We start from the raw sequence: 71,787 nt of genomic DNA, 5'->3' as shown, positions 1-71,787 counted from the left end.
CACCTGTGAAAAACCCCAAATGAAAAATTTTATGAAGAGTCCACAGATGAGAGAAACACATACTAAGACTATAATCTCTGTAATACCTAATACATTGAGTCCCTCAGTTCTCTGCAGGGATTTTCTACTATCTAGTAAAAGTAAAATCAAACTGCATTCTTTCTTTTCAGATTAACACAAAATAATTTTTTTTTTTTCTGTGTGGTCATCTTCTTTGATAAAACTTAAAGATGCTTTAAATCCTTTATTCCTCTTCCAAGTTTTGCCAAAGGCTTAAAATACATTTGTACAGTATAATCACAGAAATTTTGTTTCCTCAAGAACCCAGTCCTCAGAGCAAATGACAGAAGAGCTAACAAGGAGCAGTTGGTTTATTATGTTGAGTGGTGACAAGGCTGGACAAGCAGGCACTTAAATGGAAAGAGCTGGAATGAAAGGTCAAATGAGGCAGTGAGGTGGGTGGCCAACCTGACACATGAGCACTTAAGAATATGAAAGCAGACAAACACAAAGAGAAAGTAAGAAAGATGAAAAAAATCAGAGAATAGAAAAAGAAATAAATATATAATGGAGGAGAATATGAAGATTAAAAACTAGCTTTTTGGGGAGTAAAGATTGACACTACTTAACAACTAGACCCTCTGGAAGATATAATCTCAAATTATCTGCAAGAATGTTCATTCATCTTCACGCAAATTATGTGAGGAAAAAGAGGAGGGCATCTCAGAGGAGATGTTATCCACTCAGTTCTTCCACTTCTCTGAGGAAACAGCATCTGCTCAGCACTTCCAAAGCAAAGAAGTGAAAACTAGATTTATATAACAGCTGCAGATGTAGACTGCCAGGAAGTCAAAGTAGTTCATTGCTTCTTCAAGATGTGAGTCTAAAAATTCACAGCTCCTGTGATCCACTGGGAGCTTGTTGGGGGCTGTAACAAACAGTTGGAAGAACTCTCCGGTGGAGAATAGCAATTGTGGGAGCACAGAGGAATGATGCAAGCAATGGAACCTACAAAAGGAAAAAATCTATCTATTTCACGTGGCACAAGAGATGGCAGTTTTCAGAGGCTCTGGATGTCATTGATATTCTCTAAAATGGAGCAGAGAGGGTAAAAAGGAAGAATGTTGCACACTGAAACTGCAAGAATGAGAAGCTGTTCAAAATAGGTATTTGAACAATGCTGGAAAATAATCTTCAATTAAAGAAGCCTCATGCTCCAGAATTGCCTTGGGAAAGACATCATGGTGAGAGAAGTTATGGAGCTCTGTGAAAGCTGATGAGTAACTATTAATCAGTAAATATAAATAGTCACTGGCACTAGTTTGGAAATGTTATAAAAATGTGAATAATTGTAAAGATTACAATTAACCTGCTCTGACAATGAAAAGGTCTTGGTTTTATTTAGTAATTTATTGTGAATTTAATGCTAATTTAAAACCTAAAAATGCAACTGAATTATTTTAATCCATTCCTGACATTGGTTTGATGAGGGCCAGAACATCTCATCAGCTCTTGCAGTCTCCTTGCTATTTAAGAACATTGTGGTGGGTAGTGCTGAACACGATGTAAAAGCAATGCTCTCCATAACCGCCCGTGCCCACCGTGCTCTTCACAGCCACGTCACTGGAGCAAGTCCCACCCTGCACAACTGTGGAAAGGCAGACATCAAGAGAGGAGTACAAGGGCTGCAGCTCTATTTGCATCACCTACCCCTACAGAGCTGAGATCTCTGTTTCTCTACTGCACTTTTCCAGAAAAAATGGCATAGTTTGACCTTCCCTATAACAGCAACTATTGAACAGTTCTCTCTTTTGGTGACAGGATAAGTACATGATCCAGAGGGAAGAGCTAAGGTTAGCATCTCATTTTCAACTCTTGAAAAGAAATTAACTCCTTCTTCAAAAGAAAATGTAAATTTTATTTCCAGAAAATAGTCCCACAGGGAGTCTGGGCAGTCAAGTCTGAGGCTTGGTTGTGCTTCAGGGAAATGGGGAGGAAGGGTATTAGTAGTGCTCCCCTGACTTAAAATTAGATGCGTTTCACAACAACCCTTTCTTCTCCTAATTTTAAAACTGATTATTTTCCAACAAACTTTGAATTTTTAAATTCTGTACCTGTTTCTAAAATTACTTTGGCTAGATTACATAGCCATGAAAAAGACAGCCCAGAGGACGCAGGTTATCCTGTATTTCCAACTGGTGGTCTCAATAAGCCTTAACAATATGCACTGATTAGTGGTTCCAAGCACCCTGAAACATAAATAGGAACTATTCTTGTTTTACAGATGAGGGAATTCAGACACAGAACAGCTCTGGGACTCTGGGGTCAGAGTGCAGCAATGCTATCTGTCTCATCTGTCAATCTCTTCTGCCCTTCCCACAGTATATGGTCTTCTCTCACAAATTAATAACCAATATTACAACAGGCCACAATTCTAAATTTGCTCTTTCCTTTCCCCAGACAGGGTTAACCTGACTTATTTCCTCTTCTCACTCTCCATTCTGACCTTTTCTGCTTTCCTCTTTTCTTCATTGATGCTTTAAGCTGAGTACATTGTGGGGCTAGCAGAGCTAAAAGAATATGTTATCCTCTAGGGTAAAGGCTTTGAATGTTGTGATCATTCATCTCTGTTTCTGCAAGGGCCTCAGAAGTCTCAATGTCTCCTGCTGTCATGAGACTTACCCTTGAGTTTAGGAGAAACACTTCACAATGTAAAGTAGATGGCAGGAGAGAACACTGAAAATAAGCTGTTCCAGGAAGTGACTAGAAAACAAAGCTTCTAAATTGAATAATGATATTCTGAAACTGACCCAAAATCTGTGGAGGGCCAGACTACAGAGGGAAGCAAACCACTTAGATTCCAGGCAGCAGGGTAACTACTAGTGAGGAGGTACACCCAAAGACAGAACAGAAATCTCCCCTTTCTAAAGCTTGGCAGAAAAGAGCTATTTATTTTTTAGCTGGAAGCTCTGTTGTATGAGGAAATGTTTCTAACTTGAGCACACTTCTGAGCAACATACAAATTTGCTTCTTCAGATATGATCCTGGGAATCTCTCAGCTCCTTTGCCAGGTGCTGAAGCATTCTGTAACAAAGGTGGACAGGCATCACCCCAAATCAGAAGTAGGCATTTTTTACATTTCCATGGAGTGCCTTTTCCCAGAAATCTGTCCATTTCTTTGAAATATATTAAGTCCTGTGACTGCTGCATGGTTACTGCCAACCAAAGAAGGTTGATCTATTCTGCTAAGAATGCTCATGTCTCCCTACAGTACAGTCCTTCCACTGTCACTGCAAGTGCTCCAACTCATTTCTTATTTTTGTTTCTTTACAGGGGGCAGAACCAGAGATTATCACTTGCCAGTCTGGGGCAACAGGCACAAAAGCACTTCCTATTCTGCTGGATATTGCTTGTATGAACCGTGCCTTTCAATGGTTCAGGATGACCCCAGGAATAGCACAGTAACTGCTAAGAAAGAACGCAAAGAAAAGAAGTTGTGTTGCACTTTTAAAACTCTTTATCCATTTACATGTTTACTTGCTGTGTAGAATTCTGTGAAAGACAAATTTGTGAAAGTAAAGGCTTGGGACAAGAAGCCAATGAAAAATAAAACATAATTAAAAAGAGTTTTGTTTGTTTCAGAATTTCTTTATTGAAGGAGATATCAAACAAGTGTTTCAGCCAGGGCCATATTAGCACCATAATACTTCAATGTGAAGATTGAGAAAGGTAAGCAAATAGAAAAACATCTATTTTTTCCAGAGACTTAAAATGCACATTGCAAAATTATTAAATGGATATGCTGACACTTCTGATTAGCTGAATAATTTTGGTTCTATATCTTCTTCATCCTTGATTTTATACTGAGACAAAGTACCACACCAATGTACCAGATAAATATATATTGAATATTAGGAGAGATCATAGGTAAAGCATTGAGCGGAGTTACTGGCTTTTCTCAAAACAATCTGGCCATCTATTTATATGTTGGCATTTAAACACTTAACTTTAACCTGTGTTCCAGTTCAATACTAAATTACATTAATTTGATTGACCAAGATGTTCTCTCTTAAAATTTCCACCAGTAGGATTAATACAGTCGACTAGGAAGAACATTACTATTGAAAATCATGATCAGCCTGACAGCAAAGGCCAGAAGTTCATTCTCACACATGGCTGAAAGAGAGACAAAAATAAGCAGACCTCAGGAACAATGATCTCCATTTAGCTAATTAATTAAACAACGTAAGGTAACTTAGGAATAAGAACACCCCGAGAGATTTTTGGTGGCTTTCAAGATCATGGATACAGTACAAAGTAAAGTCATCTTTTGATGTTAGATGAGTGGAAGCAGCTTCATTGGCATATTTTTTCCTGCTGTTTTGAAGTTAGCACCATGTTCTTATTTGTTCTGTCATAGCACAGTCCTCTCTATTTTTATTTAACCCAAAAGCACTCATAAAACCACACTATGTTAATATTCATGTTAAATATGAGTGAAAACATAACAAATGGTAGTAAAAGATAACTGTTCGAAATTCCAGTACAAATAGGCAATACTACAGGTAGTCTGATCCAAGCAGAGCTGGCATGAATTAAGCTTGCATTTCCTACACTTTCTCACCAGTGTTGCACAGAACACAGGGGCATCATTTCGGCTCACCTCCAGTTGGAGACATTAAAATACTTTAAATTTTGGCTTTAACTGACACTTTCATTGGGCTAATTATATTTTAAACTTCCACCTCAAGTTCCTGCCCCACTGTGCCATCTTCATGATTAGTGTATTCTGTGATACACGAGTGCAGACATACAAGTCTCCTACCTGAAGAGATGGAGTAGGTTGATTTACATATTTAAACATTGTAAGTAAAAGCACAAACTGCAGTGCCACACTGCATTGTGAAGGAGGACTCCAGAAGCAGGTGGGATTACTGCACTGGAAAACACACAGCAGTCAGTCTGCTAACAGACATGTGAATAAAGGTAGGGAAATGACACAATGGCTATCTAAGACCAAAAGAATTTGAGAAATACCTGCATTCAGCAGTGCAGCTATGCCCTGCAGGGGCACAGAGAACATCCTTGGTGTCTCATTCTCTGCTGGGAGTGCAGGTGAAACAGCAAAGTGGCTGACCAGAAAGGACACTCATCCACCAGCTGGCACCCAGCCAGATGAGCAGTAGTGAAGGACTCCAGAGAGTGCCTGGTTCAGCTCTCACTCAGAAAGAGGGTGCTGCTCCAAATTCTAAAACGGAAATTCTCATCACAAAAAAGAACAATAGCTCGAAGAAGAGTTTGTTGTTGAAACCATGGGACAAGACTAAAATCAGACTGGTCTCACACCTGCTAATCATAACTTCTTTCCTGTGCAAAGATTTCTGGCTGGTGATACTAAATGAGCTACTTGAAGACAGTCACATCTTGACATCACACAGACAGGGTGATAAAAATGACTGTAACATTAAAGCAGCTCAATTCTAAGTTTGCACCACTTCACCACTCAAATACTTCAGAGAAACATTTCAACATACTGAATGACAAAGAGAAGGCCTCCACTTGCCCTGAGGATCCAATCCTCTCTTGCTCTTGAGTTTTGCTAGTATATTTCCAGGGCCTGACTTTACATCTTAGATGGCTTTAGCTGCAATTATTGGACACCTCACCACTCAGGCTCCCTGCCTGTATGCAACTGCTCCAGCACAGGAGGTAGCAGACCAAATATGTGGGAACACTTCAACTGAGGCTGCCCTCCCCTCTCAGCACCACCGTGGGTGGAGATCCATTCTCCTGCTGCCACTGGCAACACAGGACACAAGTCCCTACTATAGGAACAAGTCCCACTGACCAGGGCACAAAAAAAACTCCTGGGAGTGCAGCGCCTGCTGCTATTGCAGAGACTGCCCAGCATGCTCAAGTCAGGGCTGTGGAAGACCAGCCCTGCCCAGTTATTTGCAGGGGTGATTTATCATGATGGGGCCCTGATTTGACTTTCCTGTCCCTTTGTGGGAGATCAGGCCTCCTGTACTTCTGAAACACATGAAGGGAGTGCACAAATGCAGATAGTGTTTTGTTCCTAGTCAAAAAAGCAAGATGCCACAAAGCTACTCCACAAGAGTCTTTGGTAATCCTGATCTCCATAAGCTAAAAAAGGTATTGCTTTTCTTTATTGCAAAACAGCATCAGTCAAGCCAGTCTTTACACAGTGCAGACAGGATAATGGGAAATATGTAGAGGCCTTACCCTATAATTAGGGTGCTTTCAGAAGTGTCCCTAGCTTTCCAAGCAGACAAATGTAAAGCACTGTGACTCATCAGTAGAAGGTGTGATGGCTCTCAGGAAATTTGTAAGATCTTCTTTAAATGCTGATAGGTCCTTTCCTCAATGGGATGTTAGAATTTGAAGAGCCTGATGGGGACTGAAGTGCCACAATGCTGATAAGCCAGATAAAGCTGTTTGTGCAATTGTCACCAGCCCTAAAGGCTATGAAGGAAATCTTTTACTCACCTAACCCCAGGGAAATAAATAGGTTAGTCAGGCTGAGACAGTAACGAGCTGTCCAGGATCCTTTCTCTTAATAACACACTCAGGATGGGCCAATTTAGTCACATACTTTTTAATTATTATTTTTCTATAAAAACATCCATCAGCTTATGAATAATGTCTGCCTCATGTGTACATTTCTTTCTGACCTCAACTTGGTCAGGTGAATTTGACTTTATAATTATCTTGCCTTCCCTTGGCTGGCATCAACAAGGATATCAGCTCAATTACTACCAGCCTATTCACTTTCTGCTTTCACTCAAACTTTGGTCTTCTGGAGCCAGAGCTTTTATGGAGCCAAAGGTTTCCATCCTAAGCAGTCTGTAGACAGCACTAAGACATATGCTTGTGTGTAGACTTACACATAATTCAATCTGAGATAGTTTAGGAGGGGAATGTCTCTATTTGTAACAGGAAAATGCAATTTTCACTAGGCCTTCAACATTATTCACTATTACAGCTTTCAAAGCAGATTATCACACGCCAAGAATGACAACACAATTTTACTACACCCTGTGAGCAGAAAAGGGGCAGATTTCATACTGAAAGTTTTCCAGAAGTGCTGGTCTGCCAGGGTTGCATCTGTAGAGATACAACATGCTCTCCCTAGCTTATGATTTACACACTGTACTGATGAATATACACCACAAAATAATTTAATGAAATTTATAATGTTACTTATAGACCTATTGTTCTCACACTTTGGTACAGGTAAAGTCTGTATTTACATTTTACTCTACTGTAGTCAAGACCCTGCACTAAAAATGAAATGCATTAAAGCAACTGTAACTACACATATCTATACATCAAGGAGAAATTTAAAATTAAAATTTCAAGGGAAAAAATCCTCTTGCTTACAGATGGAATAATGCTTATTTATTGAGGGAAATATCCTTATGAAAGTCAAATTACTTTTGTCCAGTAGCCAAGAACAATTCCAATTTAATTTTTCTTGTTTTTCCTAAAGCTTTTCAAGTAAAATGAAAACTATAGCAATTAAAAGTTGTGAATACAAGCTGCTTTCCACAAAATATAAAGTATGGATTTTTTAAAGCACTGACACTCATTTGTCACACACAGCACTGAATTCATATGAATGACTACAGGAACTCCAAAGGGGCCACTGTGTCTTTTCCCTGCATCAATAATCCACACACAAGGAAAGAATTTACAAAACAGAACACAAGAACTGCATGTGAAGACTGTAATACAAACATATCCACATAACTTTGTGCTTTGAAAACACACGTTTATCTGACATGTTTTTGAGCACCTAGTGTTAATCTGTCCATTAAAATCCAGCAGCCAACTGACCATTTAGTCTTCCAGTGTGTAAAATGCAACTGTCGAATACAATGTATGCTGAACAGAGGGACTTATGGTCTACTTCTTAGGATTATGGCGAAGATTAATTAATATATGTAGTGCTTTAGTTCGTGCTAAGTATTTTTCCATGGATTTAGATACAGCAGTATTCAAAGTTAGAAAGAATCCTAGCTAAACAGCTAACTCTTGTGCTAAACATGTCATCAAAATTCTCCTCCTGATTCTATTCAAGCATGCAAGGATTCAGAGAAAGAAAGATATCCTGAAAAGTCCTGTAAGAATCCCAAGTTCCAGGCCTCAGGACAGGCTGCATTACAGCAGTCCCAAGATTACTGCTGAGCTACAGCAGCCACCAAAAAGTCATTCTTCAAACAAGAACAACTGAAGCACAGCAGTGCTCTGGCTCTTGCCTTCATCTCTTACACCCAGCCCTTTCCCATCCTTCCCCCACCATATTCCCATGCCAAACTTTGTAAGGTGGCAACATAAAACCAACAGATGGGCAAAACAGCAGCTGACAAAGGCACCAGGAGGTGGCTTATCTAATATCTGTTATCATCTTATTGCAAGGGTTCCATACTGTTGTCTCCTTATCACAAAAGTTCCATACCTTCTTGGTGTTTCTCATGGACAACTCCTCAGAGCACTGGCTCTTTCTTCTTCACAAAGCAGCCAGTTCCCTTCTCCCTGACTCCAGCTCCCTTCTCAGCCAGCCACCCCACTCTTTTATAGCACTCTGCTTCTCATTGGCTACAGCTGTGGCCTGTTAAAGTCAGGCCTGTTCCTCATCTTTGATAATTGGCCCAGCTGCAACTCCTTAGGGGTAAGATTACTTTCTACACTATCTTCTTATATTCTATCCCCCTATACCTGTCCACTGCCACATTGACTTTATTTCTCAAAATCTTTCCTCAGCTGTTCTTGAAATTCTTGAGAATACAAATGAAGTAGGGGGCTTTAGTTCTTTAGGGGTTTACTTTTCCTTCATAAACCCCAAAGAATCCACAGCATCACAATGTAAGAATAATCAAAATTATGGTGAAGGCAAACAGGATGAGCTGCAGTTACTGTACTCCTGTACTCCCTTCTGTAAGTCACTATACCCCTTTTTTGGCCCAAGATTTTTGCATCATCTGCTTTCCTACAACACCCTGTTAAAACTGCTAATTATCTTGGGACAAGACACACTAAATATTTGAGAAAGAGCTACCTTACAAAGAGCACTAGTTGCTACTGTGACATTACCCACAAACAAAAACACAACTAAAATTTTACCCCGTCCACTTAAAAAAAAAAAAAAAAAATTATTCATTTCCTGGTTCTGCAGCTTGTCTCCATTTATCTGTGGTGCTGTAGCAGGGGTCCAACAGGGGCTTTAACACAACCTGGAATGGAAATACACTTAGGACAGAAAGATGCATTTCCAGGTGTCAGGAAACTATGACTTTGTACTAAAAAAAATGAAGTACACAACTGTAAACATTAAGTAGAATTTTCAGTTGAGCTGCTCTTAATCATGAAAAATGTATGCTCGCCTTTTTACCACCTGTCTGCCCTTAAAATGATTTGGGCCAGGAGATCAAAATGCTTTTCACCTGGTTTTGGTCCCATCATTTGCCATCTAAGAACGTCACGTCAGATGGAGGAGACTCAACTCTAAATTCCTAAACCTAGAAAAATATGTTCAGGTGTCTGTGCAGTCCAAGGCAGCTGTTCAACCTCTGTGTGCTAACAGAAATTTCATATCTGTGCTCTGACAGAACAGGGAGGGAGACAGACCCAAAAAGACACTGGGCTTCTGAAATAAACACCTACTTCTGAAACAAACATCTAACCATCTACAATCTTTTGCAAACAGGGCTTCTTAAAAACATAACCCAAAGAACACAAAAGCAACAAAACAGAAACAATAAAGGCAACTGATTGGGAAAAAACTGTAGGCCTGAGCCCGAGTGCCCAGGACTTCTTAGGAAAGCTCTGCAATGCCAGCTGCACTTCCGCAATTTGAGCACACAATAAACTGACAGAGAAAACACATTCATTATTCTGTACATCAGTTAAAATTACACTGAAGTCAGATTACGAGGGATTTGAAAAGTCACAGAGATGTAGATTTGTAACAATGGCCACTAAAATTGGCATTTTTCCCTCTCCTTCAAACTGTACCTTTCACTGCAGCCTTCTTTCTGTGGATGACAGCACAGAAAGAAAGAACGCTTTCTTTCTGTGAATAACAAACATACCCAAGGAACATAGAACCTCATAAGAACAAAGTGTCATCCTCTGAGGCCTGATGTCAAATGAATGAATATTCAATCAAATAAATATCTCTTATGTCCACACATTGCTGTAGTAAATTCATTTTAATATTGTAAAAAATGCTGGGAAAAAAATAAAATCTAGAATAGTTTTTCTGTTAGTCTCCATTAAATGGGCTTTCTTAATTTTCACTTTGTATCCGAAAGCCACAAAAGCCACACATGCAGTAGCTGATGTGGTGTACAACTCTTGGCCAGTCTACTTTCATTCTGTAGATGTACTTTCTTCTACTACTTTTTTTGGGATGACTGCAAATTTCCACCTGAAATAATTTAAAAAACTTAATCCTGACTTTTAAAGTTCCAGCAAGCTTTATCTTGAGCATCATCAACAGCATGGGAGGAGGGGAAAGGGAAAAGGCTCTCAGTGCTGACTGATAGATTTTTGATATTGCTGTGCTTCCCTTTTACTAATTATGCCCAGATTGCTCATCATGCCAGATACTGTTTATGCTAGGAATTTTCTACAGCATACCTCAGGGGCAAATTGCCTGTAGTGGTGAGCTGGGAATTCTCTATAGCCTACTTTAACAAACAAACCTCCAGTATTCCTCCATGTCATATAATTCAATTTTCCTGCCAAATCTTCAGCATACTTTTCAACTGAGTTAACTTTAACTAACTCCAGTGAAGGATATTCCTTGACATTCCAATTGTTTATTCCCTCTAGAGCATGGTATATGCTCTCTGAGCCCTTGATCTTGCACAAGCTAAGAAAACACAGTAGTTTTAAGTCATTAGGCTGTTGATGATGAAAGCTATCCAGGCAAAAGCCCTTGTGCTGGACAGCAACTGTTAGTCTTGAGATTTCATGTAAATTTCACAAACATTTACAGTAATTGTTAATTTCTTCTCTGCAGAAGCCAGTTATCCACCACGTCAACCTCGTCTACTTTTCACGGATAGATAAAATTTTTTATAAAGAAATTGTTTTTCAATGCCAGTGTGATCAAGCTCTAAGACTGGAGTATTTACATTCTCTAAATTGGTGGATTGCTTTGGGCAGTGTGAGAAGCTGTTCCAGAGCACACCACCACCGTGCATTTGGAACGGGCCAGAAAACAAACTCATCTCCACACCACACCACCTTTCTGTGACACCGCAATTGCTATCAATTGTCCCCTTTCCTCTTTAAAACATTTGTTATTTGGTGTGCTGGCTGCTCGCAGAACAGCTAACTCTGGTTTTGATGCCGAATACTTCTATTCGGAGTGGTGAGGCTGCAGGGTGGCTGGCGTTTATCCAGTTCCCATGTGTGACAGAGTGCCAAGGGCAGGCGTTTGTGGCGGCGGGGTAAGAAACACCACGGTCCCGCACCTGCGTGTCCGTGCCCCGACACGAGGCACGAGCCGAGCCGTGTGAGGTGCGAGCCCGGCGAGGCCGAGGGCTCTGCAGACCGCACGTCCCCCCGGCATCGCCGTTGCTGGGCACCGGCGCGGAGATTCCCGCGGCGGCCCGGAGGCTGGAGCCCCTCGGGAGCCGGGCTCCGCTGACGGCCGCGGTGACGCCGGCCCGGGCGGAGCGGCCATCGAGGGGCGATCCCACACCCCGTTCTCGGGCCGCCGCTTTGTCCTTGCCCGGCCCGGAGCACGCGCGCCCCCGGCCGCGGCGGGAGCGCGCCTGCGCGCACCCCGGCGGCCGGCAGGCGGGAGCGAGCGCCCCCTCTCCCCTCCCCCGCTCGCCGGGAGCTCCGCCGGCGGCCGCGGGCAGGCGGGGGAGCCCGGGCGGGGCGGGGAGAGCCCGGGGGCGGCCGGGCCCCCTCCCCGCCTCCGCTCCGCGGCGCGCTCCCGCCGCCCCCCCGCCCCGGCCCCCCGGCCCGCCGCGGGAGCCCGCGCCGCAGAGCGGGGCCCGCCAGCGCCACCCGCCGGCCGCGGGGCCGCACCGCGCCTCCCCCCGTCCCCCCCCTGCTCCGGCTCTCAATGTTCCACACTGCCCGGCCACAGAGCCGCCGCCGCCGCCGTAGAGCCCCCCGGCCGCCTCCGTCCCCTCCTCGGGCGCCGCGGGCCCGGCCCGGCCCCCCGCCATCCCGCCCCTCCGACCCAGCAGCGGGACAGGACGCCGGCGAAGGTAAGGGAGCGGCGGGCGAGGCGGCCGCCGCGGCGGCTGGGCGAGCGCGGTGGGGGGAGGCGGGGAGGAGGCGGGGGGGCTGGTAGAGGAGCTTTGTTCTTGTTTTCGGCGCTCGCTGCCTGGCGGCGGCCGGGGACGCGGGGCCGGCCCGAGTTCACGCCTCACTTGGTGCACACGCACGGTGCGGAGCGGGGCCGGGCGAGCCGCCGCCGCCGCCCGCCGAGCCGAGGCGAGCCGAGGCGGGCTGGCGCTCCCCACAAAGCGCGGCCGGGCGGCCGCCTGGATCCAGCCCTGCCGCAGCTCCCGCCGCTCCTCCTCGGGCCCCCCCGGCCGCCGGGGCAGCCCCCTCCTTCTTCCCCCCCCCCCCCCCCCCCCCGCCTTTCACGATCGGCGGAAAAATGTCGGTCTGCCTGGCGGAGCTGCGCGGGGAGCGGCGGCGGGGAGAGCTGTGCAGAAGGTGCAGTTTGAATTATGCTTCTTCCCCCTCCGGCAGCTCTGTGGTGGCCAAATGCAGTTCTCGCTGCTGGCCATGTAAATAACCGGGGCTGCTGCTACCCCAGTGGCTTTAAATGCGTCGCGGGGCTTTTCCCCTTACTAAAAAAAGCCCTACCACCAATAAAAAACCAAACCTCGTTCCCCCCGTGCCAGCCCTTTAAATGCTTAGAGAAAGTGTACATTTCCATCTGAAATCAACCCAAGTGTTACTGGCAGTGTATTTTCTCGGAGAGAGGGGAAGAGGGGGGATCTGGCGTTTGGACCCAATAAAATGCTCTGCTCCAGTGTAAATATTTACAGGTTATTAGTGACTTTTTAAAAAACATTTTCAGTGAGGTTTGTTATTTACAGTGTGTCATAAGTTATTAATGTTCATTGCCTAAGTACCCTGCTAAATCTGTCTCATGCCTTAGAACAAAGTCGACAATTGGCATATTGTTTAAAGTATGAAAAAAATGTGAGTGGGTTTAAAAATTGGAAATATCTGTATTTTCCGAAATGTAAATATTGCTTTGTAGCTGTCAAACTCCAGTCCTCAGGCATGAGACAAGGAAGTATATTTTGATTAATTTCTCACTGAAACTGACTTGTCACCTATTCAAAGTTTTCTGGAACTTGGGGAACGCCAAGAGAGAGTCCTGCCTTGTATGAACTCTCCCTCTTTTCTTCCCCAAAAAAGTTCTGCATGATGTCCAGTTGTAGGCAGAGGTCAGTGGAGCTTGGGGAATGACAACAGAGAGTCCTTCCTTGTGTATTAACTCTGCCTCTTTTCTTTCCCCAAAAAGTTCCTCACGATGTCCAGTGATAGACAGAGGTCAGACGATGAAAGTCCAAGTACCAGCAGTGGTAGTTCAGATGCTGATCAGAGGGATCCGCCTGCACCTGAACCGGAAGAGCAAGAAGAACGAAAACCCTCTGCCACCCAGCAGAAGAAGAACACCAAACTATCCAGCAAAACTACTGCTAAGCTATCTACTAGTGCAAAAAGGTAAAGGAAGGAGTGAAACATCCTGCAGTATTTTTGCATGGTATTTGGAGTCACAGTACTTGTGCTGCACTTGTCAGGGCAGAGGCGTTCTTCTTGTAAAGCTATGTGGAAGGGAGTGAACTATCAGCTTGGGTAGTTGACAGGAGCCTGCTAAGCAGTGTTTTAATTAATCCAAGTCTTGGTGGGGTAACAGTTACACAGAATGGTCCTATGTCTTTTGAAGAGTTGGTACAGAAGTTGGTAACTTACAGGCTGACTGGGAGGGGGGCACCTCGGTACCTTTTGTATTGGCAAAAATGTGTGAGAGAGCTTTGGTGCTTTTTTCCTGAGTTAGGTTTCCATGCCTGATTGGTATAGGGTGGAGTCCTCCTGGAATATTTTATTATGGTTGGTAGACTGATGACAGGCAATGCTGTCTAATTAAAGAAGTCATAAAACCCCAGTGGCTTCTCTGGGTCTTATGAGGGCTTTTCATGATGATGCACAGGAGAGCCTTACACATCTTGAAGGAATGGGTTTATTCTGCCATTCTCCTGGGAGAAGCTTAGGTGGGTTTTCTCCATTAGGATCTGTGGATTTAAACTGGGATGTTCTACAGGTAGCCTCTACCTTTAAGTATGAGAATCTTCAGAAAACTTGTTTAGTTGTATTGGTTGCACTTTCATTTGCATATAAATTTATTGGCAGTCTGGCTCTCAAGACATATACTCTGGTAATTTTCTCAAAGATCAACTGTATGAAATGCTCAAACTTTAAATTCTTTAATTCCAGCTGGTTTTGGAGATGAAACATAACTTTCCAGTCCTTTCCCTGGAATTGCTTTTCTTTGAAAACGTTTACAAGTATCCTGTAGCAAGAAAAGTTGTAAAATAGCTGTAGTAGCTTCAAATTTTGCTTATTCAGTGTGACTGTTGTAGTTCTGACTTTTACAAACACTTTGGTAATTTTGTATTGGACTTAAACTTAGTAAATTCTTTTTGAAATATGTTAAAATTGCTGCAGAGAATGGCTGCATGGCTTTGAAGACTTTTGAGCTTGTTAAAGAAACCCTTCTGAAGTAGGACTGGCTAAAGAGGAAAAAGTTTTGCAACTACTATGTAGCACTTGTAATTTGTTGTTACTTGTTTTTATTTGACAAGCCTAAGATACAGGTTTTTGACACAGAGTTTTCCCATATTGTCTTTTTTTCATTTAATTGTTGCAAGTCTAATTCCATGCATCTCAGATAGTTCAGTAGGCTGAACTTATTGGTATTAATTCAAGGACATCCAGAGCAGTTTCTGTTAGCTCATCTTTTAACATCTGCTATTTGCATGAAATTCACAGCATTGCTCTTATGGGTCCTTTGGTGAAGTCTTGGTCTTTTTAAGAGGAGTTAACCATGTGTATTTTGAAATTTCACGTCTTATGTACTTGGATAAACTTAAATTGACAGGAAGTTTTCAGTACTCATTTTGCAGATCTTAACTCCTTGGGAATGTTTGTAATAGAGTAAAGTTATGCATAGATTATTTCAAGTTATTGTATCAATTTTTATCACATAAATACAGCTACTGTATAAGGTTGCAGGAGGAAAGGCAGCAGAAGGTATGGAGAGAAGCAAAGTTGATCCAGAGAGATTATTCCAGTAACAGAGACAGCCTGGCAGATCTGCAAATCCACTTTTTAAACACACTGCAAAGTAATAGGTAAAATATTGTGAAGAGTGTGTCTGCTGCCAGCACGGTTCATTTGAGCCTCAGTCACAGGTCCTGTAGCTCTGGTTTAAAGTCATTGTCAAATCTGCTTGTGCAGGCTCCCCCCCCACCCCCGCCTCATTTGCATATTAGCTTGAAAAGAAAATCTCCCTGGCAAAAAGTGCTCGGATGTGAAAAAGAGTTACTTTCCTGAATAGTTGTGGGAAATTTCTACCCAGCTCAGCTGTAAGCGTTCAGTTTACATGCAGCGTGGAGCAGGAAAAAAGCTGCAAAGTTTCTCAGCTGTGGGATTTGGGTTATGCCTCTGAGAACAAAGAGGAAGCAGCCATGTTAGCATTACTGAAGGCAAAGCCAATCTTGCATTTAACTGCATGGTGGTAGAGGGCAGTGTAATTCCCTGATTTATTCTATAGACTATCTCAAATGCTTTGTGTCTGTTCTCATTTCACCAACAGAATCCAGAAGGAGCTAGCTGAAATAACCCTTGATCCTCCTCCTAACTGCAGGTATGTAATGGCTTCTTAAATTGTGGTCGGTGGTAGGAAATAATTGTGCTCAGGTTAACAAAAGGCAAACTTCGTGTTTATGACGGGTGACTGTTAGAGATTGCATACAGAGGATTGAACAAGCACACACAGTGTTTGAAACTGAAGTTTGATATTTTGTTTGCATGTTGGAGGTGTAGTTATTAGTGATTGATGTACACAGTGAAATCTGTTCGGTTTGTTGTTCATAGCTGGTCACTGCCTTTGTGAAACATTATTATATGAATGTCAAAATATGCTGAAGCTTTCAACTAAATGTCTGCATGTAGTTTGAACTGGGTTTTTGAGTGCTGAGTTTCTAGAGTGATCTTTTCATTCTGAAGTAAAGAACTGTATGTGATTTTTATATGCTTTCTCTTAGTATGTTGTTTAACAGATAAACTGAGCTATTGCCTCTAAATTTATGTAACTGTTGGTCAAAGTTGTAGTCTTTTGATAAAAAGAATATTTCTAAGGAAGTTCCCAACTTGGGAGGCACTTCTGTTTGGTTTTAGAAAATAAAATTTTAAGCATGGAAGGCTGAGTGATATAGTTTTAAAGTGATGGTTTGGAATTGAAGCACTTGATCGGTAGGAAAGTTAGATAGTAGCACAGTTAGACAATTTCTTTAAATCTTTTTAATGTTTTACTTTTATTTAAAGGATATATAAAAATTCTCATTAGCTGGGAGTATCCTGTGTTCAGATTTGCAGTAAAGCTAGCTTTAAATAATGTTGCTTTCATTTGAGACATCTCTGTAAGATTTCTGACTGGAAGGTATCTTAATAACTCGTGTAACAGTGAGCCATGGATGTGTTTTTAAAATTTGCTGGAAATGCTTTCTGATTCTGTGTTGGAATTGTTTGGCTTTTGAATAGTTGGTGGGTGTTTTTGGAATTTGATAAAATATGAGCTGTTCCTCTGTCTCACTAATCCATGAGTGCAGGGGCTAAACCAAAGCAGTGTTTTATTGAATTTGTGGTGAAGGCATCTTGTCCTGAGGACTATGCTGTAGATTGCCTGTGGCCATCTGATGTGTTTGCATGTAGGGTGAGTGGCTCTGTTTGTTTAGGGTTTGGGGTTTGTGTTTTTGTTTTGTTGGTGGGTTTTTTTGTTTGTTTGTTTGTTTTGTGGGGAGATAGGTTTGGTTTGGTTTTAAATAACTGCTTTAGATAACTTTAAATAAATTACTGGGATCTAGTTCTGTGTTGGTCCTGCACTTTATATTTGGTCCATCAAAGGGGCATGGCAGAAGAGAAAGTATTTAAATGAAATAGAATCCCCACGCTTTGCTTACAGTTGCCAAAAAGATAATTGTAGCAGTTTTGGGTACAGCAAGTTACAGCTTTTAGAAAAAGAAGCTTTCTCACTCTGCAGCACTATCTGATACTTGGATCCCTGGTAGAGAGTGTTCCTCTCCTATTGGCACAAGGAGTATTGCAGAGCATTTTGCTTATGAGCTGGTACAGCCAGATGCCCAGGAATGATGTTGAGAATGATGAAACCCCCCCAATGTGTCTAAAATTATTCAAGTTTCTTTGCTACAGAGAGTAGGAAAAAAATGTTATTTTTTTGCCATTGTGGAAGTCAATGCTTCTGTTCCCATAGGTATTTTTATGAGGAATTTGGTGGATTTACTCAGTAAAAACTTTATGATGACTGCACTTTTACCTTTTGCAAAAAAAAAAAAAAAAAATCTACAAGAGAAACAAGCTTCTGTAACAGGAGATCTGGGTTTTCATGATAAACAGTTTGAACAAAGTTTCAGTGCCCTAAGTATTTACTGTTCCACTGAAACTGACTTGTTAGAAGGAGCTTTTCTGGTACCAAGAAGTAAATGCAGCTGTGTGTTATGTGCAGAAACAATTGGCACTTTTACTTTCTTATAGGGTGTAGTAGCACAGATTAGGCTACAGACGACACAGCAGGCTGATGAGACCTCTGCACTGCTCATCATGCAACAAGCAGCAGAATACTACTTACTGCATTTCTTGTGAAAGGAAAAGAATTTGTAAAAAAAAAAAAAAACCGAAACCATTTAAAAGCCTGTATAATTTGGGCATATTCACATGTGCTTTAAAAATAAAAACCAGGTGTCTAAGTTCTCCCAGAACTAGTTTTTCATGCACAGTTGTTTCTCTTCCAGTTCTAGAGCACAATCTTATCATTTGCAGTCCACATATTGCAAACTTCACAAGAATACAACTGGCAACTAATGCTCTTGGATGCTGATAGTCCTTCTGCTTACTCAGTTACATAAGTAATGAAAAATTAGCAATTTTTAAAATGCAGTAATGGCACATATAAAATGTTAAATGTTACTTTAACAGGATCCAGTACAAATACTAAAGTACAAATATGCTGAGCTCTCACATATCATGTTAAATACTGATATCTGCTGCCACTTCTCACCTGGCAATGCAACTGCCCAGAGTCACCCCATGGGAGTGACCCGAGGCTGATTTATCTACTTTAAAATGACACCACTGGCTGCACTGTGATTCTCATGCAAAAGAGGTGTAGATTTCCCCAGCAGTTGCTTTTCCTGCAGTCACACCTATTGCTGTAACATCTGCTTTATGAAAATGTCAGAGCCCCAAGAAAACCCCGTTCCTGGGTGTGCTGAGCAGGCCTGGGCTGCACACTGATTTCTATTTTAGGCACTGGAATAGCAGAATGACAGGCACAGTAAAACTGACTAAACTGTAGTTTTTCGCTTGCCTGTCTCAACAAAAAGGATTGATTTCTGATTCTGTTAATTGGACAATGAACTGTTGAAAAAATCATGTTGTCATGTATCACGCTGTCATGTTTGTGAGCAGTGAATATGAGCTGCATCTCGGTACCAACTGTAAAACTTAGTATCTTCATGCTGATAGCTTTACTCCTTAACATGAGTAGTACTAAATTCCTGTGATTTTGGTGTGATTTTCAAGAAAGATAAAGCATCAAAAGCTATAAAATTAAGTTCAGTCTTAGGCCACTAAAGATATTGGAGAAAAATTAAGTGCTGCTTTCCACTCATGTTTTCTCCTGTTCAACATAAAAGCCTGAAACATTACTGTCCAACATACACCATAGCACTAGGACACATAGGTGTAAACTGAGGACAGGTATCTGCTTCCATTTTTTCTTGGTTTTGCAATCTTAACTCAAAGCTGTGCTACTTGATGTAGTGTGCTGTATTTAATTTCTTTTGTGCCTTTAATAGCATAAAGCAAAGCTAAAAAGACCTTGGCCCTATTGCTCCTAGACAGCTCAGTTTCAAACCATGGCCAAGCACTTATACACACTTCAAGGTGTGGAAGTGTGCCAAACCCCACTGTTACAGACTCTCAGGTAAATGCTGCAAAGATTTTGCACGTAGTGTATGGTAAATCTGGGCTGCAGAGATGCTCTTAAATAAGTTTGACATATCTGGAATAACTATTTTCAGCTCATAGCATAAAACTGTTTGGAGCAGAGGTCACTGCTCTGTAGTTAGGGTTTTGTCTGAGGCTGCTGTTGAGACCTGCAGCTCAGGTGGAGCAGGGCGCTGCTGTCTCCAGCTCTCATTGTATTTCCTGGATTTTAGGGCTGGCACAAGTGGGGCTGTTCCCAGGGGTGCTGTGATTTATAGCAGCTTCCTTTAGCTGTTCCTGGCTGCCCTGCTGATCTACAATAACAAAAATGTGTATTCCCGGTTTTCTTTGCTTGCTCTTCCTCATTTCCATTCCTAAATTAAATATTGTTCTTCTCTGTGGAAAAGTTTTTGAAGTTCTATTTAATAACACTCATGTCAGCTTAGTTTATAGTTTACAGCCCATTTGCAACAAATCCACTTTAGTGTAAACTTTGCAGGAAATGAATGCAAACACCAAATTCAGTGTATCCACTCAGAGCTTAATTCATGTGGTTTAAAAAGTGGTGAGTTGAAATAGTGTATCTTTCCCAGGTAAGCGGGAGAATGTAAGTCTTTTATATCCTGTGCTGTAAATTTGCTTTAATCTCTTCTCTTTACTAAAATGAAAATCAGATATTTGAAAGCAGATGGTTAAAAAGAAAAAAGTAAAGTGGAAAGGCCAGGCATAACACATGCCTTGGAGCACTGGTCAGACAAACAACTTGTTTTCTTTGTAGCTGCTGGGAAATGGGACTTAGTGCTAAGGGAGAGCTACTTGGATCACCCCAAAAGCTCCCTGCTCTGTCTCATCTTCTAGCCAGTGAGTGCCTGACCTTACAGGTCTGTTGGAAAGATTTTCCTTAATAGGGATTACAATATTGATTCCTATTTATTTTCAGGCCTTGTATGCTAATATATACTAATGAGATTTCTTGAGCAGTACTACAAAAGTGGCAGTTGATGATTTTGCTGTTTGTAGCCTCTCCTAGACTTGCAAATAGGTTGATGGTTTATGGGTAGTTAGTTTTGAAATTATGTATATTAAAATAACACTCCAAAGTATGTGGACTAAGAACAAATGGAAGGAAGATGTGTAAGGGGTTTGTTTTAATACAGGATTTTTCTGCTTCCTAAGAACTGCATTTGTCCCTTTCATTACTGCCACATCTTGGGCTAATTCCACCCTGCAGAGTGTTGCCATCACCAGGGTCTGGAGTTTGACACAAAGAAGAATGCCTGCAAAACCCTGGCAGGCGAACGCTATTACTGCTTTTGTTATGGACCCATGAATCCAGATGTGTGTAACTGTCGGACTGTGCTTGTTATTCCATCAGTGTGGAGCACTGCAGTGTGTGTTTAAAGCAATATTGTGAAGGTATTCCTCAGACCAGCAATTTAAGCTCTTTCAGTTGAGCTGTCTGAAACAACGAGGAGCAATGAAAAATTGTGCTGGTGGTGCAGACTCGTCCATGTGCACAGGTAGCGCTGGATTTGAGCTAATGCAGCCTCGTGTTTGTGAGGAAGGTGCTGCAGCTAAGCTTGCAGAAGCATTCCTTTTGTTAGCATACTCTGCCTGCAGTAAGGTTATAGACAAATGTTTACTCTGCAAACAGTTGTGCCTGTTGAAGATGTTACTGCACAGCTGTGGTTCGCTCCAGTTCTGCCACGGAGGTGACTACTTCAGTCAGAAAGTGAAGCAGATTCATGTGATTACTCTGTAATGCTCCCCAGGGAGGGAAAAAAAAGGAAAAAAAATCATCATCCAAGTTTGCTTAAATGGTTTAAATAGGTGATTCAAATGAACTCTGCTGGGTTTTTCCTCTCTCCTCTCAGACTAGGCATTGTTCACACAAAGCTTTTTGCCACACACACCAGGATATGAATAAGCCAATCCATTCCTTTGTCTCTCAAATGTAGTAAGTTTCCATCTCCCCTTTGTCAAAACCAGGCATTCTGTTGCTTTTATGAAATCAGGAGGAGAAAGAATATATTGCATGCAGTCAAATAGCAGGCCTTTATACAGTAGCACAAGTGTGTGCCCTCTTCACATGTATGCTTTTTTCTTCCACTCAAGCTGTTGACTTTTCAGATTGGTGTAAGTTTCCCAGTTTTGTGTTTATTCTGTTGATTTCTTGTTGGGCAAATGTCTTCATAGTACTAAATACCGAATCCCAGTGAAAAAAAAAAGTCAGTTTTTCTGGTTTCCACCTCTGCAGTGAATACCCAGTTGTGAGCACTAAATGGTTCCCTATAGAAGAGCAGTTGATTAAGGTGTGTAAAAGACAGTTATGTTTAAAGTATGTCCCCAAATGCTTGTGCTGAAGCTGAATGGGCAAAATTTTAAAAAATCACCTGAACTCTACTTGATAATGTATCTTGTGACACACTATGCTTTTTATTGTCTCTCCCTGCCCAGCACTGTCACCACTGAGTGCAGTAAATGCATTCTGTGTGAAAAGACGGCTGAAATTTGCAGAATGGTTTCGAGAATACAACCCACAAGATTAGTTCTAACACTTCCTTCCCTATACAGAAGTTTACAGTTAAAAAAATACAGTGAAGAGGGTTCATGGCTCCTCTCCAAACATATTTGAAGTGACTCTCAAATGAATATTGAAATTTTACTTGTTAGTATTGCTCATATCTGATTTATCTAGAATTATTTCTCCTAAGCATTTTCTTCCCTTCTTCTTCTTCCTTCCTTCCTTTTTCTAACCTATAGAAGACTATAGTCCAGGTCAGAGTAGGAAAGAGTGGTGTAATTTAGCACAGCAATCAGAAGTCTGGTGTTTTTGTATTACCGTCCAGTTGGAGAAGAAACCTTTATGTTACAGAGTGGCTTTTACCTTATTTGCTAGTAGTGAGTGAAACTGCTTAAGTAAGAGGGATGATGCAAATTTAGAAAGGCATTTTAGTAAAACATTTAAGTGTTAAGTAGAGCCAGACTGCACTGATATTTATACTTTCATTTAAAAACTGCACTAGTGAAAGATTGTGTAACTCCTGAGTGTTTTGAATTGTGAGAATATTTAAATTACTTTCTTTTCAGTTGAGACTAGCTGACAGATCTACTTACTCAAAATGCCTCAAGTTATGGGAATTTTTTTCCCCTCTGCTAGTATTGACCTCCTGCAAGCTGTAAACCAAGGTTTTTTATCAGCCCCCACACAGTAAATTTCTCATGCAAGTATTATTCTCAGTGGCATAATTAAGAGAGGGTTATGCAACACAAATCAACATATTTACTCATGGGAGTAAGTTTTCATGCCTGCAGATTTGCAGGTTTGACACTTGTGTGAGCAGTGTCCACAGTACTGTCCTACCTGCTCTGAAACCTGTGTGTTAGTCCAAAGATTGTATAGATACTTGGCTAGTTTATAATAGCACTACTGTCAAAATGAAAAGAAAATAAATTTTATGTTTTTCTACGTACTTTAAAGTTGCAGAAATGGTTCAAACACGTTTTCATTCAGCTACTGGTCTTAAAGAACTGATGCTCATTTTGTCTTATCTGGAAACAGTAGAAAAGCCTGACCAGGTTTTTAAACAATTCTTTAGGTACTAGTGCAAAAATTTGTGAAAATGCCAATTAATGGGTCTTAGAGTTAAGGACAAATCTGCTTTTTGGATTTGTATAACTGTACAAAGGCCCTGCAGGCTCTGTGACAAAACTGACTAAAGTATGCCAAGTATATGTATAGTTCTTTCTTTTTACACTCAAGCTGTGCATTGCTCACCCCTGCCAGCCTGTCATACTTAGTTTGTGATCAATAGTATGTGTGGCAAGGTCCTAGCACTGAATGCTTCCCCCTCTCACTGACTTGTCTCTGTGTATCAGTTTCTCTACTATTATAGACTTGGGAGACCTACTTCAAATTCAATTTAACGAAGTGCAAGTACAAGAGAATCAGCTAAACAGCATCAAACTCTGTATATAAAATTACCTAATCCCTATAAAACTGATGTGTGGAGGTTTCCTGGAGCTGGTGTAACGTGGGTTTGCATAGATGTGGAACATTTTGAGACAGGTAATACACAGATCATTAAAAATACATTGAGCATATTTTCTGAGTTCAGGGCTGGGTAGGCAGGAGCAGGAATATCCAGCTGCTGTCTCAGACAGAGGCATGTGTACCATTAAGCTCTCCAGAAGCTCTGCAGTTCCTTTACATTGATGCCTTACTTTGAGCCAGTAACTGCTGGTGATAAATGAGTCCTAGCCTGCTTGCATTAATTTGGATTAATTTTCCCTCTGAAGAGAGTGCACTATACTGTTACCTAGTTCAGAACTGTGGCTGGAGTAGTTGTTAATTTTATAGCACTTACAGTTAAACAGGCTGGCCAGACCTTTTGGGAACTAAGATGCAAATTCAGTTGACAATGATTAAGCTACCATTGTAAGCATCACTTTCAGCAACAAAGGAGGGATAAGATTTTTTTGATGAAACAGCAAAGTAACCCGTAGTTAGCAGTGAGTCACTTTCATGTTGGAAGAATCTGTAGAGGACCATCTGACAGTCCCTAGTAATTGATGTTTCCCTTATTGATGAGGATACTAGCCTAGAGCATATAAATACTGCCTTTGGAGTTAACAGTGGGGACCAAAGGGTTGTAGCACATTGGAGGACAGGACTAGAATGCTGACTGATGGGGGCCAATGTAGGAAGTGACCTTAAAAATATTGTGTAATTTAATAATGAGAACTGCAAGGTACAGCGCTTTAGTAGGCTTAATTAGCTGCACAAATCTATGGGGAAAAAAGATTGGATGAGGAGTTCTTCACAATAGGTGTAGCCTCTTTGAGGATGATGTGCTTTGAAGGAAGAAGGAAAGGAAAAGATCGTCAGATATAGAAGAAAGTTGCTGCAAAGGAAATAAGGCAGTTGTTGCTAGTCCAGGGTTGGTAATTATGACAAGCAACTTCAGTTGCTATAATGAAGACCTAATATCAATGTGGGAGTACCTGGACATAAAGACAGCATGCAAAAGCTGGTGGGTCTGCATTGCCAGAGGTTTTTAAGAAACAAAGGACTGACAGGAGCGGTTTAGATATAGTTTTTTCTATTTCAAGCAGGAAATAGACTAAGTGACCTCTTAAAGACCAGTTTGACCAAACTAGCATTAACACTGGATTTAAATTATAATGCTAAAGGAGAGCTTGTAGGGAAGTGATTCTCATTTCATTTAAAAACTGTAATTTAGTCAGGGTTTTGTAGTATAATCATCCTGGAAGATATACAGGTGCTATGATTCCAAGCAGTAGCAACAATTATTTAAAAAGTCATTGGAAGTGCACAAATTTTGTGCTGTTGTCAGTCAAAAAAAGCAAAAAAAAAAGATTTTTCTGCTGATTTATTGTTCCCCTCTGTCTGTCTCCTCCCCCCCAATTTTGGCATTGTTTTAATTTTTACCTCATCTTACTTAATTGCACAAATTTGTTACCTTCTGCTAACTAGAAATTAACTAGGCACATGTTCTCAGTTCTCCAGAAGTGTGTCACCTTTGTGAGAAGCAAATAGCACAGTAGATCTGCAGTAGATCTTGAATTTTGATGCCGCATACGCTCTGTGCTTGGGTGCTCTGTGTTTGTTACCCAGGCCCATGAATATCTCTAACATTGAGCTAAACAAAATCAAGAGGCATTTTTGTCCTTATACAGAGGCAGTTTGCAGTAGCTATGCAAGCGCTAATGCATGTTGCCCAGCACCCCAAATGGATCAAGCACATCAGAAAGCAGTTGTGTAGTGCTGTCTGTGCCCATGGATCCTGGCTTGAGGCACCCTCTGGAATCAGAGCTCAGACGATTGTAGTGAAAATGTAAGCAGCCTGGCAGGTTTCCAGCTGATGAGTTAATGCTGCTATAAACTTGAGTAGTTCCTCTCTGAGGCATGCAGAAGGGTGCAGGAGCTGGGAAGGTAGCCAGCAAAGTCAGAGAACAGAGCAAAGCTAAAGGCCAGCCTCAGGGATTCACAATGAATTGTCTTGGAGGCGAGTTCCTCCCTTGCCAGAAACCCTTCATGTAGCTTCAGTGGCAGGGCTGGAAATCAGTAAGAAAATTAAGGCTCTCATTCAGTGCAAAGCCAGCCTGCCTTTTGGGAGCTTGTTTAACATAGCTTGAGCAAAGGTAGTTGTGCCCAACACTCAGGCCCCCCTGTGACTGACTTAGCAGTATAGGTGCTGCAGAAAGCCAAGAGTTCTCAATCAATGCTGGCTCCGTTTGCTGAGCTTGAAGCTGCAGTGAGGTGGTTTAGGTTTGAACTCAGGTTATCACTTCACTCTGAAGCCTAGACATGGAAGCCACCAAAATGTGATAGAGTGAATCAGTAGAGCATCAGCTGGTCAGATTTCATCGGACAAATGAAACATGGGTGCTCTCCTTTCTGTAAGGGAAGGTTAGCAGCAGAAAGCCGGTTTTGTTTACAATTTCAGTAAAGCATTTATGCTGTGAATGCTTTGAGCAGAGTAGATTTTAGAGGGTGTGGAAAGTGTTACAATAGATCAGTAGCTGTGCAATAGGACAGATGTTCAGCTGATAGTGGTTCTTGCTGTGAAGGCTGCTATTGTGGCAGACTGGACAGGTTCCTCCCCAAATAAACCTTTTCTGACTAAGGGCCTGTCTGCTGTGTCCCCACTGCCTGGGGTTTGCTTTAGCTGCTGTTTGTCCTTCTCCCTGGTATCCCAGTATCAAAGGCTCCATCCAGGCTGGAGGATCCAAGGGATGAGTGAGTCATGCAGGGATGGTTAGCTGACACAGAGCTCTGTGCTGTCCCTGTGCATCAGTGCCTGTCCTAACTTGTTCATAGATACCTAGGCCATATCTGTACTACTTCATTAATAGCAATGGCAAAAGCTGTAGTTGGACATTACAGATTTAGCAACATCTTCCTCTAAAGATACCCTGAGGGCCCAAAGAACTAACATTCTTATGCAAATACCTGTTTTTCTGTTCAGAGCTTTGGACTTAGAAGGAAAATAATGAGTTTTGGTTTGATTTCTATAAAGCTAGTGCAAAGAGAGGTCTTAAGAGACTAAAATCAACTTGCATTGAATACTCTAAATCTATATTCACATGGAAGCAAATCTAAGTGATCTGTTACACAGCACAGCCTGCTGCACATTAACCATTGCTCTAATGATATATATTCTTATGCGAAAGGTAGAAATATTGCAGAACCTAAAATTCTACAAGCGTGATTAAAAACATTAATCTGAGAGGGTGGTCTTCACTTGATAAACTGTTTGAAGCACAGTCTGTGGCTGAAAAAATGTTTCTTGTCTGGAGTAGAAATTTTGTATGATACCCATACAAGTTTTATACAGCCAGGTAGTGCTAGCTCCTGGCTAGCTTCCCTTCTTTCACAGAGTCTTGGATAGCTGGAGTAGTATGAAGAGTTGCAGTAACATCCTGGCTGCTGTGTATTTTGAGTGTGATTTGCTTCTTCCTTTTTTTTATAAGCCAGAATTCCAGGTGGTGTACTTAGTTATACCAGAGCAAACACACCACAACTTGTTTTTTTTCAAAAAGAAACAAGTTTCTGAAAGTGAAAGGGACATCATCAAAACAAAGCAGTGATTTGTTTGATAATAGAGAGTAGCAAGCCTTAAATAGATCCATATGTGGAGAAGTCGGTTACTTTCAAGGTTCTCTGAAAACAAATGCAGTGAAAGCATTTTACTTTCAAGTGTTTGGTTTATTTATCATGGTAATACTGCAGACTAGCATTATCTAAAGTCTTTGTTTTCTGTTAGACCTTTTTGGGTTTTGTTGTTTTAGGAATAGAAGAAGCAAATTAATTTCTTATCAGTTACAAAGCAAGCTAACAGTAGCAGCTCTCTATACTAAAACAGCTGTTGTAGGCTGAGCACCATGTGGTTCTCCCAGATGTAAAGGGCATTCTGGCAAAATTACTGTTCAGGGACCAGTGTGCCTTACTAGGAATTAGAGAAGGTAGGGTAAGAGATGGAGAAAATAGAGATGTGAGCTGTACTACTCTGAGAAATGACTTTTCATCCTTCTGGACACTGTTTATGCCGTTTGCATTGCCTCTGAATTTCTCTGCAGGCTGTGCTTGATATCTTTGCTGTAGATGGCTACTGTCTACTTTTCATTCAGGCAGGACTGTAAGAGAGATTTTGATAACTCTGGGGTTTTCTTCTGACAAATGCAAGTTGATGTGCTTAATTTTTCTTAACTCCCAGATTCTGACCTTGGAAAAATAAGTATAAATAAAATCTCTTATCTGGATTGTCAGACTCAGCTGTGCTTGTACTCTTTGTTTTCAAACATGCAAGTAAGGAGACAGGAATGACTGTGAATGCAACTCTCTCTGCACCTGAGATAAGCTGGATACCTCTCTGCTAAAATCATCCATCCAGGCTGGGCAGCTTTCCGGTAAAGATGACACGTGCCCACCAGTGTGATAGCAGCTGGTTCCAGGAGGTGGAAAGATAAGAGTGCTGTTTGAAAAAAATGCACCAATAGAAATATAATTTGGGTTTTCTGCTTCTTGGAACTGTGTGAAGAACAGGTAATTATGAGAGACTGTATTGCCCAAGGTCTTAGTCCAAATGTATTTATGCCCAGAAGAGTTCATGTTTGTTAACTTTGAAAGAGCCATTGGCTTTTGAAGCCTGAATGAAAAAAAAAAGGTAACTCTAAATGGTTCAGTGAGCAGTCCATGGAGTGCACTGAATATTATTTCTGAAAGTAATTCTGTTGGTCTTTTTCTGCAGTTGGTTGCTGATCACAGACCAAGGGGTCAGTTCTGGTTAGCTTTGCAATAGATGCCATAAACAATGAATGCTTGACGGGTGTCTGAGAGATGCTGTGCTGCATCTGCTTGTGCTTTCCATATGCAACTCTGTTCCCTTCAAAGTCATCTGGCAGAGTGCAAAGCACCATGAGTCATCCTGGCACTGCTGGAGTGTGTAACTACAGTCTCTTAGCTAGGTGCAAGCCAGAGCCTGGCTTTTAGCCAGTTTGGATGCAGAGCAGGACACAGGAACACCCATTGTGCTGTTCTGTCTTAGGTGGGTGGATAAACTGCAGTATGAAATTGCACCAGCTGCATGTGTTCCTAAGAGGCTGAAACCTCTGTTAGGAGTGAGCATGTTCCTGGGACACCCCAGCTCTGCTCCAGCACCAGACTGAGCCAGGGCACCTCTTTCCCCTGCCGAGGAGCAGTGCCGGGCTCAGTGTGCTGGTGGTGCAGCCATGCTCTGCTTGCAGTGTGGCTCCAGTGCCTGTGCTAACAGGCACTGTGCCTCTCAGTCTGTCAGCAGTTTCTCTGAATTTTTTTCTAGCCTCTAAAGTTTTAATGGTGGAGTCTGGATCACCACTGGAATAGAAATTTGGGGAAAAAGGTTTTCCTGAGGGAAGTTTGAAAGACAGAAGCTTTACTATAAAACCTTTCTATTCTCATTTTTGCAATCTGCAGTAAGTTGTTCCTGATAGCATTAATTCTTCTGGCAAGTAGAGTTAATTTAGGTGTTAGTCTTCATGCTACTGTATGAATTATAGATTTAATTATGGTCCAGGTGCTCAGAGCTTTGCCATTCTTCTATATGTTAAATATAAAGAAAAAATAAGTCTGAGTAATTTTTTGGCTTACTGAATAAATGTAAACACTTGGAAACTGTGCCAAAGTATAAATAAATAGAGGATTTACTTCACAGAGAATATTATTATCTACTCCAGGGTATTCTGCTTTATGGGGAGGATTAGTGCTTTGCATTATACTGAGACACGCCTTTTTACAGCTATGACTCTGCAGCAGAAGATTAAAAAGTTTTCCCTTAATTCCTTGTGTTTCCAAATTTTCTTTTGCAATTACAGCTCATTACTAGGGGCCAAAGGTTGATTTGAGTTAACATAGCTGTAACGAGAAACGCTCTCTGATTCCCTGGTAGGTGTAAATAAACAGCCTACTTGTAGTATTCCTCTTCTTCTGAGTTACTCAGTCTTTTCTGCCTGACAGTTTTGTCAGTCCTTGAAGGTTTTCATACTGCAAAGATACTTAAGCATGTTTGTTTCTTGTCCTAAACCAGATTTCCATCCTCTTTTCTCCTAAAGTATAAGAAAATTTAATTTTTTATTGCAATTTAATTCCATGAAACTCTTTCCATAAATGTCTGTTCATAATCAGGCTGGATGTGAGAGCTTTGAAAAACCCCTTTTTTTACTGAGATTTCATTGGATATTTGGGCAAGGGGCAAGTATATGAAGTATGTTAAATAACTGGGACTTATTTCTCTTCATTCCTCTTTTGTGTCTACAGTTTTAATTACTGCCTTTCTGCTTTGTGGCCCTGAGTCAGAGGAAGCCCACCTTTCTCACCTTTTCCAGGAAACTCTGTGTGTGTTTAAATGCTTTTCTGAAGGGAATGTGAATTGGCCTTGTTTCAGCTGCTACTAAACACCACTGGACAAAGCCTGTGGGATAATATGCCTGGGTATAAGATGCCTGCTGCAGTATTGGGCACAAAAATAATTTAAGACTATACTTCTTTAATTTATTTCACTATTAGCATGCATGCCATTTATGGATGCAGTAATATGAAATTTTCATATGAGGATCAACTAATTTATTCTTGTAATTGTCCCCTTATACTCCTTCTAATTTGTGAGTCAGAAAAATGTGTGTCATGATTTCATTTTTCTTTTGGGCACTGCAGCTACCCTCAAGAGTCTGCTCTTCCTTAGACACGAATAACATATTTGATGCATCTCCTGAGGAAGCAGCCAAAAGTGCATGTTCTGACCTCATCTTTAAGCCTTTCCATTTCCTTTATTCACACTTAATGAAGTTACTATCATAACCATTAAAGATAATTGTGTAAAAGTAGATTATGTAATTATTGTAGTTGTACTGGTTTAGTATAAAGTCAAGTATTGATTCTGATTCTTTATTTTGGCCCAGCATGGAAATGCTAGTTTGCTCTAATTGTTGGATTTGGAAGTCTGTGTTGGTTATTTGAGGTAACTAGGGAGTTTCTTTCTGAGGAAATCTGAATGGTTTAGAGCACTTTGATACTTTTGTTTGAGAGAAGAAATTAATTTCCATTGAAGAGACCCTGTTTTAATGTCTCAAAGGTTTTTCCTCTGTTTGTTTGATTCTTAGTACAGGGAATAATTTACAAAGGTTTTGCCAGTATCCCTCAGGTCAGTTGTGAGTCACTGGTATCAAAGCTATGGAGAGCTGTGCAGTGTCTTCTAGATATCACTGGTGTGAATGGATCTACAAGTGGGTTCTTTCTTAAGCTTTCTTGATGCACTGCACTTTTTGGTTGGGGAAGCTACATATGCAATTTCTTTATTTGAATAAACCTCTAATGTGGTTAAGTTTAGACTAAGATCTGGAAGTAAACTCTTCATAGGGATTTTCCTGTAACAGAGCTTAATTTTGCCTTCTTTTATGTGAGCATAATTTTAGATCTTGAAGAACCTACACTTTGTGGGAGGTTAGTGAATGAATGGGCTGGAGGCTGACCATGTAGAGGCTTTCAAGTCCTTTACTCAAGAAGGAAATGCAATTGATGTCAGCATGTTAATTTGATGGAGTACATTTATAGGAAGCTTTATACAGCTGCTGAGTGTTAACTTAAAACCATGTCTTCATTTGCTACCTTTGTTTGTTTGCTGTGTTCTTAGGTTATTTAATAAAACATGCAGTAAATCACTGGAAAAATTCCTGGACTTTGTCTTCCAAACAGCTATTGTTGTCAATGTTAAGGATCTTCATGTCTTAAACAAAACAGTCATTTTTCCTTATAGCAAAAGCATGATTTTGAAGAGTTACTTACTATTCATGTGTTACTGTGTATTTTTATTTTAAAAGTGAATTATATCAACTGGGTCTTTTCTGGATTTTGAAGTCAAATCAAGTCACTGTGACTTCTGGAAACAGAACTGCTACTGTACAAAATCCTAATTAGTATAAAAAACATTCAGAAAAACATTCCAAGTCCGTGTCCACATTCTTCAGATTCCCTTTGTTTCTGAAGGCCACTGTGGGTTAGTGTGCTGTATTTCTGTGTCTGTGGTCAATCAGTGCATACAGTGGTGCAGTGCATGAGACAAGGTTGGCTTGGCACCGCTGAATTGTCATCAGTCCGCTCTTGTTATTACTCATAAACTGTGCTTGGCTGTAAGCACACTATAGATGCTCCCTGTTTAGTGCTCAGGAACTCTTTCCTTGGAAATTGTGTGTCTTTTTAATGTGTCATGGCTCAATTATCACATTCATTTTGGCTGCCAAAATAGCCATATATATTGTCTAGCAAGTGACAGCCTGGGCCTTTATCTCTTTCTGGCTGTTTGCCAGCTGTTTAATTGCAGCCCTGTGTTTGCTGTGTGTCACATCTTATGGTGGTCTATTATACCCAGCTAAAACAATATTTTGAAAATGTTTCAAATGTAAACTAATTCTGTGAGACTTTACATCCTGTTATTTACATGATCTGCTAGGAATGTAATGTAGGTCATTTTCCCCCCTACAAATACGAACATTTGTACCTCGGATCATCTTACGAATTTCCAGGGCAGAGAGAAGACAAGATGGGGATGCAGAAATTCTCTCTCGTCCCCTTGAGAGATGTAATTAAAGCTGTACACTTGTCATGCAATTTTTCATTTGTAGTTTCTAAGACGTTTTTAAAGCCAAATATTCTCTTTGTTCTGCCTTTAGAGAAGAGCAAGCATACAGAAACTGAGCTGAGATCTCAAAAGGAGTAGCAAAGCCTGTGAGCCATATTTCTGCCCAAATGGACACTTTGGGTGAAGGTGATGTTGGAGTTTGTGTGAATGGTGTCTCACTGAGGCGCAGAATGGTGCAGGTGCTGTTTGCACACAGCACATTTGGTTTGGCAGCCACCTGCTCTCCATTGGGAAACACCTAAGGCAGGGCTGGCTCTGTGTCCTGCCACCCCACCCCAGCTGGGGGACAGAGCCACTCAGTGTGAAACCAGGATATGGGAGGGCCAAGCATTCCACAGCACTTAGGTGTGCAGGGAATCCTTGGGCTAACTGAGTCCAGTTTTAGCTACCTCTCTTTGTACAGATATTAGTGTCTTGCTCATTTTTTGCCAGAAGAGTTGTTATCTTGAGAGTTTCAGCTCCTGGATGGATTCCTTTGTGGTGCAAAATGATTTAGCCTTAAGAGCAATGGAGGTACATGAGCTAACAATCTTGGCTATGTAGACTTTTTGGCAGAAACTTTGCTTTTCCACTGCTTTAAGAGGAAATCAGGATTTGTTCTATTGCTTGTTTATAATAACTGTTTAACAAGAAAGACGTGATAAAAGTCTTGGTAAACAGCTTTGCAGTTCAGAGGAAGACAGAACAGAAGAGCACTTAAGAAAGATCCCATTTTTGTACAAAACACTACATTTATAATTAAGTAGTAAGGCTTAACCTTAAAAAAAGGAGAAAGAACAAGTTACCCTGTGGGCAGAATTAGACCTACAGGATTTTTTTTCTTCTTATTTGGAGGGGAAAGGCTCCCATCTAGCTAAAGCCATCTAGTGTAATAGGAAGATATTAAAATGGGCTTTTTTAAAGGAAATAAAATTATTAAGAATGCTCCTAAACCTTCTGAAAAATCCAATATTGTGTGAGGATAATGTACTCAAGCATGTGCATGTATGCTTTTTCTGGTTCATCTGCTAGAAAAATTGTGATAAATAACCCCCTTTTAGCATATCTTTTTGAGAAGCTGACCTGTTACAAAGTGAACATTCAAAGGTATTTGGGAGAGAGTTGTACATATATGGGGCAGCTGGAGTGAGAATGGTTGTGGCAGTTCTGCTGTGCTGTCACTGCATGTCTCCTCAGGAAATGCATCAAAACAGTCACTAGTATATTTTTTTGTTGCATGATCTGCATAATTCCAGTAGTTTACAATGTGACCAGTCTATCCAGTGTCAAAAAAGGCCACTTTGCTTGAGTTTCTGCTTGACAAAACTCCTCATTGTTCCATTAAGCTTTTGTGTAAGGGTTGTATTTAGCATGTTTTGCATGTGAGTTTCTTACATATCCTAAATCACTTTACTTTCTGGTGAGTCTGAAGACATCATCAGCTACGTTTTGTCGTATGCAGATGAAGTGGGTACTGAAAGGCAGCCTGCAGAAACCCTTCCTCTCTTCATGCTGCCTGGTTCGATAAGGCAGGTGTGCCTGTGTGCCATCGACACAGAGGTGTAGGTTTTTACTTGATTTGTTAAGAAGTTTTTGTTTCTGAAGAGAAGTTCCAACGCTCAGTGAATAGATACCCTCTCATTGAAAAACCCTTACGTGTTAGATGTGGTCATTGCAAACTTATGGTGGCTTTGGGGAAGTGAAGTTTCTTTACTATTAGAGATCTTCAGATATCCCTGGGATTTGGATACTAGGAAGTTAAATGCCAGCAAAGCTTGCACAAAGCCCAGCTGGCAAAGCAATGATGTCAATTACTTGTCATGGCGGAACATTCACTATCTACTTGACAGCAGATATGAAGGACATGATCAGGACAGGTCACAAGATGCATAACCCATATACCACTACAGGCTGATCAAGCCTCAATGTTGAAATCATGAAATATTAATCAAATGCAGGAAACTGGTGGGAAGCAGGGTGAGAGCAAATACCCATGCTGCATTTGCTGTGGAACTGTTGAAAGGTGCAGTGTGGTGCGGCCAGAGTGCAGAACTGTCACAGACCAATGGTTCAGACTGGGTGTGGACCAGCTGCAGTACTGGTGCTTCAGGGTTTTGCTTGGCTTGTCATGTCCCTAAGCTTGCTGTGCTTCCCGTTTCAAGTCCTGTTTCACATGCTGCCTTCATTCACCATTGGTGACTTTTTGCATTCTCTTCCTCTCCCAATTTCCACAGCTGTGATTTCAGTAATTGGGACTAAACACTGGCCTTTCTTCAGTGGAATTTCTTGTATAATCATAGCTACTTTCTTTGGGGATTAAAAAAAATAAAACCAGCAAAAGAACGGAAAAAATGATACATCCTTGGCAGAAACATGCAGCGTGTTCAGGGTTAAAGCAGACCAGGAAAAGGGACACTTCCCTTTCTTGTAAAATTAGCTTTGGTTTCTAAGATCCATCACGCTGGAATGCAGCCCTGAAATGCCAATTTTCTTCCAAGGAGGAAGCAGAGCCAATTGACTTAAACTTTTAGTTGCATCTGCTGGCAATTTCCACCAGAAGCTAATTACAGCTCACAGCTATCACCAGCAGATGACTGACTAGTTCCACCTCACAAAAAAAAGAAAGTTTAAACCCACACAGAGGTTTCTTTTTCCTTGAAATTGTAAGACTGGGGTAGCATTTTTCAAGCAGGTGTTTTACACATACAAAGAGAAATCTTCAAAATTTAGGTAAATTATTTTATCATACAAATAATATTTCTACATCTTTCCAAAGCTGGAGGTCATTTATTGGGCTTTGCACTGTACCCCAATATCAACACTACACATTGTCTGCATTTTTAAATTGTGATGTGATTAACCCAGCTCACTTTCTGTGTTGTCAGTTCTGGAAATTACTTCAAGATAAAATAGCTCAGACCTTTTTGCTTTGTTAATGCTGCAGGTTTGAAAATGCTCATGGGTACTGAAATATTTGCACCTCTTGATACTGTGGTTCCACAAAAACGAATTTTGCAAGAGTGAACCTTTTCAAGAGTGATTCTTTTCAACAAAGAATGGAGCATGACTTTTCTTGGCTAGCATCACTAGGTGGCGTTGCCTGGTAGTCTAAGAGCTGAGAGTCTGAAAATATATTAAATTAATGTAAATCTGTAATTTAAACATTTAAATCTTTCACTGTGTATGTCTTAGGTTTTTTTTTTTTTCCCCTTTTCAATCCTGCTTCCAATTGTTGAAGAGAGGGTGTTGTGCTGAAGTGTTACTTCTGCCTGTTGCAGCTCTTAAGCAAGTAGTGAGTGTGCTGTAGTTTCTGCAGGTTCTGCTCTTCCTTGGCTTGCTTGAGCACTCCTTGAAGTCGTGTGCTGAAGGATTGAGGCTCAGCCAGAGCTTGTGCTGCTGTTTCATGCCTAGTTCTCTATACACAATTAGCCTCTTTTAATGGCATGCTGAAATATTAGCAGAAGGACTGTTTGGAGGGTGCCAGGGCATACAGGCAACAAAAACTCTGCCAGTATGACTTTATAGAAAGCTCCTGGTGCAACATGTGTTTCTAAAGTAGGATGTCCACTGTTACTACAGACAACATGAAAAAACCCCAGAAGTGTTGTTTGGGGCTTTCATTCTGTTGTTTATTTTGTGGTTTAGACACCATGCCACATTTTTTCTTCCGGGCTGGTTTCCTCTGTTTAGTCAGTGGTCAGTCATGCTCTGGCAGCAGCAGTAAGGTGACACTGCTGTGCCTGCACGTGGGGCATGACCATGCCTGCACACTGTTCTCTGGTGTGTTTTTCCCAGGCAAGGCTGGAGGATACCTGCCTTTCATATAAGTAGTGTATTTAGCTGAAAGCAAAAAGATGTCAGGTAGGTGGATTTATTCAGGGAGGATGGTAAGGAGAAATGATGAACCAAGCAGCTTTTGTTCAGCTCCATCACCTGCCTCTTTTAAACTGTAAGTGAGAATTTGGCATAACCTACTCCCTTTTCTTAGTTCACTAGCACTTTTAATTTAAATCATCTCCTGCTTGACATTACAGTTATTTTAAAATTCTTTCTCAACCCTTTGCAGATGTCTTTATCAGTCTACTAAAAATCAAATAATTATTGTGGACAAGAATTGGTATAACTCACTTGTTTAGTTTCTTAGTTTAAATAGTATTTCTAGATAATGTCAATCAGTTTGCCTGTAATTATACTTAAGTGTAGGGAGTGTGCACACCTCTGGTTGTTTTAACACTTGTATTTACAAAATATTTGTAATATATTTTTAGAGTACAATATTTTTAAAGACTTAATGGTAGAATCTTAGTTGTAGGATAATGTTGAGGGTTTACAGTTTCGACATCTATAAAGCAGTATCACATTTCACAAAAGAATGAGGAATAAAAAAGCCAAGTTAAAGCAACCAACAAACAGTAACCATGTACCAGACGCTTTTGATGCAAGTTGCTAACCAAAGCTTCTGTTTATAAAAGAGATTTAGAATTTGGTGCTAGACCTTATTTGAACAACTTTCTGGAAACCTGTGCAGTGTATTTCTGTATGTGAAGGTAGCTCTTTGCAAAGCCTCACTACAGAGAAATGTCAAATACGATCTGGGGGGAGAGCAAGGTTGTTTGAGAAGTGCAGCACAATGCTTAACAGCTTCTCGTGTGCTGGAGTAGCGGTGTAAGAATACCAGGACAGGAAAACCCTTAATCTTCTTTTACATATCCATGTTTTTAAATCAGAATAATGTGAGTAGCTATAAATTGATCAAGTCACTTATGAGCTTATTTTTCATTGCTTTACACCAGGGAATTAATAATAAAGGTACAAAATTTGGTACAGGAGAGCCCTGGTAGGAAAGGTATGTATTTGAACACCCCAGCCAGTAAGGTACTGAAGCACATGCTTGTATCCCATTGAAGGCACTGGGTTTTGAGCACGTGCAGAAACACTTCCTGAGCTGGGTCTCAGGGAGGGGAGTCAGTTAAGCAGAGCCAAATGCAGAAAGAGGAGGGGAAACCAGCATGGTGACTGCCAGTGGGAAATAGCTATTCTGTTCATTATTTTACAGGGAAAAGCTCTACCTGTAGCCGTGCAATGCACTGCTAAAATTTGTACCAGACCTCAAAACCTCATCTTCAAATACGTCTGATCCCCAGTGCCTCCACAGGGGGTGTGGCCCAGTGCCAGGTCAGTGCATTTAGAAAGCATAGGCTTTGGTGCCTGAGCAGGGAAAGGAAAGAGAAAGCAGGGGAATGAGGGCCTGCGTGCTGTCCCCTTGCTTTGCCAGCTTTCTTGTTGCCGTTTCAGAAACACACCATTCAGAGGGATAATATTTCTGCCACACCTCCATCCCACTGTGCTGTCTGCAAGCAGGAGAGGCAGAATTGTGGAGCCAGTAGTTTTGAGGAACTGCTCAGAACATTGCTGTTTGGAAGGACACTGTTTCATGAGCATAAAATCAAAGGACACATTCAGTGCCAGTCTTTTCACCCTAATTTTACATGAAGGCTGAATGCTCATTTAATCCTGTTTATTTGGGGGCATTCAGCACATAATACTAAATGTGCTTGATTTTTTTTTTATTTGCAGGTCACCTTTTAATGGAGCTGTAAAAGTAAGTGTAAACTGCACCTTCTATTGTCATCAGTAAGTGCTGAAGGGTGTAATGCTCAGGGCAGGAGTGGCTCTGGGCTCCAATGTGGGACAAGGATGGGCAAACCCTAGCACTACCCAGTAAGTAAGAGGGTTGAAAGGCATCATGGGCTCTTGTTCATTTGCACTGTCTGTTTGTACAGGCCTTTTCAACACTACAAATACTTCCTTTTGGTTTCTTACTTGGGATACTTCTCAGAGGCCCTGTTGTGCTAATCCTAACAAAGACATGTCCAGAAGGACAGTTTTTGCACTGAAGAGTTAATCTGCAATAGCTAAAAGTTCTCCTGCTTGGTTGAAAAAGAGATCTGGATAGCTTATCTTGATATCCTCCAGGTCAGACATAATTAGGAAACAGAGCTCAGGCTGCTGCCCTGCTCAGGGAGGTAGCACATACCCCTTTCAGAGTGTCTTACAGAGGAACTGTGTCCTTGGTAGAAGTCAGTTAAGTACACTTTCCACATGATGGATGCAGGCAATTCCTGTGTTTCCTACCTACAGTGAAGAGAGTATGATCTGGATGCACTTTGCATGTATGCCAGAAATGCAGGTGTGGGCCAGATGAAGCACTCATAGATCTCAAGCTCCCTTATCTCCTCCCTGACTTGCAGCTATTGAATTCATTAACAATGTGCATAAACAGGAAATGACCCAAAGGATGCTCAAATTCACAGTACACTGTGAATGCTTTGGGCTGTAATCTGGATGAGTGGTGGAATAAAAAGTCAGGTCAGGAGTCAGTTTCTTTCTGAGCTGCCCTCTTCTGTCACAGGAGCAGATTATAACCCTGCTGCTGCAGATCCTCGTCATTCACTCCCTTCCTTGGCAGCTCCTGTGGTTGAATAGGAAATGTCTGCATATCTGTGGTGATGGGAGGAGATGAGAATTAGGATGTCTCATCCCAGAAGATCATCAGTCCCTTTCAGGCACCAGGCAGGAATGGGCAGTGGCTGCCCAGCTGCCTCTGTTCTGTGTATCTGGTGGGCCTGGGCGCTGAGTGCTGTTCCTCTAGCAGTTGTGTGATTGCTGAAATCAGGATTGAGTTCTCATTTCTTAAAGAAACTGTGTGTGTTTATTTTAAATCACAACTTTTTGGAAGAAAACCCCACTGTTTAACCATGGCATTTCCAGGAAGGTGGGAAAATGCCAAATGGAAGCAAATGCACTTTTTACTGGTTGTGAGAAGCAGACTTGAAGATCTGTGTTACACGTGGCTGCCATCACTGCAGAAGTTGTCTTCCTCAGCACAGGGCTGAGCTTCCCTGTGTAAAGTCAGCATTGTAGGAAATCATATAAAACAGATCTGATGTCTTACCTCAGCACCAGACATGGGAATTTCTCTGTTGGCTTTTAATCAGTTGCAATAATAAAAAAAAAAAAAAACACTTTGGCTTGTCCTCAGCACCTGAAACACACCTTTATGATTGTCAGTGATTTCATCCCAGCTGTCTTTTCAGATCCAAACAGTTTGGGTGACTTTTGTGGAGTCTGTTCTGTGAACATGGAAGAAAGTCATGTTAGATGCCAGAAGCAGGGAGCTGAGAAAAGCCTCAGCCCTTGTGCAGGCAGGCAGGGCTGTGTTGAGGGTCAGTGTGGTGTCAGCAAGCTCTTACATGGAGTCATGTGCATATATGAAAAGCATTGACCAGACTTGTAGGCAGAATATACCAGGGGATCTGTCTTGATTTCCTGCTGGCTCTGGGAGCTGCTCTCCCTGAGAATGGGGGTGTGGCTGGCAGCATTAGGAGCAGGGCTGGGGCAGTGCTGCAGTGAGCTCCCCTTCCTGTGCTGCTGGCAGGAAGGCAAGGAGCATGAGGCACAGGTGAGCTGCCAGGCCTGACAGAGAGGGCCAAAAGGCAGATCTCCACAGAGGCATGAATACTGTAAGGGAACACCAGCTGGCCTAACTTCATCTTGAAGGCTGCCCTTCAGTACAGAACTGTCACTGCATCCTGTGAGCTGTGTTAATGCAGCAGAGTCTAGCACAGCAAGGGCAGGATGGCCAGTGCCCTTGAGAGGGACTCCCTCCACACCCTGCACTTGTGTGGAGAAGACAACAGGAGCATCCTGGAGCAGGAAGACTGGGAGAGTGTTTACTCAGAAGGAGCTCTTCCCTTGCCTTGTATCTTCCTGTGCTCCAGGAAAACATCAATACTCGAGTAAATTGGTTTTTTTATTTTTTTTTTAATTTAAAGAAAAACCCATTACTTAAAAGGTTCAACTGGAGCTTATCAGGAGGAAATACTCATGTCTCATGCAGGTACAGAGAGGTTGGTGCAGGACATTTTGTGTGCAGAATGGTGTAATGACACTTGCATAAGATGCTCTGCCTGTCTCCCAGCTCAGACCCACGGTGTTGTGGCTTTATTTTTTTTCACACTGTGTGAATCAACTCAGGAGCAGGAGGTTGAAGCAGCAAGGCAGCTGCTATCCTCTTGGAGACAGGGAAGTATCAGCATGCCACCAGACCTGCTTATATTACATGGGCAAAACATCTTCAGTTCCCTTCTTCTGTGTGTTTTTCATCTAAAGGTTAGAGCACAGGCTGAAAGAAGAGGGACTTTGAAGGGCAGAGCCCTCTGCCTAATTGTGCATTAGGCCCTTTACAGTAAACAAACAAGTAGGCTGTCTCCTAAGTGGTCTAACTGCTATTGTACAAACCCACAAAGGAGTTAATGGTGCTCAGTTCCTGATTTCCCTTGATGTTCACAGAGCTCCCAAGCACCATCTCTGCCTGGAAGCCTTCTCTGTGGCCAGGGAGACACTTGCCCTGTTAGGTGTGAGACAAGGAGGGAGAGGATCATTGTTTCCAGGGAAAGTACTTTTGGCAGATGTGAGGTAGCAGGAGGGAGAGCGCCCAGCAAAAGTGGAGAAGCACACCTAAAAGATCAGTTTGTCCAGCCGTGTCCTCTGTGACCATGGGTGACTGAGGGCCTAGCACTTCTTTTCATGTGCTGACCATGCTGCAAGGAGCAGCAGCCTGCTGCAGAGGGGAAAAGCAGATTGGCAGCCTTCTCCCTGTTTGGCCCTTGGCAAGATGTGTGCCCTCAGGAGTGAGCTTGAAGAAACGCTTCCCTAGCAGAAGGCTGGACAGCAATTTAAATGGCTGATCAGGACCAAAGGAACCTGCTTTTGCTTCCAGCACTGTGTGTTGGAAGGCAGCCCACCTCTCCAACAGTCTCATCCTTTTCATGTTCTCTGAGGCAGCTTCCACCGTGGTAACTCTGCCTTGAAACACATCTCGAGATCCTGCTTTAGAGCAGAGAGTGGCAAAAGGCTAGTGTGGGTGGCATGGCTCTGCTTTGCAGTTACTGGCCACATGTGAGAATGGCGCCTGTTTCAGCACTGTCCTGACCCATTCTCCAGACAACTTGCTTTTCTGCATCATCCCAGAGTTTCTAGAATCTCTCTTATAACCCCTGGCTTTTAGTTGGAGGCTTCAGGATTATTTTATTTTTTACAGCTTTTCAAATTGTCCAGAAGTCCTGCTGGAATTCTTGATTGGCTTCCAGGTCTGGCATAAAAATGTGCTGAAATATCCATATTCTCCACTGTCTTCTTTTTGTTGCTGGACAGGCAAATTGTTACTTGCCTGAGCTCTTACTTCCCTGCAGAGACCCTGGAGATGCAGGAAAAGAGCTCAGCAAGGACCTCTGTGTAGGTAGAACAGGGGACAGAAGCGTCCTCCTGGCTGCTAACAGTGACAAATGTTGTGGGGAGAAGCACTGTCTGTATTTGTTTGCATTAGGAGGACAAGGAGACATTTACAGCGAGAGGAAGGAAAGCACAGTTTAAGTATATTTAATATTCATTTGAGTTTAAAACCCCATAAATGTTTATAATCAAATAGATAATTAAAATTTACTGAAGTATACCTTCAACAAGGAAATATTGCAAGCTAAGGGCTTTGTGATTGCTTTGTTGATGGAGGATGGACTTGGCTGAGGTTATTACAGTATCGACTTGAGGAGGATGGATTCGCTAGTAGGGCGGGTGATCTTGTCTGGCCTCAGCCAAGGGAAAAAAATGAGGGGAGTTAAGAAACTAGTGCCAGCTTGTGGCATTGGCTGAGTAATCTCAAACAGCCATAAATATATTGTAGCTTTAAAGTTATAGAAATATATGGTAAGGAAAAGGAAGGTTTCATTCAGCAGACAGGATAGTGGCAGTCAAGAGAATTAGTTTACATTTTTATTAGGCATTCTTATTAAGGGAATGGGAGAGCAGGATTTATTTGCTTCCTGACTCATAAGGCTTATTGGGGATGTTTCAGTACTGAGATCCTTAAGCATCTCAGACTAATGAAAAGATCATTTCAGGGCTCTTGAACTGCTTTATGGCTTGTGAGAACAGAAAAGATGTGTTTATTTTGGGAGAGATTGTTTAACTGGTAAAGAAATGTTCTTAAGCACTGGCAGAGCAATATGCCAGCAGTTGTCACATGCATATGTAACACCATAGCTGAATATGGATCTAATCTGTTTACCAAGAAAGTAAATAATAAGATTGTGGGATTTGCCCTTGCTCAGAACAGTGAAATAACCTGAAGAGATTTTGTTTCTTATGCCAAGAGATTGTATCTTATTTGGAGAGATTGTAGAGGTTCTTACAGATTTTTCTGTAAAACAAATATCAAATCTGAAGAAATTATAAATAGATTTTTATCTAAAGCACTGGAGGTCTGATTCATTTTTAGTTTTATTGCCTCTTTTTACATTGTTTATTAATTCATTGACTAAACATTCATTAGCTATACGTTATGAATATTAATAATTTAGTTGTTAGTTGTTAAATGTTAATTATTGTTCATTTATTAGATATACATTAAAGTATACTTTATGCCTTAGATAAAAGCACAAATTTCCATCTTTTAATTAATTTTGAACCAAGTAAATTAATTCTTACTAGCATTTCCTAGTGTCCAAATTGTGCATTTGTTTAAAGCAACTCCACTGACATCAGTGACATTACTTGAGCCTCAGACAACACTGAGAACAGAATTTGGTCAAAAGGACTGAAATCACTTGTTCATTTTAATAATTCTCTGCATAGCCTATGCCAGCAAAATATTTCCATACCAACTAAATATACCATTATAAACCCTGCATGCATCCTGTGATATGCTAGAGATTAAAATAGCTCTGCTGAAAGCTTTTCAACCTCCTCCATTAAACTTGGGAGGAGTATCTACCCAGAAACCTTTTAAATAGGAAAATGTCCTCAGTTTTGGATCTTCATTGGCCTTTATTGCCTTCTCTCTTCTGCCCTGTTGCATGTTTCTTGGATTTGCCACTAAAAGCCATTAACAGCTCAAGAGCTAAACCTGCTCATCACATTGACATAGGTAGTGAGTAGTCCAGCTTCAGGCTGAGAAATCAGCTCCTCTGCCTAGATGTCCCTGGCTTCCTGAGGCTAGTCAAGGTCTCTGGTAAATCTTCAGAAATGGGGACAATAGGGTCTCCTCCTGTAGTGTGTTCTGCATGGAATGTTTCTAAAATTGTTCCAGACAGTGTAAACCCTTACCCCTCTAGGAACAGAAGGTAACACTGTGTATTTTGCTGATCTGATTTATCATTTTAAGGCTCTATTTAGTCAACGTCCTGCTGCTGGCATTTGTTACATTTCCCAGATAGTAAAGCTGAGCCTGATTTTCATAGACAGTGGGAAAAGGGTTCTCTCTGCTCCACTCCTCTCCACAAGTTCCCACTGACCCTCTGCTGACAGCTCCTCAGCACTCATGTGAATTCTCCCCATAAGTCTGGACCTGAGCACACAGCTTTTGTTTCATTTTTGGACATGCCTTTGTATGCTGCTCTTCTAAGTAAGAATCAAGATTGCATCCAGCTGCTCCAGACTATTTAAATTTTTCTGAAAGCATGTTTGTCCTGGAACAGCCCCACTGAAAGGAACAGAGGAGTGGGACATGCCAAGCGTCTCCTTGGCAGCTCTGAACAAACCCTGCCTGATAACATGTTTCTGTTTGTTGTTCAGCAGTGGAGTAAGTTTATTGAAATCTCAATGATCATAATTAGGGTTCAAAAGTTAACGTTGTGTCAGCACACAGAAAAGACATTGGATGTTGCCTTGGAGTCAAATTTCAGGCTTAGTGTCGCTAGTTTCTGCGTGAGGGTACATCTGCCAGGGCAATGACATCTTTAATCTCTTCTTCAGCAGGTGTTCCCATCTAAGACTGGTAACAGCTCTAGTAGAGATCATCTTGTCCATCCTTTTGGTGCAGAACATACAGAGGCAGGCCCTCAGGTGCTGAGGGAGCAGTACTGACCCCTTTCCAGCCAGACTTTACTTTCTATAAAATCCTGTGTGAGTAGCTTCATTTGATGAACAGCTCCTTGGAATGCAGTGAGTGAAGTGGTAGAGTCCAGTTTACTTCATCAAATACCAAATTAGTCTCTACCTCAGCAGAGTTTGTTTTTGGTGTTTCTCTGATTAAAAAAAAAAAAAAAAAAAAAAAAAAAAAAAACCCAAAATAAAACAATAAAACCAACTAACCACAGAGTTTGAGGGTTTAGTTTTCAGTTGTTGGGTCTTTTTGGCTTATTGTTGTTACAACACCTGTGGGATCTGTTGAAGTCTGGAGTCTGGAGACGGCATCTGACCTGGAAAATGCCTCACAGTTACAGAGTAGGGCACAGCCCAAAGGCCAGTGAACACTTTACAGAGAACTTGAACTTCTCAGCATCACCTGTCTTATGCCAGGCAGGGTTGATGTAGCACTCAGCTGGCTTGTTTCCAGACTTCGTTCATGGAGTTACCATGAGGAAGGCCTGCTTCTCCCTCCTTCAGCACTGATGTGTCATATATTCCCAGAGCAGAGTGTGGCACTGAGGTGAGTTTTGGGAAAAGCAATTTTAATACTTTTCCATATTATTTGTGTGCACCACATGCTGGTGGAGTTTTCTTGCTGCTCTTTGCTTCTTACTCTGGTTGCTTGCTTGATTTTGGAGATGGCTGCTGGAGCCTGATCATTCTTGAAGGTCATAATTCAGTAGCTGTGCAGAAATCCCTGAGAATGTTTCTGTAGGTTGTGTGTGTTGTGTTGTGCTTTTGCCAACGTATCTTCTGTGGGTGTGTCTGAGCTGCAAGGCTGGGATACCCAGCCTCAGGTACATGAAGAACTTTCTTTGTCCTTCAGGGAGAGTTGGTTTAGTTCAGATGCACTGCTGCTGGGATAATTTTTTGTCTTCTTCAGTAATGCAGCTATGTTTTGAATCTAAGTCCTTAGCTAAAGTAAAAGTACAGTATTTGAGAAAACTAAATCAAAAGAAATCAAATGTTTCTGTTATGTGTTTAAAAAGAAGCGTTTACAGTTTTATTTATTGAGATAGAGGGTGGATGAGATAATGTCTTTACAGATGAAAACCATTCTTACAGATGGGGGTCTGCAGAGCAAATTATTCAATCCTTAGTCTTTTTGTAAATATTTGAGTATTGCCATGTATCATCTCAAGCTCTGATTTAGATACAAGTTGCAGAAAAGTAACATCAGTGTCAGGTATCTGAAAGAAAGCAGGAGGCAGGGAAGCAGCACTGTGCAGGGCAAGGGATGTGGTCAGGGAACTGAGAGCAAGCAAGGAAACTCTCTGCATATTTGGCTGAGAACTGACTGTGAAGAAATCAGAGGATTTTTTATGTCTTACCATTTTTAGGCTTTCTTACAAAAAATGAGGATTTGGAGTACTAAGGTCAGAAGGAATGTAGCTGCTGGTGCTGCTTGGACAACTTTACAAATACTCAAGTGTAAAACAATTGCAAATCTGAATGTGCAAACAGGCTAATTGCAGTATCTCTAAAACTGTACATACTACTGTCCCATACTGTACAGTGGCTTTTTCTGTTTGTTTTTCAAATTGAGGATGCTGGTTTTGCCTGTTTTTACGTGCATTTAATACATCCTGTTATATTTTATTACTTGTATATTTGCCTCATTCTTCTGTTGTGACAGTGGCATTAATTTGATATCTTTCCTAGCAAAAAGGCCTTGTTATTCTCCAAAACTTTTTCTTCCTTATCAAAGTTAATGATTGTATAACATGTAATTCCTTTTAGCAGTGGAGCTGTTGCCCTCGTAACTCTCTCAAGGGATATTAGTGGTGAACTCAGCTTGGCATGTGAGCCATAGCTGTTCTCTGGTATTTTGGTATTTTGACTGGCAGGAAGCTGGGTATAGACACTTTGCTGTATAGGTTATGGGTACAAAATATTTGTCTTACTAATAGGTGGTGTCTCTGAAATTGTGGAACATTATTTAAGACAGAGTGTACAGTCAGGTAGTTAAAGGGAATGTCAGGAACTTATAGGAGAGTTTAGACTTAAAATTGTCATGTGTAACTTTGAATTTAGCATTACCTAGTTTATGAATATTTAATCATCTCCTCTAATATTTCCTTGTCATTTTCCTTTTCATTTTTTATTCCTTACTATTGAAATATTTCTGGATTTAAAAGAAAGACTTTTGAGGAGAAATAAATGTTGACAGGAGGAATATAAGCACTGTTAACAGATCAAAGTATTTCAGGTAACTGCAGCAGATTTGCATTGATATAGTTTTGAGATTAAGATGCAAACAGCTAGAGGCTGTTTAGACTCATCATCCTCTTTAGACTTAATTTATAGTAAAAACATTATTAATTTCATATTACGCAACAGACATAAGCCAGCTAGGAAGTATTTTGCTGGTGTGGGGAGGGAAGGGTTAAAAGTGAAAGAATGGCAAGGAGGATGGTAGATTCCATCAAGTGACCTTGCAGCTGGGAATGCCAAGGCCTGGAGAATAACAGTGTGGGAAACCATATATTATGCCTACTGCTGTTTATCCTTTGTTTGTTTGAGAAGAGGAATTTCTGTGTAGAGATAACGCAGGTATTTACACAAACTTGGAGGCCCTCTCCCAGACATGCTTGAGCTCCCTGTCTTGGGAGAGAGATCAAAACAGAGATCATAAAAAGCAGAGAGGAAAATAACAGCATGGTGTTAACCCATGTGTGGCCCTTTGATAAATGGGTGCAAACAGGAGCCCTGGTGCCCTGCCTGGGACTGGGCTGAGCCTGGCAGTGCCTGTGCCCTCAATTTGGGTATCTAAGGCCCAATTTGGTTTTGGGATCCTCTAGCCAGTGACGTAGTAAAATAAATTTACTCTTTGCATTTCAGCTGTACTTTTTTTGTTGTCTTCAATCAGCTGTGTGTGTTGATTCACACAGCCACCTAAAAAGAGGGTCATTTGACTAGAAATTCAGGAAGAAAAAACACTATAGTTCTCAGTAGTTGCTTTTAGTTGTATGGCATGCCCAGAAGTAAAGCTTTGTAAATAAAAGTCCTCCAGTTTGAATATGAGTCTAAGGTGAGTAATTCTAAATGTAAGCAAGTTGGAATCAGTGATGGTGAATGACACTTTGGTACTGCTGTGTGTCTGATGTATTTTCAACAGATAGGGAGCATGTAACTATGTCATTTATAATTAATGTTTCTTCCTTGAATCTGAGGGATTGTCTAGGAAAAGGAATTTTGTCCTCGTGGGATAAGGATTGCCTTCATTGTAAGAAGAGTAACAGAAGGATTACTAGGGGCATATTCAAGGAAAGGGCAGAAGATCTATTTGGAAGAGATGGGAGGCATTCAGCTGAGCCAGATGGAGGAAGAGAGGTAGAGAAAACGTATGCACATTCTGGGAGAACTGCAGTCAGTCTCTGCTGGCTGAAATTTTAGTGAAGACATACTTTTTTTCTTGCATTCCTGAAGGGAGGTTGAGAAGGCTGTGAATAGAGTGGGAAGGTGTAAAGAGCTTGAAAATTTGAACTATAAGGAAGCTGGAAACATACAGTCTGCAGGAGTGGTACATTAGCTTTGTGGACCAAACTTGTCAATATTAGTCAAACAGCAAATAGATAAAGCTGGAGGCAAGTCAGTGTTTAAAAGCTGGGATTTATTTTTCTGTTGGCTGCTTTCTGATGCCAGATAGACAGCTATGTTTAGATTATTTATGCTTGGCATATCATATGTACCATGTTGTTTAGATACAACCCTTAGACATTCCTGCTTCACCTTTTTCCTTGACTCTATGATCTGCTGCTTGGAGCTGTGCCCAGAGACCATTCAGAAGCTAAAATCCAGCCTGTGCCTGTTTGTTAGGCAGCACTTTATTGGAAGCGCCAGCAAAATTGCATCCTGGCTCTTATTTGGGTCTGAGGATGGAGGCTGACCTTCAGAGCATTAGGGATTTTGAAGGCCGGGATATTTGCAAGGTAGGTCCTTGCCACACCATTCCTGCTGCCTGGGGAGGGTCTGCAAGAGGCATCCCAATGGCACTCTCCAGAGCCTGGCAGGCTCACCCTTTTCAGTGCTCCACAAAGTTCTCCCCACACGACACTGCAGGTCTGGTCAGGATCTGTAGCTCAAATATAATTGAGCTGAGTGGATTAGTTTATGACTGTGTAGGCAGTAGATTTTTAAGTGACTAATGTAATTCTTGTTCGTAGGAAGGCTTGGCATAACCGCTTAGTTGATCCAAGAAGCACAGAAATGCCAATCTATAGAGTATATATAAAGGTTTCAAAAGGGAAAGAAGAACACAAAGAAGCATCATCAAAAATATATCACCATGACATGTTCCACTTCATAGGGCTAATTGCTGTCTTTATACCTTGAGTGGTTTAGCACCTTGTGTAAGGCATGGATTGCTGCATCTTCCATGGCTCAGATGAGTCAGTGGTTATTGGGGTCATGCCAGGTGCTGGAGGTCTCTCCAGGGCAGATCTTGAAAAGGATGTGCGAGTTCTGAAGTGTTTGAGAGGCATGTGAATGTGTTATAGATTGACTGCTTCAGAGCATGCTAGGTGATCTATCTTTTCAAAAAGCCACACTCATAAAATTGCTGTTATAACCACTGAAATTTGTTAACATTAAAAAAAAAAGAAGACTCATGAAAGTGTTTAAGGCATTCAGGATAGCTTGGGGAGCCAAGTGCCCTGGAGGAAAATGGTGTAAATCTTTTTTGTTTTTAAATATGCAAAAACTTAGGATAGGCTCCCGAGAGCTGCCAAGGATTGCCAAGATTGACAAGGAAAGCTTATGGAAAAAGTCAGAAATAACTGATAGATCAGCTCAGCATTGACTGTCAGCAGGAGAATAATACCACATTTTGCAGTACTTCTCTTCATAGAATATATTGTAAACAGTTTTTTACTTTTAGTCTGATTGAAAAAAAGCAGTGTTGCTGCTTTAGCATTTCATTTTTGACACCCATGTGGAAGCCCACATGGGCCTCGAGTTCGTCACAGCCGCGGAGCTCAGGAGCAGCACTGCCTTGAATGAATGGGGCTTCTTACTTCCTTTCTCCCAAAGGCACAGAGGATGTAACATGTAGTAGAAGGGGCCAGTCATTTCCCAGTTTTGCTGCTTGGGCCATGCCACCAACAGAAGGATTATTTCATTTTGTACCTGCTAAAAGAGTGGCTTCATGTCACCACAGTCTTCCTGGATAGTCATCCACATGTGACCACAGCTAATTCTATGTTTGCCACTTCCTTTTAGCCACAGAGGTGTTTTAGTGAATACTAGTGTTTGCTTTAAAATGTAGTCAAATTGAGATAATGATTTATGTGTCACGTGGTTTGGGACGTTACTCCAGCTGAGTGTCAGTTCTTATAAACTTGATGTTTCTGAATGTTTTTGAATATCATCTACTAAGAACCATATTTTAGGTACTTAAGGTAGTATTTTGGAGAAGGGAGGTGAGATGATGCCTGCAACAGATGACCTTCAGCCCTCAAGAAATACAGAGTATTGTAGGCTTGCTTATTACCTAAAATGCATGCATCTAAATACATTTTAAACTGAGTGCTGATAAAGGTTACTTATTTTTATAGTATGTAATTGACAACATCCACAGGGTAGAATTTGTACAAAATAAAAGTGAAGGTATCGCTTCCACTTTTAGTCATGGCAGTCTTTCTGCAGGTGGCATTCAGCAGTCCTGGTATTTTGCCCAAGGTGAAAACTTTTGTCCAAAGAAGTTTAAATAAAGCAATGCTGATGTTGAACAGGACATTGCCACTGTCCAGCTACCAAAAATCTGTATGTCACCCATTCCTCTTAGCTCTGGGCAAAGGCTACATTTCCTACTACATCCCCTTCCACAGCACAGCGAGAGCATGGTCAGACATTTGCTTTGCAACCAGCTGCACATACAGAGATGCTTCCAGCTGCTTTCTATGGTGTTTCAAAGCCCTCCCAATCATTCCAGCTGGAGGATTCATGTGCATGGGGTCTATACTGGGGTCTATATTCCCACTTTGTACTGAGTCCATCCAGTTACTTCATAAGTATCCCTGTGAAATAGGTTGTATCAAAGTGACAGTCTCCTGTGTCAGCAGTACCGCAGGAACTCATACTCAACCAACTCTTCATCTTTTTCACTGTATACCCCAAGAGAAGACATTTAAAAATAATTTTCATCCTTGTAAATTGTAGACTTGTATGCTCAGTGCTCTGCAGAGTATATATCTTGCATTGCCACTAGCATTTACTTGGAGTAAAATGTTGTGGACAAAGCTGTTGCATCTAAGTAAATGTCTGACTTGGTCCTTGGTTCTCTTTTCATCCTCCTATAAGATTTTATTTTAGGTTATTCTCAATAAGTGCAGCACTTGAGTGGCCATATGTTTGGCAAAACACGGATAATTTACAACTGTTGTTTGTATTAATTTTTGTAGTTCTGAAGTTATTTTAAAAACACAGCCTAGAGGACTTCTTCCAGAATTAATGTTTTCACATAAGTTTGGAAATGCCCGTACATCTGCTCAGATCTCCAGAAAAGTGCATTTAGTTCATTAGTTTCATGCTGAAGTGTTAACATTTTAGGTTGTTTTATTAGGAGAGAACAAAGAACTCCTGTCTTGTTGAAAATTTGTTACACAAAATAAGGATGAGGAGGTTCCAAAAGGGCTAATCCTAAGCATTGGAAACTGGATGAAGCTGTGCAGATTGGAAAGGTTTCCAAGACATCTGGTAATTAGCTTCCAGTTTTATGGAGTCCTGCCCTGTGAAAGCTGCTGCTTGGTGAAGAGAGAACAGGAGTGAGATGAAGCCTAACTCTGAAAAGCTGGATCTTTGTGAACACAAATTATCAGCAGGCTATGGGAAACTCTATGACTATCCCTTTGGAAAAGTAACTCCTACCAATAAAAAAGTCCAGTATTTCTCCCATTGCAGTATTGTCTTTTGTTCTGGCATTTGCTTGGCACAATGGGGAAAGGGTACAAGCTATCAAAGAGTTCTTTCTGGCTGTCCCTGCCTGAGCCAATGTGCCAGCCTGCCCCACAGCAGCTTGCCGTGCTCCCCAGCAGCTGCACCACCTCTGGGAGTTGCTGGGGCATGACTGGCTGGTTCCTCCCCTGCCCAGCCCAAAATGCCAGAGAGGCTTGGCACTGCTGTCAGAGCCGGCACCTGGCAACCTGCTCCAGGGAAGTGAGGTAGCATGCTCACGTGCAAGGGACCTAGAGCCAGGCCAGAGCTTGAGCCTTTTGATATTATTATCATTATTGCTGTTATTAATACTACTGCTGTTGTTACTATTTGGTTTTTTGTTTGTTTGTTTCATTAAGGACAATTTAAACAAGAAAGAAAACTTGCCATTTAAGTTAGTTTTGTCAGTTGTCTCTTGGGAGCACTTATCTACACCTGGTTAAAGGATAAGGAGTGTTTGTGGCGTTTCTAAAGTTCAGATGTATAAACCTTCAAGCACTGAATGGGAATTGCTGAAACCTAGTGCTTTGGTTACTTGTCAGAGACTTGGGAGACTACTTGTGTACCCTATTCTGCCCCTTATCTGTGCAGGTATTTTCATCAAGTCATTGCCCTGTCATGTTTATTATTCTTTGTGTAAAACAGAATATTTATCTTGTCTGCAGTAAAACCAAAATGATGTATTTACTACTTCCTTTTTTTTTACAAATATTTTACCATCTAAACATCAGCAGGCAGTCCCAGCACACTCACTGCTAGTAAAAATGTTTGTCTTTTCAGCTCTGAGTCTATTAAGTGCAATAAGCAGACAGCCTGTCTTAAGCTAATTTTATAGCAGTGCACTACTTAAAAATTAGGCATTTGCAGCAGAGAAAAAGTTCTATTGAGATTTGTTATCAGAAAGAAAATTATTTTTCCTAGATTGCAAATGTAAGCCAATATGTAGTTAATGGCGTTCACTAAATTATACTGACTGAAAATATGAAGGAAGTAGAGTTATGTATGAATATATAATATTGGGATATGTTGGAAGAGATTATACTTAATTTGTATATAACCTGATGAATTTTGCTGCAGTAGACATTATCTCCACTGATAAATCATGCTTATAGCTTCAAATAAAAACCATACACAGTGTGAGCCTTTTCTTCTTAAGATCACAGCCATTCCATGTCTGTGTTGTAGCAGGATCTAATTGCTGAATGTGATGCAACTAGTGCAGCTGCCTGAGCTATTGGAAAGAAGGATTTAGCGCCCAGTGTCTGTGCTGTCCATGTGCTTTTGATTTACCCAGGGTTGAGCTTCTGTATCCTGCTGCAGGCAGTAAAATGACACTTCCCAACAGCTGCCTCGAGTCTGGGCTGTGAGAGAAGGTGGCTTTTCTTACAATGGAGTTCCAGCATATCTTAGTCCAGGGGTACCAGTGGTCCAAGCTCAACAGCAGAATTCCATGAGAGTTGCAAATTCCCTAGCTTGTCCTAAGCAGTGGCAGCTCCCTTAGAGAGGAGTACAAAGCCCTGCTCCAAGGGCTAACCCAAACATTACAGCTATATCCACAGAGAACATTTGCTTTGAATATTAAATTATTAGTAGTAGAGGAAGCAATAGTTGGGCTGGATCTGGCTTTTCAAAAAACAGATTTTACTAGGTGAGACTGGTTTCACTCAGATGTTTATTGACCTTTCTTTCCCCTGAAATGATTATTATTTTCACATTTTTCTTTTGTGGAGTAAAAGAAACTCATATCAGACATTGATTTATGTGTATTTGCATGCATGATGCTTTCTCTATTCCTTTGACTTGCTCTGCTTTTGGAGCTAAAGATGGTATTCCCAGAGTGTTTTAATGCTTTATATCCACACATTACATTTATATAGTCTCTGAACCAAGTGTTGCTTCATCTGTCTCCAGTTCTGCATTACACAAAGCAGATTCTTATCCTCAGCTGATTTGTTTTGAGACTCTCTAAGCACTCTTATTTAACTAGTGAAGTGGACATTGTTGGGCTAGTGTTTCAGAACCCAAATGGAGCCTGCCCTGTCCTGGTACATATGCCCATAATGTTGGATCACTCTCCAGCTCCCATGCTAAATGAACATTGTGGAACAGTGTCAGAGAGAGGATCCTGAGCCCTGACTTTATCCCTGCTGTAGCTCTGGAGCTACACATGCAGAATATAATTCTAGCATGTGTTAAGCCAGTTTGGGTTGAGCTGCTGCAGCCCCTCTTTTCCCTCTTTTGCCCTCCTCCCCACTGCAGCAGTTCTTGTGCTGGTGCTGGCATCTGAGCCAGTCTGCAGTCAGCTGCTGCTTCCAGGAGTCTTGGCAGCAGGCACTGGTTACTTTTCAACTTGCTCAGCACCACAAAGCAATTCATATCAAATAATAAGTTAGATATGTAAAAATTTTCAGCAATGGTAAACTTGTCCCCTGCACAGAATGTGAAGCTTGTCATCATTTTGCTCTAAGCAGAGTTTAAAGCTCATAGCCAGAGTTCTGGTGTTCATTTTAGTGGAAAAAGAAAAAAAAGTGAAAAGCTCATTTAATCAACCCTCTGTGTGGGAAATTTTGTTGGCCAGTGTGGAGATATAACTAAAGACAAACCTTCTGAAGATATAACTGTTGTGCTGAAAAAGGTTCTCGAGTTTTGCCTAATCAGATTCACGCCCCTTCAAAACAGGTAACTACTTTCAATTCAGCTAGTCCACATGGTGACCCCCAAGCACGTTTGGAAATGGGCTGGACTGGAGAAGGTGTTCATATTGCATGCAAAGTGGAGAAAGTCTTGGTGTATGAACTGGGAAAGAACAATTCTTTTTTGAGAAATACAGCCTTTTTTTATACAAGCTCAGAAGCTGAGACAGTAAAGCAGGCAGAGTCCCTACAGATGGGGTCTGTACATTTACCTGAATTGTATATGCTGGTGGGATCTGTCACAGCCCCTTTTGTATCTCTTGGTGTCACACTGAACTAGATAATTCAACAGCTTTAGCTGTGTGTGTGTCCAAAACACAGTCTTTTGTGCTGGTAACATCCTGAGTGCCTTTCTTCCAGAAGGATTTGTAAAAGTCAATTTCCAAAGCTGGTTGAAGATTTTGCAGAGCTTTACTATACTGTACCATTATGAAGTGGATTTTTCAAGCACAAGGTTGTGAAACATGCCTGAGGGCATTTTTCTTTCTTTACTTAGTACTTCCATTTGAAATAAGAAAAATCAAAAGAGATATCTTATCTCTCTCTTAAAGCACTGACTTCACTTACACTGCTGTAAAAATTATATAGTGACAGAATTGTGGCTGAGCATTCTATGAAGAACTTCCCAGAGTTTTACTCTGGCTGAATCTCATTTTGAAATAAATGTTTGGGAAGGATGGAGGGAGGTCTTTCCTTATGTAATTCTCACCCCAGGTGCCTCATTTGGTTTGTTAGCTGCTGCCTTGGTAATAATGAGTAGAGATCTTTTCCAGCCTTTACACTTCTATAATTCTGCTGGCCTGGGTATCACACCTGAGGGTGGAGCCTTTGAGAGGAGAACATGAGAAAATATTCCACCACTTAAACTTGTGCCATGTAGACACCCCCAGTGGTTTTTTTTTGAGGTGTAGACCAATGACATTTGTATGTCATCTGTGATACCAATGACATTTCTCATAAGGCTTTTAGAGTCAGTCACACTTCACTGTTGGAAGCTTCCAAAAACAAGCACACCCACCACCACAGTTTGCTATATGCTGTTGCAGACTCATATTCAATATCATAATAAAGCATAACACAGCATTAACATCAAATTTAGCCAAATTACATTTTCCTTCATCCTTTTTCTTCTCAGTTAGCACAGTCTCAGGACTATGAAGTTGCATTCTGTCACCAAACTTTGAGTCTTGTGTTTTAGAGGAGGGCTGTTGACAGCAGTGCATTTAGTGAGTGCAGAAAGCAAAATGCTACCAGCATCATTGTAGATTGGAAGTTTCTTATCCTAGTTTCTTGTCCTGCATTTCGTTCCATATGGGCAGCTTCAATGCATTTTGATTTAATAGATTGTAACAAAAGCTGAACTTGGATTTCTGTAACCACTGCATTGGGAGTCTAACAGGCTTCTTGCTGGTGTGAATGCTGCTGCATCCACATGAATGCTCTTAACACTCTTCTGGAAAAGCTGTGCTTCGTCTTTGGAAAACTTGAAAGCCAGGGTTCAGCAGAGTTAGGTTTGACAGACCTGCTGTGAACCCATGGGCCCCTCAAGTTTAACCTCATGTCTTTTCAAATTTACCATCTGAAGTCACACTTGTAAATTTAATCTGTTCTGTGGACTAGATTGGCTACAGCATGGTCATAAATCCTTTGTCTTGTCTGAATCAGGTATATATCCCTCAGTGAAGTGGCATAATGAATATTTGCTTAGGAAGCAGATGCAGCCAGTTAACTCTAATTTATTTTTAAAAAGCAATCCATCTTTAATGTATGAAGTAAACCTCCCTAATTCTGCAAATAATATTTTGTCATTTCAATTAAATTGCTTTGTTATTTTGTCTGAGATTTTTTCAGCCCATATTGTGAAAAAATTAATCAAGTGGATTTTTTATTGAGAAGGAAGTATTGATGCCTTTACTGAATTTATAATGTTCTGAAGCTAATTTAGGAGGATAGCAGGCTGTTAGCAATGGCCTGCACTTGTATGCTCTATAGCCAAAACACTGAAGTTGTCATTCAGACCTGTTGCTCCATCAAGATTTTGTGTTTTGTGGCTACCAGCTTATGAATGCCCTAGCTCTGATTTGGTAAGTGATTACCAGAGAGTTTGACCCTGGACTGGTGCTGCACTTAATCGTGACTGATTCATTGGGCTGGAACAGATTTGATCCATCCATTTCATTAATTTGAGTGAAATGCATCCAGCTGTTGGGGGTGTATGAAAGAAAGGTACCTGACATGCAGGGCAAGAGAACTAACCTCTGCTTTCAACTATAAAGCAGTCATTAGGACATCTTATGCTGAAATTGATTTCCTCCACAGAAATTTGGTTTTCAAGCACAATACTAATTAGCTGTAAGCTTGATGAATGTCCAGAATTAATTGAAACATTTCAGTGGCCTGTGTGGGTTTAAAATGCTGTCGTTACTGCCCCAATATTTTCAGTTCTTACACTAATTGGTTTTTAGGGAGTGTGAATAAAATTATCTTCTGGAGTGACTGAAGGTACAAATGGTTCATTGCATTACCAAAAATGGACCTGTTTGCTTCTAGATTTCCCTTTTTTTTCCCCTTAAAATGTTCTAGTATTTTCCTTCCACTTTTATGTATGCATTGCAAACAGAAAGAAAGATTTTAGACCCAAACTTTATTTTTGACAGCACCTGTAGGTTTTTTTTTTTCTCTAGCTGTGCTCTGGAGGCCAGCATTCTATAATATTTTTTTGTTTTTAATAAATAGGATATCATACAAATTCCATTATTATTTTGCCCTGTTTATGAAAGAACTGCAACATTTGGTACATGAAATGTCTACAAGATAAAAAGCACCTTGGAAAATTATGAATTGAAAGTGAATTCATAATCAAAATTAGCATTTTTTTTCTCAAAAATGATCTTAATGTAAAAATAGCTAAATTTTGGTGGGGGGGGGGGGATTGCAGATCTATAGTGCAGACTGCTCATATTCCTTGTCTCTGATGAGTGTCTCCATGTTTGACTACATAGTAAGGATGGATGTCCAACATGTTGTGTTACAGACTGCAAACATATGTATGACAAATACATGGGGTGACATGGCATAGGAAGAGCCTTTTATTTGTTGGGAGTTTCCTCTGTGTGTTGAGCAGTTCCAGAAACCACAAATTCCCAGGCTGCGGTGTGGTGCCGTGCCCTGTCCCTCGCTTCATGTGCAATTCATGTGTGACAGTCCTCAGGGCCTGATCCTGGGCACCACAGAGGAGAAGGATGGGGATGCTTCAGCATGGCTGGGAAACTGCCCAGGTGGGGAAAACTGAAAGGATCTTTCACAGTGCTGTGTTATTGGCTTATCTGCATTGATGTGATCAAGCCATTGTGTCTGCATGAGTTCAGTGCTGTTGTTCTCCAGAGCAGTCAGTTCAGTAAGTTTGGCTCTCAGTAGGGTGGGTTCAGGACCCTTTGTGGAAGGTTAGGTTAATTTTTATCCAGGCTTGCTAAAGATTTGATTTTTTTGGTGGTTGTTCCTTTGGGGGACAAGGGGGAGGAGTTTTTTGTTTGGTTAGGGTTTTTTGTGAGGAGGTTAGATGGTTACTGTGTGATAATAGCGTTAGTGACAGCTCAGAAGTTGAGAAAATGCTGGGTCATTATCCATTCTTCCAAACTTTTACTTTAATAATAATTATGCAGTAACCCTTTCCCTAGTGAGAAATGCATTCTGAAAAGAAAGTATTTTTGGCTCGTTGTCTCATTGCCTATTGCCCAGAGGCATAACACAGATATATCCTGAAGAAACAGTGCTTTGGAATGACTGCTGCAAGAAGCTCAATTCCTTGTTACTTGATTCTCTAGCCCTTCCCTAGTTTTGCTGCCCAGAGGTGTAACACATTTCACTCTAGCCTATGAAACAAGTAGCAATAAATGTGTATCAATATACTTGAAAGCCACATTTTTTATGAAGGTGTGATCTGCTAAAAGCTTGGAGAAGATGAATATGGTCAAGACGTAAAACTCCTTTTGTGTACAAATATGATGGCATGGAAAGGGTGGTGTGGAAAAGGTGATGAAAGGGTGACGTAGAAGTTCAGAGCAATGACTCAAGAAAATAGATCTGGGGATATGTTTTGGACAGTGAAAAACCAGTATTGCATGACCATTCTATTTCATTGCTGTCTCTCCAGAGGGACAGCAGAGTACCTAGCTTTTGTGCCAGTTTAAAACACCTAGCCCACTGAAATCAGCTGGAAATTGGGCAGGTGTTAAAAATAATCAAATGGTTTCTATTCAATAAAATGAATGCTGAAGGAATCCATAAAATGCCTCTCTCAAGGGTACATCTGACTCTTTCTTTTCCTCTCCCCTTTTTTCTTTACACAGTGCCGGTCCTAAAGGAGATAACATTTATGAATGGAGATCTACTATACTTGGACCTCCAGGTTCTGTATATGAAGGAGGTGTTTTCTTCCTGGATATCACATTTTCATCTGACTATCCATTCAAGCCACCAAAGGTAAGGGTAAGGTTTTTATTGTGCTTATCATTTTTTCATGTGAGAAGAATACAGCTTGCACCAAGTGACTGCACATCACTTTCTGAATATCAGATCTGTTTATGGTCTCTTGAAAACTACAAGGTCCAAAATCTTGGCTTGCAGTCTCAGAAAAATTCCATCTAATTTACTTCTTGATTACCACAGTCAGTACTGATTTCCAAACTTCACCAAGGGATAAATGAGATGATGATTCTGATCAACAGGTAAGATTCAAGAAATTTTAGTTCTAGTAGAAGACAACACAAGACTTTCTTATGTTTCCTTCTTCTCATTCTAGCTGCTAAAATATATGTATAATAGTCTTTCGTGTTATGAGCCAGATTCCATATTAAATATTATCAGTAACTTTTTAAGAAATAATAAAAAGCTATAAAAAGTTCACATAGAAAACTGGAGCATTATGTTGTGTCTTAAAATTGGGTAAATTGGTGTGATGAATTTCCATTATTTTAAAATGTCTATTTATGACTGCTAAAATAAGCAATCTTGTTTGATAATGTTTTTGAGCAAAAGCTCTTCTTATTACATTAAACTAATCTTAAATTAAAATGTCAGTTCCTTGCTCAGAAATAGTATGGACATCTAATAAATTGTAATTTACTAATGGATATGAAAGAATGTAAAGATCATTCCCTTTTCCCCTCCCTTGCTGCCAAATTACAACTCTTGACCAAGTCACCAGAAAAGACACTGCAAAACTCTCATAACTAAATACATTTTACCACACAACATTCTACAGCTTACATCTTTGGGGGCTATAACTATGTTACTATAAATCTAATACCTTTTTACATTCCTAGAATGATTGCAACATAAAGAATATACACTCTGTATTTCACACTTCTCTTTAACCCACAGCATTTAGTATGTTCTGAATTAAGAATGTTATACTGAAGTGATGCACAGTTTTAGACAAATTCCTCATTCAAATCTTGTAGATTTTTTTAGAGCATGATAGTTTTTAAATTTTCAGGATACATTGTGGATTCTACTCCCCCCCCCCATCAGTATGAAAAAGAAAAATTTCCATATGTTCTTGTGCTTTGTGTAATTAAAGCAGTTACATTTTTCACTTCGTATTTGTGCAGAATGTTCACATGTTCTATCAATATTAGTCTGAAATAATTTAAGGATGGATTTAGTTAGTATAATAGCATTGTTTTGGCTGTATATTATATTCTGCCTAATGAAGGGTAAGGACAAAGATTTCATTGTTAATTTAACAAGACTAATTTTCATGGTCTGTATTTAGTCTTTTGAAAGAAAGAAAAAGATCAACTAATACTGCACATGCAGACAAATTCTGTGTACTTCTTTACCTTCAGAAATGACAGTGAAGTTACATTTGTGATTAGAATGTTCCTGACATGTGGTATGTTCATTAAATAGCTACCATATATAAAATAGGTCCTTGCTTTTGTGGGTACCATCCTGAGAGCCTGTGTGAAAGCAGTTTATGCCCCTAATCTCATCATGGTAGATTTGTTAAAGGCAGGCCTGGCTACAGAAAATAGTCACTCTTCTGTTAAACAATTGTGGTTTGGAAGCCAAGCAGAGAGGAGCTGTGTCTGCAGAAGCTCTGCAGAACTGGGAGTCCCCCAGGCTGCTCAGAGCCAAGGGGCACCATCCCTGGGCAGCACTGAATGACTCTCTGTGTCTCTTATGCTGTGATTTCAGGTTACTTTCCGCACCAGAATTTATCACTGCAACATCAACAGTCAGGGAGTCATCTGTCTGGATATCCTGAAAGACAACTGGAGCCCTGCTTTGACTATTTCAAAGGTTCTGCTGTCTATTTGTTCACTTCTGACAGACTGCAACCCAGGTGAGGAGCTGATAGTTCACTGAGAGACTCTCAGTCGTTTGACTTAGTTGCCATGGAATGTAATTTGTATATTTGATTGCATGCAGCTTAAATAAAATTTAATATTTTTTTAATTTGTGGTGAAGCACTCCATATTGGATATGATCCCTCTTTTAATGGTGTTTTTACTACTGTGACACAGCAGAAAGTAAGTACCACTAAGTCCTTTTTTTCCAAGATATGATGGAGAAAATAAGCTGATGTCATTGAAGGTCTGTATTGAAGGAGGTCCAGCAAAGGAGTGTTCAGTCCAGGAAAGGAGCAACATTCTTCTGAGTTATAAATCCTGCATGTTGGAAGAAGCTGCAGGAAGTCTCTTAAGACAGCAGTTGAAAGGCTTAATCTTGCAAATGTGAGGGATGTGATGTTCAGAGAGAACTCTCCCTGTTTCAAAGAGGCTTCCTTGATCCTGTGGGGAGGGGAGGAGCTCCATGGAAGCAGTACAGATTCTCAGCAGCAATGTGTGACCAGTGTCATTAGGCGATGGATGCTAATTGCCTGCGGTCAGGGCAGGAACTGAGCAATAGTGCTAAGGGACCGTTCATTAACAGAAAGTGGTCACAGTGAGGGAGAAATGGATCAGCCTCTTAGGTACAAAGGCTTGGTGGCTCCTGAAGGGCTCCCCGGTGTGTCCTGCAGCCCGAATGCTCTAACTGCCACTAGTCCTGTGCACCTCCCTGACAGGAGGGTGCCTGTTAGGGGCAGCATTGCTGAATGGGTCCTGCAGGCAAAGGGCTGAAAGCAGAGCACCTGCCTGAGGCAAGATTCATTCATATGCAGATAACCACAAGAGATTTTTCCTGTTTGTTTGCTTTGTTCATGTGTGCTTTCTTGGTAATGTCTTATATGAGGAGAGCTCCACTATATTTCTGGTCTAAACTATATTTTGGAATGGATGCTGTGTTTTAAAATATGTTTTATCTTGGGGACTGTTACTTGTGGGATGGATTCTGATGCATTTTCTCCTGCCTTTTGCAGCTGACCCTCTGGTTGGAAGCATAGCCACTCAGTACCTGACCAACAGAGCAGAACATGACAGGATAGCCAGACAGTGGACCAAGAGATATGCAACATAAATGACAAACTACTTGTGCAGTGTGAAGGTGCAGAAGGCAACTTTGCAGTGTGCAACAAATCTTTATAGCCTTTACAATACGGACTTCTGTGTATATGTTATACTGATTCTACTCTGCTTTTATCCTTTTGAAGACTGGGATACTGCTCCCCAAAAAGGTAAATGCTATCAAGAGTAGAAGTTTGTAGCTGTAGATTAGTTATGTTTAAAATGCCTACTTGCAAGTCTTGCTTCTTTGGGATATCAAAATGTATTTTGTGATGTACTAAGGATACTGTTCCTGAAGTCAACCAAATATTATAGTGCATTTTAGCCTAATTCATTATCTGTATGAAGTTATTAAAGTTAGCTGTAGATTACTAGGAATTATGTCATTTGTATTAAACCCAGATCTATTTCCAATATGTGGTACATGCTGTTGTGAAAACTGTTTTAACTTTTACCTTTGTCAGTTTGTAATGAAAGGATTTCCTTTTTCCCTTTGTAGCTCAGAGAGCACCCAGTGTATCATCTCAAACACAATAAACATGTTCCCCAAGGAGTAGTTTCTTTGTTTTCCTATTTTAAATTAATATTTTAATAAATTTAGTTATAGTAACAAGGCAAGGCCAATGTATCACAGATCCCTGTGGATAATTTTTAAATTAATATGCATAAGCAAAGGCTTGCTATTAAATATTTAATGCACACCTGTGGATTAAGTTTTCCCTGTTTTGTTTTTAACAGAACAAGTGAAATTTCTAAAATTTTATGAAATTTAATACTTTTCAGCTCTTTCTCAAGTTGAAATTATCACATTTCATATGCTTACTCCAGAAGTTAATGTAGCTGGTTGCTTCAGGGCCAGTCCTGCTCTCAGAACAGGCTGCCTCAGTCTTGCTACAAAGGTTTTTTGCAGGAGGATGGACAAGTTAGAGATAGTCTGGTGCTTTTTTTTTTCTGAGTAAAGCAAGTTGGACTTGCTGACCTAGAGAACTGAGTTATCCATTGAAAAAGGTCTTCCAAAGCATAATTGAACACTGTATCATCTACCCAGAAAAGAGAGGAATACAATGAATTTAATCAGATTTATATGACATAAAACTGTTGTGGAGGAAATAACCTTTCTTAGTAAAAATGAAATCTGTGAAAGTGTTTTAGACTACCTTTTTCCCCCTTCACTCCTGCCTTGGAAATTTTGTAACATCTGTAAGTACAAAAATACAGCTTTATAGTACATACAGTTTAAAAGGTAGAGTCACTAATAGTTTTATAATTTAAGCTTTTATAGTTTGCCAGTCACAGTATCGATTATAAAAAAATACACTTGATTCCTTTAAATGATTTTAAAATTACACTTATTTTTAAATTTTACAGTCTCCCTTACTACCTGGTGTTTTTGGAGATAACATAGCACTTCCATCCATAAGATGCTCTGCTCATTTAATATATGAAAGCTGAATGTTAAGTTTAAATATTAAATCAATACAAAAAATACTAAAGATTTAGCTCTAAAATTAACCATTACTATACAGGTCCCTGTTTTTGTATCACATAACCTTTGACCATGAATTGTTCACCCTACTTTAAGTATTTCTACAGATGCCTGAAGGTGGCTTGAAGAACTGTGTATCCCAAATATTTCAACCTAGAAGCCAGTCTCTCTTGGTAGCTACAAGATAGCTTTAGAGTTCAGGTTAAAAAGTGCAAAAGGGAATGAGAAACAGGATCTGGCAGGTGAATATGCCTAAGTCAGGTAACAGACTAATGCCAGGAGATGAAGTGCTGGAAATCACTGCTGAAGGTGACCAGAATTTCTTGTCATGTCATTGGATGTGTGAGAAATAGCACAGATTGGCAAAGAAACAAGGGGCTATCACATCCAGGCTGCACATCTAAAGTCTGCTCCCTGCTGACCATTAGTGCACTCGTGGGCCACAGGGTGCTCCTACACCACTCCAGTGACCTTCCAGTGGAGAGCAAACTATGGAGTTCTTGCACTAACTGTGTTGCCTACAGAATTTACAGATATTTATATCATAAAATATTCTGCTATAAAAATACAGGTTTTAATTATAATTTTAATGTGTTTTGGGTTTGTATAGTACCTCCAGCTTCAGATACCTAGGTGTACAAATGGGATGCCTTGTTAGTGTTGCCCCATCTTGCCTTCCTTCCAATTGGATCCTTTACACTGAATTCCCATCCTCTTTTTTTTTTTTTCTGTTGGTTTGTCATGATTCTGTTCTTTTTTAATGTAGATTTTTTTTGTGTGTAAATTTTATATTTACTGAAGTAAAGGTTGTTTTTGTGTAAACATTTAAACTTTAAAAGAAAAAGAAAAGAAGCTAATTTTGTTTCTCAAGTTCTCTCTGCTAAACCATGCAGTAGAAAGAAATTTGTATTGTTAAATAAATCAATTAGTTGTTAAATGAGAATGTGTGTCTGTTTTCATGGGGAGGGAAGAAACCCCTGCTGGAAATAGATCCAAAGCACTGGTTGTGAACAGCATCTGTTGTTTCAAACTATTTCCTTCCTGGCTGTGCTGGGGTGAATACTGTATGCTACCAAAGAATGGCACTGATCCTCTTTTACATTTTAAAAGCTAGAACAGAAAATTACCACCAATCACTGGGCTCTGTATTTGGGAAACAGTGAACTGAAATTACATTTTTGTGTAAAGCTAAAGATACTGCACCTGCCCTCTTCTCCATTTTGGATGGGCTTTTCTTTTTCTGTTGTCTTTGGGATTTGAATGGGGAATGCATGCATCTGGCTGGGAAGCTGCCCAAACTGGGTTCCATGATGATCTGGTGTGGAAACCAGCAGTCCCAGCCTCTGACACACCTGAGGAACAGAGAGGGGCAAACCCCTCTTCAGCTGAGCTGGTGGCTACATTCAGAGCAAATGAGAAGGAATGGGTAAATGTAAGTGTTTAAAAAAAAAATACTGTGCATAATGGAGGCTAATAAATATCAGCCTCGTTGTTCCTGCAGTAACATGTTCTTGGTGTCTCAGTGATGTGTGGTGTGCCTGATGTGGGACAGTCTCACTGATCAATGCTGACTAGTGATTGCTCCAAGTCTATAGCCTGGAAGGGGAGAGAGTCATAGAAAGCAAGACCACAGAGCAGCCCAAGCCAAGGGCCAGGCTAGTGCAGCCTTGTAAGGAAATCAACACCAGATCTGGTTCATGCTCTGCTCCCTCCCTACCCTTTGGGGGAAAAGGAAACTCTTTCAGGCTTTGTGGTACACCAGTTCCTGTTCTGTACCAGCTTATTTTTGGTCATTGGTATTGCTAAAAATGAGACCAAGCTTCTTCCTTTCTTCACCTTCATGTGTGAGAACCAGATTTGTGGCCTCTCATGGGTGTTCTCACCTGCCTGCACCATGACAGGAAAGCTGCAGTGCTGAAGAAGAGCTTTGCAGTGGCTGGGTGCAGTTCTGAGCCACAGGGCAGCCCTGGCTGCATGGCTTCCCCAGGGCCTTGCCTGAGTGCCCTCAGTGCTGGAGGGAAGAAAGCTGCAGACCACAGCAGCTTCTACAAAGAACTCATGGCCTTCTGCCTCTGAGGTTTTGTCTGTGTGGGCAGAAGCACCAAAGGAAGAACTCCTGACTCCAGGCTGAAGAGTGAATTCCACCTTGCCTGCATTTTCTTCAGCAAAAATCATCAATGTACATTTATGTGAAAGGAGGAAGGCTTGTGCAGGAATTCTGGACTAAAGCAGTTGCAGAGGACAGGGACAGTAGTGTGACTGAAGTGCAATTTGATTCAGCCATAAAGCAGCATTGTATTTTGGCAGCCTGTGCTATAGCCAGGGAAACAGATGCATTGGAGAACTTGGCACTGCTTTACGCACAGCTTCTCCTTGGTGGCACCACTGGCATTTGTGTTGCACAGTAACTTCCAAGGCTGAACCCCACTACCTTTCCTTCACTAACCACCGACTCAAGGTGGCTGCAGACAGCTTCCAGGGCAACAGGAGGGATTATGTAATAGAGCACTGGTTCCAAAGGGAGGAGCAGGGCACAGCTGCCTGTACTGCTGCCTGACCTTGCAGTGAGAGTTGGACACATTCAAGTGTTCAGCTTAGATGAGAGAGCAGATCATGTACTTGGAAAATAGTGGCTGGAACATTTGCAGCACACCAGGGCTTTTCTTTTTTTAATCCTTTTAAAGGGAAGCCTGCTTCAGCTTGTGTCTCCCCATCTCTCTGCATGCATGTCTCTGGAGGGCAGCTATGACTTCCTCTGTTGCTGGGTAGAATAGATGGCATCCAACATACTAGCAACAATTTGGGGATCCTTAAAAATAAAAACTGTCAGGAATAGATAGAAGAGGCACAGTATGAAAAAAAAAATATATATATATATCATATATATATCTTCTCCCTTCATGGGGACCACAGGCTCTGCATCTAATGGGATCTAAGATGTGGTGGGACCACATTTATGAATATAAATGCATAGAGTCTTCTCCTGGCTATTGCTCTTCCACAGCTGAGGTGTGGATGGCCTTATCTATTTATATGGTGTTTCCAAGTCTGTTCTCCTGGATCCCACTGATGATTTTATGTGTCATCATTATTGTCAGCTCCTAGTAACCTTTTCCTCCAGCCTGGAAAGTCCTCATTTATTTAATCTTGGCTTATATAGAAGATGCTCTGAAGATCCTGGTCACCCTTGTCTGTACATTTTGTAATTCTGCTCTAGCTAATTTAAAGGAATGAGCGCTCCACACTGCATGCAAAATATGAACTCAAAGTTCATCTGGAACAATGTTTTCCGGTTTGATCTGTTTGCCTGCACGTTAAGAATGTTTTGCCTCTTTGACCTTTATTGCTTAGCTGATGCCTTCATTAAACTGTTGGGAGAGGCTGGGATCTCTTTTCTGAGCAATAGCTACTTTAACCTTTTATGTAGATCTAACAAATGTCTTTCCCAATATCTACTGCTTTATATTTATCAACACCAAATTAATACGTGATCTTATCTCCCACTTCTCAGAAACATGAAATCCTTCATGACTCTTGGCAGTAAATTTTAGCTTAGTCTGCTTTGAATATTGACTCTGTGTGCGCTGCATGCACCAGGGGTAGTAGGTAACAGCAAAAGTAATAGCAAAGTGCAGTGGACAGGTCTGATTGCCAAGAAGTGATGGGTCCCTTAGGACAAATTATCATCTGGCTTCTGAATGGCACAAATGAAAGCAGCTGCCAACCGTTTTCATCAGTCTGGGCTTTGTCTCCCTCTACAGAACAAATGTCAGGTCATTATTTAAAGAGGAGCTCAGCGTGGGTAAATTTCCAGAGTGCTGAATGAGCTGTCATCCTGGAGATGAGTTTTCTGGATATCATATATGTAGACAGGGTGAATCACAAATCTTGTGGGAGACCATTCCTCTGAACACAGCCATTGGATCTATATCTGAAGGATACAGTTGGGTAGGAAATCTGAAGCCTAACATGTGTTCACAGTGCCAGGCAGCAGTAGTAGGGCTGCAAATGTAGAAGTGATAAATGGGAAGGGAATGAAGCTACTGCTGAAGTACAGCAGAGTGTGATGGCATTTCTTACACTCAGGAAGGCAGCTTTGTGCCAGTGCAGAAGTCAAGGGTTGTGTTTATGTATTCCAGCATTTTAAATGTGTGTACTTTTGTGAAAATTTGCACCAAGCTGAGACTGTTGACCACATGCTAAATAAAGGTTACCAGTACTTACCGTTCCTAATTTATAGGCAGTGGACTTAAAGTGACAGACAACTTTAAAATTGTAGTCTGAGGAGAAATATTAATACACCCTATGCTATTCTGCTCCTTCCTAGGTTTCCCTGTTAACTGGGAAGCAAATGTACTGCCTTTCACTGAAATGATCAGTTACCACAGAAAAGTGACATTTTTATTCTATTCACTATTACATGTTGCTGTTTTCAAATAGCACTTTTTTTCATCAGTATGGATTTGATGAAGAACTAAAAACATTAAGGTATCAATTAAGCTTCATTCATTGATTACTGTAAAAATAACCTGAATTACCTCTCTTAAATAAAAAACTTTAGTGTCTGGATCCGACCATAAATAAAAACTAAAGTTAGGACAAAACAAGTCCAGTGCTGGCCTTGTTTAGTCCAGCTAATTTCCTACCTTTCCATGTGGGAAACAAAAAAAAGTAAAGACCGAGCCAGCGAAACAGTCAAACCCCGTGAGAAGTTTTCCCTCGAGTCGCCCTTCCCAGACGCAGTTGTAGGGGCGGGCCGGGCGCCGCGAGGTGGCGCTGCCGCACCAGCCACGGCCGCGCCGGGGCCTTTGGCCGCGGGGTGACGGAGCCGCGGGTGCGCTCCCGGGACGGTGCCGCAAGCCCCGCAGGCCCGGCCTGTGCGGGAGCTGCGCCCCGGGCTCCCCGCGCCCGGCAGAGCAGTGGGAGAGGCTGCGAGCCCGCACCGGCACCCTGGGTGCAGGAGGGCGAGACCCCGCGAATTCCCGTTCCCCTTGGGGATGGATGCCTGCGGGAGCGATTGCTGCCCGTTCTGCTCGACAGCCACCGCGCGTTGCACTCTAAGGACGGACATTTCGCTCAAAAATGTATTTTACCCCAAAATTGTTAAAAATTAGAAGCTGCAATAGATTAAGTGAAGTAGATCCTCCCAGCCCCATACTCCATCTCTCTCAAGTTCATTAAGCAGCTTAGCTCCACAAAGTTAAATAGCACTTACATAAATCCAACAGCTCTAGGGAACACGAGGCGTTGGTGCACTGGCCGGTGCCTGTCAACTTGTTCATTTTCTCGGAGCGTCTCTTTCTCCTCAGACAGACAAACCATATATTTAGAATAGTGGTGCTGCTGCACTTAGATGCCACTGCTTCCAAAGAGCAGGCTGTAAAAGAAAATAAATTCACAAGTTAAGAAGAGATATTTTCTATCTCTATTAGCTACCTTTCAAAGTTAAATCTTTGCAGATGGATAGATTTAGTCTAGATGGAGTAAAATATCATGTTCGGTTTCTATTTTGTTTAGGAAATTAAATATTGGACTCCTGGCATCAGTAAGTTATTTTCACTTTTTTTATAGGCCATATTCATTCCTATGTTCCACAGTAAAACCAGGCCTTGCTGTCCACTGGTTTTCTCTCAGTAACAAAGGACTCTGACAGTGCTGCTTCCTTTCCTCCTTTGCAGCCCATTCTGCTGCTGGGGCTCAGAGTTCATCCATACCTGTGGCATTTGTAGGGGGACTACTGCTCTGTAGGCCAGCAGCTTTTCCAAGATTTTGACATGTATTTGGCCACTTGAAGGGTAACCTCAGCTAAACATGGTAAATCAGGTAAAGCTCACAGAGGTGACTTGTGTCTCTCTCAGCTTTCAGCTCCAGTGATACACTTGCTTACTCAGCCATAGTGCCTAACGCTGTTCCTGTTTACCCCTCCGGCAGCAGTTCCCCAGTGTAACAAATGGAGCGGTGCTGGTCTGGCACTCTCTGTTTAAAAATGACGTATGGTAAAGTATTTTAAATTTACCAAATTGCTAATGATTTTCAAAGGCTTTAATTGAGTGATTATAGCAGCCATTGATTTTTCAGGCTTCAACCTACACTATAATTCAGACACTGCGCAAAGGAAGTCATGCACAATCGGATTTAGCCATCATTCACAGTGAGGCTGTGCAATTACCATTGCAAACGTCAGGTATTGTGTTTGCCTTATTAACTTACATTAGGAACCTGTAGTGAAGCTGTGAAATAGCAGTTGTCTTAAGACATTTCCTGTGGTAGAGTTTTTATTAAAGACATTTACATAGCCATAAACTGCAAAGGAGGATATTTGATGCAAATTGATGAGATTTATGTTTGAATGTGTTGTACCGTCTGCAAATGTGCTGGAAATCCTACAAAAGTACTGCTACATTCACAGACTGCATTGGGAGGAACCAGCACTGCCTGGCTGTGGGCCTTTTAAGCATTTAGCAATTTTGACAGTCAGCAGCAGTGCCTGATAAGCTGGTTAAAAATGACTGGGTTTTTGCAATCAGGCCAGGATTCAGGTCAGAAGTTGGGCACAGAGCAGTACTGTGGGAGATCTTATGACACTATATCTAGGCACTGCATGGCCCATCTGCCCCACTGATGAGAAAATTGCTACTACATGAGAAACCTTCTTGCCCACTTAGGTATTGGACTTTCTTAGGGTATTGGGTATTGGACTTTCTACCTACTGTCAAGTCTGGCTAGACTTTGGGAACCATCAAATTTCAAGTTAGAGGAGGAGTTACAAAGAATGGATGAGCATTTCACAACCCAACTCAGCTTTTTGTATAATGGCAGTCATTCAGAGCTAAGGAACATTTGCCACACAGTAATATAAAAACACTCACAAAATGATGTCCCAGCATATACCGCAGTTGAGATGGCCACAACACACAGAGTACCACCACACAATTTCAAGCAGCTTCAAGCATCTGCCCATACAGAGTAACACTATAACACTCCAGAAGGCTTCATGCATCTGCTCTTTCACGTTCTTCAGCACAACCTTTCATACCCTCATATTAATGCACTGCACCTGTGTGCCCCTCATGGCTCATGCACTGCACCTGTGTGCCCCTCATGGCTCAGGCACTGCACCTGTGTGCCCTCTGCTCCCTGTGGTGGTTGGTCAGTGCCCCTGGGCACTCCCTGGCTCATTACCTCCAATGCTGCTCACCTGTCCTGCACAGCTGCACCCACTGGGGATGAGGCTCCCACAGCCCCACTCCCAAGTATCACACACTGTGTACCTACAAAATGAGAATCAAATGAAAAAGGTATTTGAGAGCAATTTGACAAGCTATTCCTTGTTATTAAAGCCCTAGCTCTTCAGAGGGAGTGGATGAGGTCCCAGCAGTGTCCTGGGATGCACACATTTGTGAAACATGAAGCCCTGGAGACAGGAAAGTTTAAAATTCCTTAAGGTTACTACCTGTTCTCACCTGCTAGAACTGACTTTTATTGTGAGGATCTGACTATCCCTTGGAATCTAAGATTAATGATTTTTTTCATTGTAGTCAACTGAGGGAACTGAATTAGCTCTTTTCAGGTCTTGTCCCCCTGTTATTTTCACCCTTAAATTTACAGTAGCTCCTGCCTTCATTCTGTCGTTCCCAGCCATTTTTAGTGCTGCACTGGGAAAGAGACTTTGGAAGCTGCTTCTGCTGGTTTAAGACCGACTAATTTACTGTAGCAAGTGCCAAGCAGGCTGCAAGCACCAGCTGAGTACACCTTCCTTGTGGTATATGCACAGTACAAAAGATTTTTCTCCCAAGACCATCCTTCCAAGTCTCACTGTTTTCTTTACCACCCACATTAAGCATTTTGAAAGAAGGGTTAATTTCCTTCAATTTCTTATTATGAAATACTAATGTGAAGGCAGCGCTGAGGTTAACAGTCACAGTGGCTGAGGGATGGGGAAGCAGAAGTGGCTCTGGCTGGCATGCAGAAGGTCCCTGGAGGCCATCACACTGGCAAGAATTATTGCCTGAAGGGCAATTACATTGGCAGGCATCAGCTGGAGCACAGTGCACCCTACTTTCTCACCTCATCATGCCAATTCATGCCGCCAGCTTTGTTCTGACACCCATCACAGGTGCAGGTGGCAAGGAGCCAGCTCTGCTCAGCATGGGAGTCTGTGCTCCTCAGAGAGCCCAGAACTGAGGGCCAGCTCAGCCTCCACTGTGGCTACAAAAATCCAACACAATGCAAAGGGCAGAAATAAATCCCAACTGAATAGAACACAAAAGCTTGGACTAGTCCAAAGAACTTTTCTGTGAACGAGAGGAGCAAGACAGTGGGAGCAAAGAAAATAAAACACATTCTGGAGCTAGACCTGACTGGTGACAAATTGACAGATGGACAGCTCTTCTCCTCCTCCTAGGGAAAGGGGTGGTCATTCAACTGTGAGACAAAAGATGTGGACAGGAAGGTGCAGATTTCCCCATCCTGGCTTCCACCCTGCCGCCTTCTGAGACAGCTGTGGTCCCACTGGGCGTTTATTGCTCTTATCCCATGAAGGTTAGGGATGGGGTTGGGAGGCAGACAAAGCCTGGCCCTGGGTTGGAGATGGAGGCCACAAAAGGAGAGGCTGTGCTGCCCAAAGACTGGTCTCTGCATGAGCTTATCCTCTGGTCCCTGGCCAGGTGTCTTAGGCTCAGTCAGAGACCAGGGTTAGGGATAAAGCTGATTCTGAAACTGTTGGATTATTGCAATTTTTTTAAATAAATTAAGAAATTATGGGAAGACTGGAGGTCTAAGATTGAGTGGCTACAGAAAGTACCTGTAAATGAAAAAGAGAAGTAAAACAGTTCTACTTGTTGCAGACTAAATGTTATTTTTGCAGAGCTACCCTGTAGTAGTGCCCAAAATATGCTTTCATTTTGCTCCAGAAAGCAAGACATATTTTGATAAATAAAATAAATAAAAATCAATAGCACAGTTTAGTCATCATCCCTAAATGTTTATGTGCCACTTACTGGCATTTTGCCTGCCCTATGCATCTTTTTTAAATGCCTTCAGCATTAAGAAATGAATGTTCTTTTTCTGGAAGAACTCCACCTTAGCTGAAAATAAGGAGAAAAAAAAGTGGTAAGAACAGAAAAAATTAGTATTTGACTTTACACATATGTGCAGTGAATAGCCCAGATGTCTTCCATGAAAGATTTGAGCATCACCATCTAAATTTTTCTTTTGGCCCTACACCAGCTGTGCCGAACCCAACAGATACTGCACTGCTGCAGATGTGGGGGATTTGAGCCTGC

At 41.3% G+C, this 71,787-nt stretch overlaps 1 protein-coding gene and 1 long non-coding RNA gene across 3 annotated transcripts; one reads left to right on the top strand and one right to left on the bottom strand.

Annotated features, from left to right (window-relative positions):
- Nucleotides 1-3,700: 3,700 nt before the first annotated feature.
- On the bottom strand, nt 3,701-8,561 carry LOC131560936 (uncharacterized). The gene is made up of 3 exons (XR_009275024.1): nt 8,480-8,561; nt 5,038-5,248; nt 3,701-4,176 (listed from the first exon to the last, which is right to left on the bottom strand). It is a non-coding gene; the product is annotated as an uncharacterized LOC131560936 (long non-coding RNA).
- Nucleotides 8,562-12,063: 3,502 nt separating this feature from the next.
- UBE2E3 (ubiquitin conjugating enzyme E2 E3) lies at nt 12,064-63,293 on the top strand. Of its 2 annotated transcripts, none has more exons than XM_058809224.1 (6): nt 12,064-12,254; nt 13,535-13,737; nt 15,890-15,940; nt 57,916-58,048; nt 59,768-59,915; nt 60,933-63,293. In XM_058809224.1, the coding sequence occupies exons 2-6, from the start codon at nt 13,544-13,546 to the stop codon at nt 61,028-61,030; spliced, it is 624 nt and encodes a 207-aa protein (XP_058665207.1). In that variant the 5' UTR covers nt 12,064-12,254; nt 13,535-13,543; the 3' UTR covers nt 61,031-63,293. The 2 variants fall into 2 exon arrangements, with proteins under 2 accessions (XP_058665207.1, XP_058665208.1); XM_058809225.1 differs by lacking the exon at nt 12,064-12,254 and adding an exon at nt 12,676-12,711.
- Nucleotides 63,294-71,787: the final 8,494 nt, after the last annotated feature.

Source organism: Ammospiza caudacuta, chromosome 8 (assembly GCF_027887145.1).
Source record: "Ammospiza caudacuta isolate bAmmCau1 chromosome 8, bAmmCau1.pri, whole genome shotgun sequence".
NCBI lineage: Eukaryota > Metazoa > Chordata > Aves > Passeriformes > Passerellidae > Ammospiza > Ammospiza caudacuta.
Note: the sequence above shows the minus strand (reverse complement) of the source record. Positions and strands in the feature narration are given on the sequence as shown.

Coding starts and splice junctions, on each gene's coding strand:
- UBE2E3 (XM_058809224.1), top strand. CDS start 13,544: ATGTCCAGTGATAGACAGAGGTCAGACGATGAAAGTCCAAGTACCAGC. Junction 13,738..15,889: donor CTATCTACTAGTGCAAAAAG/GTAAAGGAAGGA, acceptor TTTCACCAACAG/AATCCAGAAGGAGCTAGCTG. Junction 59,916..60,932: donor TCTGACAGACTGCAACCCAG/GTGAGGAGCTGA, acceptor TGCCTTTTGCAG/CTGACCCTCTGGTTGGAAGC.